The 71,565-nt window shown below is 49.2% G+C and overlaps 2 protein-coding genes across 2 annotated transcripts; one reads left to right on the top strand and one right to left on the bottom strand.

Moving 5' to 3' along the window:
- Positions 1-24,409: 24,409 nt before the first annotated feature.
- On the bottom strand, positions 24,410-30,102 carry LOC128728534 (uncharacterized). Its single transcript, XM_053822162.1, is given in 5 exon segments — positions 24,410-25,099; positions 25,326-25,466; positions 25,510-25,713; positions 27,474-28,215; positions 30,095-30,102. Coding segments are annotated over 5 exon segments (1,785 nt in total).
- Positions 30,103-38,582: 8,480 nt separating this feature from the next.
- Positions 38,583-63,149, top strand: LOC128728533 (uncharacterized). Its single transcript, XM_053822161.1, has 13 exons — positions 38,583-38,640; positions 38,752-39,107; positions 39,427-39,610; positions 46,263-46,592; positions 50,786-50,977; positions 54,887-55,267; positions 60,474-60,682; positions 60,762-61,635; positions 61,831-61,893; positions 61,990-62,241; positions 62,320-62,543; positions 62,634-62,798; positions 62,874-63,149. The coding sequence occupies exons 1-13, from the start codon at positions 38,583-38,585 to the stop codon at positions 63,147-63,149; spliced, it is 3,564 nt and encodes a 1,187-aa protein (XP_053678136.1).
- Positions 63,150-71,565: the final 8,416 nt, after the last annotated feature.

Here is a 71,565-nt window from a genome sequence, read left to right as displayed (position 1 = left end):
ATTTTCGCTTCGTGCGCGCCATTTATGACCCCTCCGGTTTTACACGCCGACGCTGGGACGAGAGAAAAAAAAAACCCCCCAGCCGGCGGGAACAACAAAAAATCGGTCTGCCGCGGGCTGCTGTGATAACTTTACGAAACTGTTTGCATACCTTCCAGCCTTCACCGGCCGTGCGCACAGCGCGTGGCAATAATCTAATCGTACTTTCGACGCACCGCTTGTCCATGGGCACAGAAAGCGGCAATTCATCCCCCCCCCCCCTTCCTTCCGCCAGACAGGATGCGGCGGAAAAACTTTGCCTCACCGTGCGCCGTTACCGGGTTTCCGCTGCTAGGTTTTTCTTTTCTCTTTTTTCACCCGCCCATCTTAGCGTGAATGGTGCAAGTTTTATTTGAAATCTGTCTCCGAAAGTAGTAGGGTGCGGAAAATCCATTCTTGCGCCTGCTGACAGTGAAATTCGTGGCTCCTTCGTGGGGCGGGGAGAGGGGAGCTTTTCTTTTTTTTTTCCTTCATTTTCATTCGCTCGCTTTTTGTTTCGCTCAGAATTTTGATTGTTCTACGATAATGGTTCATTTGCGAACTGGTGAGCGGTGGGAAAGAAAACATCACAAAGTGCGTGGATGCGGGGGGAGGGGGGGTGGGAACATTTGATTCTACATCGCTCCCCTAGCCCGCGCACCACCCCAAACCCGTGGAGAGCAGCGAGCGGCGCGCAATCACGGTTATGAAAATGGCAAAGTGCGAAAGTTCCGCCCCGGCGCGAAAGTTGGCGCGATCAAATGGTACGGAACGACCGGGTGAGGGCGGGAGATGGAGGGAAAAATCGCTGGTGGAAGTGGTGGGTAGGTGGATGATCCCCATTCGAAGCGGGAGGAGGAGTTTTATCGTTTGTGAAGAATTCTCGCTAACGAGAATCATTACTGAACGTGGATGGTTGGGGGGGGGGGGAAAAGGGAAAGGAGGGTGAAGGGGGGGGGAGTTCAGCAAAGTGTGCATCAGAACCCTCCCCGCGCTATCTCCTCGCCACAGTCACAGGGTGATTCATAGATGGTGAGTGCGCTTTAGCTCTCTAATTCGGTCCCTTGATCGGTCGCGATCCTGACCCCAGCTGTGCTATCACCCCAGCGAACTTACAACGAGAATTGGAAAGAGTGTTACAGAGAGAGAGAGAGGAGAAGCAGATCCTTAGCTAGACAGAGTGACGAAGGGTTGGTGAAAATTCCCGCGGCAACCCAATGTCTACCGGAGAGTAAGCGTGACTCGCGTCAATTGGATCCCGTACGATCGCGTGTTGCTCGTAACAAGAAGGTGTAGGGTGGGAAAAGGGGAAGAGCTTCACTCCCCATAGGACGGAGGGGTGTGAAGGCAGGAAATTAATTGCGATTTACGGGCGCGATGCATCGACGGTCCCGCATTCGACGCCAGACGACAAAGTTCGCCCGTTTCCGAGGAGTGTCTTGTTCGACTGCCCTTACTGCCCTTGGTACTCGTTACACACACACACAACGTTTAAGGTCATGAGAGAGAGAGCATAGAGGGAGGAAAAGGACTACCTCAGCACATTGCTCCCGCCCCCTCAAACATGCAGGGTCGACGGAAATGGCATCGTTTGTCAGTATTAGGCAGCCTGATGGGTCTCCCGAGCGCTGACTTCGTGGTGATTGGGGTGGTCTGTTGCAGGGGTTTAGGGGGGGGGGAGGGTGGAGGTGACCACGAAGGGTGCGTCGACGTTTTGTGTCCTCATGCCCGTCCACCACCCTCAAGCGGAGCATCGAATTGCTGTGGGAAAACCCCGGGAATGCCAGGATATACGGTTCCCGTGGCAGAATTAAGCTCCACTGCGTGCAAAGGCGGTAAGAGTGAAAGAGAGAGTGAGTGAGCGAGAAAGAGAGAGAGAGAAAGCCGAAAGGGAGGAATGCAAATGTGGTGGAAGCTCAGGGGGTTTGATTCTAAAACACGTTGGCTTTTTTGTAACCTTCTCGTTTACTAGTCGTTTTGCAAGCATTGCAGCGATGACAGCTGTCACTTTTACAGGTAAACAGTGCAGCGTGGAAATTGGGAGAAATTCCTCTTGCGCGCGTGAATATTGATTACGTGCCGGGTGCAAACGAGCAGTGGTTTTAAAAGCAATTCTCGCTGGCATCAATTTATGTGCTGGATTTTTTGTATGCACGACTATTCAACCGTGTTGTGGTACTTCTTCTACCTGAATGGTGACTTGGACAAGAACAGTAAATAGAAGGGAATCTTGCAACTTAATTCATCACACAAAATGCACTCAACCTATCACATTTCTAACCACTGGTTCGTACTTTCTCACTCGAGTAATAATTGCGGTTGGTTTGGACGAACGCAGCGAAATGCAGCTTAAGCAGCAAACCTCCGAAATAAAGCTCCAATTCCTCGCTGCAACATCAAGCCCAGACCTGCTTTAAGAACTTCTCATGCCACTTGCAAAGTCCGGTGGCGCGAAAACACAACCAGCCAGCCCGCGTGTACACCGTAACCGCTTCGGCATCAGGTTGAAGCTTCGTTTTAAATTACAAATGAAACGTTAAACGCTTATGCCGCATGCAAATGAAGACCAGCCAGAGCAGAGCGACCATCTCTCCAGCTTCGCTCGGTGCAGAAGCGCAACCGGATCGAACATTCGTTTGCATTTTAGCGCCCCATCCAAGGCGAGAAGCCAAACCCGACAAATGGTGGTGGGTTTGGCGAGGTTTCGTCTTGCGCTCTCGCTGCGCGTGCCATTTTTCTTTCGATTCGCTCGCCGGCGCATGGTTTCGATTGTAAAAGATTACCATATCATAGCGCACGGGTAACAGGGCAGGGCAGCTCAAGCGAACAGGTGCAAAATGGCTTGGAAAAACTGCATAAACTGCATGCAAATCATGGCGTTCCAGCAACGCGACAAAACCACCGCAACCCGGCACGCCAGAACCACACAACACCAAGTCAAGGAGCGGTTGGGGAACCGTCTTCGGCTGCGTATGACAAGCTTGGCATGTTTGATCGCGGGTCGTGGGCGGCAACCTTCGGGGTGGAATATGACCGAACCGATTTAGCAACGTCAGCAGCAGTGGCACCGAAACGCAAATAGACTAGCGGCGGGTGATGGCGCTTTATGAACGAACCGCAGCAGGTGTAGAACGGTGAAAGAGCGCCACGTTGTTTGCTGGTGCAATTCTGCGGGTGTCCTCCGGCGGCTCGAGTTCGACGTTATGAGGAGGCTTGCTTTATTGCGTTGCGAGTCCTTGCCGGAAGAAAGACCTCACGCGCGATGATTTGCCATTAGATGTCCTTTTCGGGAAGTTTTTCCCACCATCGTTTGCCCGTTTTCCCGACCAACCGAAGTGCTTCTGCTAGGGTTTTTTTTAATTTTATCTCTCTCTCTCTCTCTCTCTCTCTCGTGTGTGTGTGATGCTGCAGTCGGCCAGGTCGGTGTACTGACAGGGTGAAATGGGGGAGAAAATTTATATATCCTTCCATTGTGCCAGACTACAGCTTTCCCGCGCACGGTTCAGTGTCCAATGCGTGGGTGTTAGCGCGCCTGAAAGGTATGCAACCATCGTGGCACGCAGCAGGTTGGAGTCGGGGTGAGTGGAATTGTTCCACTTCTATGGGATAAGGCGTGCCCCCCCGGGTGCGGGATTTAGCCGGGCTCTTCCACTCTCCAAAACCTTCCCACCCAGCGCCACAATCCACGCTACATTAAACATTCAATTGAGTGGGAAATGGAAAGAAATGTTACCCAATCTTGCCAATCGGCGCGCCCCACACGCAGAAGGGGAGAGACTGTATGTGTGCTACCGGTGTTTTGCGTTGTGCCTCGGAAGCTCGCCACCTTCTGCTGCGCTTCCCTTCACGTTGTTATATAAATTTTCTTCGACCGTTTCCGAATTTTCGCCCCGTCATAAAAGCGCTCCTCCTGTGGGTTTCCGGTGGTGCCGAAATTTTATACGAAAACTCTAAAGGGGCCCATCATCATCGGCCTGAATGGCACGGTGCGAAAAGATGCCCCGCACCAAATCAGAGCATGGGTCGCATCCTGTCTCTTGCACCTTTTTTTTTTTATTCTTTTCGCCCCCATTGGCGGCACAATTTGCGTGTGTTGTGCGCGCCGAGAGTGAAAGGAGCATTTTCTTTGGCGTACAAACCGAACGAAATGCGAACGCACACACCCACCTGGTGCCGGTGGTGGTTCTGTTGAGTAACAGGCAGACGTACGCGAGGGTTCGAGATGAAGCGATAGAGGCCGGCTGTGTGCTTTTTTCGGAGTTGGCGAATCGAATGGTGTGGGATTTGCACTCCCAATTCCTCGCCGATCGAATCGGTGTGTGGCAGGTAGCCTACCTTTCGGGCGTGGTAGCTTCTCGTCTATACCCGGTGAAACCAGCCAGCGTAGCGTTTGGAGCTAAGCTCCGGACTACCACGCGTGGTGTGAATTCTGTTGTTCGGTTTGATTCCTACCAGAACGATGGTGGAAAGGTTTTTCCACCGCCCAGGTGAAAGCACCCGTGCTGGAACGGAAAATTGTGTCAACAGATAACGTGGGGATGTGTGAGGATCTGCCGTATGGCGCTTTAATCTTCGATCGATTTGACGTTATTCATTGCGATGAGCTCAAACAACCCTGATAGGTTGTTCAGGATTACATTTCCGAAGATCCCGGTTAGTGGCTCATTGATTACGCTTTTTTTTTATGGCAGTGAACTGTGCCGGCGCACTCTACTGTCAGTTGTTGCTTATCCTGTTGCGTTTGATTATAGCAAATCCTCATTCACATGGTAACCAAACCAACTATGTGAGCTGCACGAAAACGAATGATAATTGATGTTTTTCCCTCGAAAAATTCTCTGATTAGGACCGCTCATCATGATTCGAAGAAGGGATAAGATAACCTAGAGATTCTGAGGAGGATACCAGAAGCAAATTCTGGGAAGTGTAAACGTATCTAGTGCACGTGTTTTATCAACAACCATGCCTGCTTCGGTTCGGAGCTTCTCGAATGGTCTCAAAAGTTTATCTGCGCTGCAACATTGAGATCATGTTTTGCAGATCCTGTCTCTCGTCGGTTTAATTAGCTCGCAACGTTCGTTCAGCTAGAATCGAGTTAATGAAAGCTATCGGATCGTAGAAGAACACGCCTTCTGAGGCAAACATTCCATTCACCCGACATGGATGACATTTGATGAAGTGACAGCTTTATTCGTTGACAGATGAAAAAAAAAAGGAATAAAGAGCAAAAACACTCGCTTCATCCTCCGCAATAGCATACCCAGCTCGATACAGGGTATCATTAGTACGCCCTCGCTCTAACTGGATCGAAAGTTAGTCTCCGATCCCATCGGTTCCCGCTTCTCTTCTCCAGCGTTTCGAAGGAACTCCCAGAAGGCGAGGTCTTCTCTAGACGTTCACCCAAGCCCAGCCCGGAATGGGAAAACTTCCGATCTAATCATGCTAATTGACAGTGATTAGCTTTTAATTTGTGTATCGATTGAGTGACCGGATGGGAAGCTCGCTCCACGAGACCGCCGTTTTCGCGCTAGTGCCGTAATTGAAGCCGAAGGATCTCGGTGTTTCGCGCTTTCCTTTGTAATTCATTCGCTGGAAATTTCCTCCCCCCTCCCTTCCTATAAATCCACTTCCCCACCCTTCACAATTATCTCATTACGGTGCGGTGGAAATGCGCACAAACTCCCGGCCTATCCCAGGAAACGCCCGACGATGGCTATGATCCCGGACGATAAGGTCAAAGCTTGGTTTCCGGGATGGCCGAACTTTTCCGGAGAATGCGGAAAGTTTTAGCTGCCCCACTGCTTCCCCCTACTGGCGTCAGGTGTGTAACACTGAGGCATCCGGGTTTGGGCCGGGAAAAACCGAGCGGTCGTAAACGATTTATAGCTCGAGGCCACCGGAAGTACGCCGCGCCTTCGTGTGCCAGTCGGTCAGGATGTCCTGAAATGTGTTGCTGAGCAGCAGCAGCCACCTGCAGCCTGTCCGGGAACGCGAATCCTTTTCGGTGGCCGCTGGCCCGAGGAAAGGGAGAGATTTTCCACTCCCGTTCCCCGGTGTTGTGTCCGGTTAGTTTGGGTTTTCCTTTTTTTTTATGATTTTATTTTCCACGGTGGCACCGAAATGGCGAAATTATTTACATATTTTACTGCCAACTTTGACGGCTCCGCATTCTGTGCCAGATACAGAGGGAGTGCGTGGGAGAGAACGAGAGGTAGAGCGTGTGTGAGTGAGAGAGAGAGAGAAAGCACGCGCTAGAGCTCTGGAGGAAAAGATTCACTCAAAGACGTTCTTTACGTGATTGGTGCTGTGTCTCGCTCGTGCATTTTTTTTGTCACAGATAAAGTAGAAGCGGAGGGGCCCACCGCGGTGTCATCGGCACGGGTTTTGCCCCCGAAAGGTAGACTATCCGGTTGGCAGCACCATTCCACTCGACGGTTTCGCAAGAGGCCCGCCCTGTCAGTGGCAGCAAGCGAGCCAAAGTGAGGCCACCATCGCGCGCAGCTACAGCCGGAGATGGCTCGAACGAAATGTATTCACTAATTTTGTGGTACCCCCAACCCCCTCCTCCCTCTCTTCCTTCCGTGGAAATCGGTGGAAACGGGAAAACTCCAGAGCAACGGCACTCCGCAAAGATGGAGTGTCACCGACACTGGTTCGTCTGCAAGCGAAACGAAATGCGATAAAAAAAGAGCCAAGAATGTTAAAGGAAGAGGGAAGCAAGGGGAGCACGGGGGGGGGGGAGGGGGGTTGATTCATCCCCCTGCGTGCTGCAACCTGACACTCACATGGCTAGTTTGAATGCTCGTTTCATGCCACGCAGTTCTTTCCCCGAGGCTCGATTTGAAAACCAAGGACTCTCGTGTCGTTTTTTTTTGGCCCTCTTTCGTTGACCTGCTTCGCAGTCTTCGTTTTTCATCGCCCTTTTTCCTCCAGAGTCACCCCCTCTGTGCCCCCCCCCCCCCAACCCCCCTTGCCACCACTGGTGCGAAATAGTGAAATTTGAGAAATCGAAATTTTTCTACCCTTTGCCGAAAGCGAGCCCCTGCTTGACGGACGGAATTTTCTTTCTGAGATTTCGCTTCTTCTCCCTCTTCTCACTGCATCCCCTGGCCGGGGGTGAAACGGAAGTTGATTCAATTGGCCACGAATTTCGGGTTGTTTTTCCATCCCCAGCCGCCATTTGGTTGATTCAATTCTTGCCCCCCTTTTTTTTTTTTGGCTGTTTCGTGTCCTGCCCCTTTTCCTTCGTTTTCTATCTGTTGATTTCTTTGTCGGTTGTTCCGATCAGCGGGACGGGACAAAGTTTGGGAAAAGTTCTCTCCCATACCCCCCCCCCCCCCCAACCCATTGACCCCTGGCTCGTCTTCCCTTCGTGGAGCATAGCGAATCTACCTAAACAAACACATGCCAACTTACACGCATTCAAAAAAAAACCCAAAAAATCGCCCACACATGAGCGCACATTCGCTCGTGCAAGTTGGAAAATAAAAGCCCTTCCTCATCGCTCTCCACTCCCCCCCCCCCATCTAGCTATGGGAAGCGAAAGAGACAGAGATAGGGTGAGTTGGCCAAATAAATGGACGAACAATCAAACGGTTCCGAGGCATGAGGAAGCTGGATTTCTGCGGAAGGGGGGGATTGGGGTAGGTAATGCCGCGGGAAAAGGAAGAAGAGATAACGGGGGGGGGGGGGGGGGGGGGGTTGGAAAAAAGCTGGCACGCGCGCGGGGCAAACGCAAGTTGACAAGTAAAATAAAGCGGCGCGGAAGAAAAATGAGGGAAAAAGGAAAAATAATCGAGCTGCCGACCCCCCTTTCGGGCTGGGAGGGACACAGGGGCTGGTGGAAAAGGACAAAAGGACGAAAGGACGAAAGGAAGATGGCGCCGTTTAAGGGATGAGAGGTTCGCCAGCGAAGCATTCCGAAGAGAGCAGCGTATAGGTGAGCACACGCGTCCGTTCCCGGCTCGGCTCGTTCGGTCTCGCTTTCACGCTGTCCTTTTTTTTTTTTCTTCAACCCCCACCACCTCCTCCTCCTCCTCTCCCCCCCCCCCCCACCACCATCCCTGCCCATGACGAGTCCGTTATGTAATTTTACGCAGCGCGCGCGCGAATGTGCCCCGTTTGCACGACAAAGATAAATATTCCGAACCCAAAAATTGAGCACTCGAGAACATACCGCCGGAGCGCCCCTCGCGAGGGCTTGTTGCTTTTGCGTGTGTTTCGGGGGCACCGGAAGGATGTGGGGCTAGCGAAAGTTCTTGTGTGCGCACACTTTTACGGGAATTAAAAGCGCCTCGGCTCGATTTTCCACGTCGAAGGGTGCGCTCTCCGATCGGCGGCGGTGTCTCCGCTTGTTCCTGCCTTTCAACGTGGCAGATTTTCTTTTTTGTGTGAATGTGTGGGTGTGTGGCTGTGTGTGTGTGTGTGTGTGTGTGTGTGTGTGTGCCAAAGCTCAACATCACCCTCATTCTCGCGATGCCTTCGAAGCCGCGAGCCCTGTTATTTGCTGCCGTTCGGAACGATGCGCCCTTCCCGATCTCGTGACCTCGGGCCGGAGACTTGTGAAATTGAGAAAATGAATTTATTTTTCACAACTCGCCACCCCCCCTCCTCTTCTCCCTTTGTTGGCCAGCGAGGGTGTTGATTTATGTGTGCTCTCTTGTTTTTTTTTTCCTATTTTTCTCTCATTCCTTCGCCGCACGATTTCACCTTCCGACGGCTTCGCTGCGTTTTCGGATGTTTGATTTGAGCACGTTTCTTTTTTGTTTTAATAAAAACCATGCAATTCATTCATGACGGTGAGGAAATGTACTAAAATATGTACCGCCATTGTGTTTTTCTTCAGGAAAAGGTGAGCTTTTTCTCGATGCTGCTCGTGTGTTGGATCTTTTTGGCAGAATATTGCTAGAAGCAAATCATTGGCTTGATTGGAAGGTTAATGTAAATAAAAAAGGCACCAAATTTTGGGTTTCAGAATTTTTTTCAGCCATTTAGAAAAATGCCCCCCTCCTGTTTAATTTCTTCCATGAGTGTGACATTGAAATATTCATGCAAAATTGAGTTGTTTTACATTAGATAATGATCTTATGCTCTTTACGTCCTGTTTACCTGGCTAACTGTATTTGGTGGAGGGAGAAAAAAAATTCCATGAGTAACGCAACCTGCCAATAAACCAACTTCCACATTTCAAGGCACGTAACAAGCTACTTATGAAGTCCACCAAGCCACGGGGAAAGTGTCTCCTCTGACAACACGCTTCCAGCAACTCCACACCGGAACCGACCGTTAGATCTGTTGTTGCCGGCGGAAATCAAGAAACTTTTCCCTTAGTTACAACCGGAAGCGTGCACGTGCGCGCATCCTTAGAAGGATGGGCCAAGATTTTTGCGCACAATTGTCCGTCCACCTTTTCCGAGTGAACTTCGAGCGCCGTCCTTGGGAACGGCTTCAAACTTTTGCATCGGGTTCGGAAATGTTGTCGTAAATTGGTGCCAATAAACGTGGCCTTCCCCCGTTGGTATGCGATTCATGTTTCATTCGATTCGTTGCGATGGAAAACTTTTGGGCTCGTGTGTGGGATGGGTTTTTCCTCTTTTATCTAAATCATTTTGCAGCAGTATGAGCTTTGAACGACGTTCAAGAATTGAAGCAAGAGGCGTAAACTTAGAGAAATTCTACACTTTCGAAGAAGCAAACTCTATTAAAAAGCTAATCAAAATTTAGTCCCTATGTAACGCTGTAATATTTGAGAGAACAAATGTAAAATTAATTAACAACATTAAAACGGTTATAGTTATCAAATTACGAGCGCTCTGTTTCACCTTCAGACGGTTCGTCTGAAATCACGTCACCACGGCCGAAGGACACGCCGGAATTGTTGCATGCATACCATTTCCTGAGCCGAATGTCGTTACATTAATTTAAATACACTATTAATAAAGGTCGCCCGGTCCAGGTTGTGGTATGCGCGGGAAGCAAAGCTCCGTCGCAGGGAATTTAATTATTTCGCTCAGGCACGCCATTCTTTCGATCGTGATTTCGTTCGGAGTCATAAACCTTCGCCGTGGTGCTCACGGTGGAACGTTTCCGTGGGGGGGGGGGGAGGTTGAAGGTGAATTGTCCATCCATTCTAGCGCAAGACAAAAAAAAACCTTAAACAAATTGTTGTTCCTTTTAGGTTAATCGGTTCCGGGTTTAATTACGCTTTTTTTAACACACCGGAACATCGTCAAACATGTTTGTAGTGTGCTGGCGATCGTAAATTTTTGTTGAAAATCTACTACTCACACACTGACACACTGACACACACACACGAAGAGGGAAAAATCGTGGTAAATAGAACGGGAAAATCGATGGTACAAATTTCGCTCTCGTGTGAAGTCAAAAAAAAAAATGAAACTAAAAAACGCTCAACAAAACCGGTATCCGAGCCGCTGTTGCATCCACCTGCCAGTGGGAGGGAGCAACACCCCCTCCCCCCTCCCCCCTCATCCCCATTCTCCTTGCCCATTTTATGGCTGTAAACTTTTGTCCCGTTGCCCAAAACAACGACCTGATCCAGGAACGTGACAAACAAGCACCACCACGAGACGGCGACAACTTCCGGCCGAACGAGCAGGAAAATGAATGGCACACAGAGCTGGGGGTGGGGGTGGGGTTGCGGATGGGAAAATCCTTCACTGCTAGCACGGGGCAATATCCCGGTGGAAGATGAGCGCTCCCGTAACGACCCCGAAACCCTAATCGCCAGACGGGCGGGAGCAGTTTTTCCCGGAAAATCCAGGACAAACGGGGGGGGGAGGAGAGGGGGGGGATGAAGAACAAATTACATTTTGATGAAGGTGCAGGAGAGAGCGCCTTCTCGTGTTCTCGTGGGAACAACCACTCGAACGCGTTTGTCCATCATAAGATTTTGTCTATCGACTTGCTCGCAGATGAGAGTGATGGCATCTCAAGGGGGTTGGCTGGATCGTGTGGAAAAAGGAAAACTCAGATGACCTTTATGGCTGCCCATGAAGCCGAACCACACGGACACGGCTACACGTTCGACCGATTTGGCAGACGTCAAGTGGCGCGCCCGCGCGAGAGCGACATCACTTCCGCTAGCAAGGACGATTATCGTGGCCGTAAGAACGTGCCAGAGCCGTTTTTTTAAACCCGCTTAAACGCTGATGAGCTTAAAATTGCGAAATTGTTCTCGCGATGCGTGGAAAAACACACTTTGGAGCCCGGAAAACTAATCGATTTTGAAGGAAAACTCTCAAAAATATCGTTGAGCCTACCTCCTACGAGAAGAGCGCAGCATCGTCCTTGCCTGTTTCCTTTTTTTTTGGAGCTATTTTCCGAGAGGGAAAACCCGCGGGAAAGTCGAGAAAAATAATAGACGATAATTGCCTCTATTTGCAAATTTCGATTGCATTGATAAGATGCGCTACAATTTTGCGAAAAAAAAAATATCGACGCTTCGTGGAAGCATTTTTCTTCTGTTCAAAAGAATCTAAGGATCGCTTTACTTGTTCATCTCGAAAGCGTATCGGTACACTTTTCCTCTTCCCAAACCACCTCGTGTGCTTGCAACGATCCCATCTACCGACGAGCTCGCTTTGACGTGCTGTCACTCGCAATCAAATCAACGTCGCATCGGTGGAAAAAAAGAGGGAAAACCCGGTGTGTTTCCACCGATATCCAGCGGGCTATCTCGCTTGATTGGCACGTCTCCGGCAGGCACATTTGTCGCATTCGATTACTGCTGGCAAAAGGAGACAAGAATCGTCCACGTTCGTCGTGTAACTCGCGGGTAAAGCGATGCGTTTTACAATGGAAAAGCTTCTTTGCGGGCCTTCACGACTTAAGCATGAACCCTCGCGGAGACAATTCATGGTTTTAATCCTATTTTCGAGCGAACAGGTTGAATTACAAAACGTCCCGGAACAAGTAACACAGCCGCTTATCTTCTCCACCTGCCGGAAAAGGCTTTTGCAGGCCGTTCTCATCGCAACGTTGTCAAGTTAAAAGAAAATAGGCTGATAAAAATCAACCGGTTGTTCTCGGGGCAGGTTTGTGGTCACTTTTGGATTCGCCAAAAATAAATCACCACAAATTTAGGGCAAAATACAGAGCACAAATCCCTCGACACATTCCTGCTACTCTCTCGCGGGATTCGCGGTTCATTTGCTTAAGCAAACTTCTGATTCAAGGCAAAAGTTACAAAAAAAATGCTCCATACTTTCGATGAAGCGATTTGTTGTATATATTTTTCAAATTAACATTACATTATTTATCTGCCGCTTTTCCTGCTCAAGGAAGGGAAGAAAAAAAACATGCAACCCCTAAACAAGGGCGCGAGTGCCGGGTGGTGTTGGAAAAACGCGGCGGAGAATGTGCGGAATCAAATTAAATTTGTTTATTTATTTTGTTTCCGAAACGATCGTGATTGTTTACGCCACCGAAGCCTCGGTAGGTCGTGGAATGGAAGCTTCCAAGGTACCGGATGCGACACTCGGCGCGTGGAGTGCCTTCCGGTGAATTAATCGCGCCTTCGCAGTTGCAAAATCAGCATTACTTTAGGATTCACTTGAAAAAATGGAGCCCTTAACGTGTGTTTGAGCCAGGGCTGGCTCATTTTCATTGGACGAATCGAGCACGTTTAGAAGTGAAGAATTAAAGACCCGCATGTCAATGGATGTAGAAAGCACTTGAAATGTTGCTTCTATTTGAGGTTTATTTCACAAATGTTTTTTAGTATTTATTTCACATTTTCCTCATTCCAATGAGCTGTAGAAAATTCTGCCAAACTTCAAGGACTCCTCACACCATGGTTGTGGAATTTTAAAGTACATCCTCCAGCAAAGTCTCTCTTTCTAGAAAAGCATCCCTATCACCCTTTCATCGAACGCTATGCTAATCAATGCAAGGTACGTTGGGAAACGTTACCAGTTCATCTTGGATGCAAAGTTTTCTCGATCCCACGCCCGTTTGGTTTTCCTCCATGCTTTTGCTTTTATTTTTCTGGTGCTCCAAAAAACCCAAAAAAGATCCAACTCCATCAATGAACCGCTCGAGCCCTCGCAGGGCATGCTTTGCTCCGCTATCATGTCGATGAGCAGCGTAAAGTTGGAACCTTTCCCTACCACGGTTTTCAGAGGCAGAACCCTAGAAACCATCCAGCTGACGTGGTGCCTAGTCTTTGACGATTAAACCCTAGCAAATAATGAAGACGCGCTACGGAGCATTTCCGACATTTGAGCCGCCGGGTGGTTGGCTAGAATGGTGCACAAATTTCGACCGAAGTGCGCCCCAAACCGTCCAATTTCGATCTCATCCGCACCATCGTCGGTGGAAAAGTTTGGAAAAATCCCCCAACCCGACCGAGACGAGCGCTCCGGTACGATTATATCGTTATCGCATTAGCAGCAGTAGCGCCAGCGTTGTGCGATGGGTTTTAATTAGCGACAGCTCGGAAGTGTTCCACCAGGTGAGCCCTGTTCAGGTCGGTTTTGGGACTCCATCGGTCAGCGAAGAGAAGAGAAACGATTGGATGGGAAAGTTGATTTTGGTAGCGGCAAAACCACCACCACCGGGCCGTTCTTTATCTGCCTTTTAACGCAAACTGACACACGCTGATGGGCGCAAAGAAAAACATTAGGAAAAGGTCCTTTTTTCGCAAACATTTCCATGTTTGTTTTTCGCTCCAAGCGGGAGAAAAACGGCTGAGATTCTGATCGGGGATGCCTGTACCGGGAAGTGGGAGTTTTGCCTTAAAAAGGGTTGTGTATTTATCTATTTTTGAAATAACAACGTGCTTCTAAAGCACTCGGGTAATACTACCAGCGGGGAAATTAAACGCTTCTGAAGTTGTATAACAGGAATTTGCGGCTCGTGGAAATATTGACAATTCTCAGAAAGCAGGAAGTGGATGAAAAAGTGCGCCTTTCTGCTGGAACCGGCCAGCTAATAATGACGGCATTCATAAATATGGCCGCCCCATCCCTCATTCTGACGTCAATGCTGGAAGACAATAAATAACCGTCAATTCCAAGATGTACAGGTGGAAATGTTTTCCAGCCCAAGCGCCATCCTGGGAGCATCTCTCTCGAAAGCTAATTCCCAGCAACTGGACACACCTTTCCCGGCAAAAAGAGAGAGAGAGCGAGAGAGAGAGAGAGAGAGAGTGAGATAGCAAAGATGGAAGGAAATCCAAGACGCCTAGATGACGTCCCATCGGGTTTTTCCTGCCTCCTTTGGCGTTGGGTGCCTTTGTCCACTTTCCAAGCCCAATGTCCGAGCGATTTTCCTTTCCGAGACGGAGAGGCAAACTTTCGCCGACAAAACCGAACGATGGCGCGCCGCATTGTTACTCCCCTCCCCCCCGGGGGGGGGGGGGGGGGGCTCGGAATGAAGCCAAACAAAACCCCAAGCGCCCCGTGAAGCGTGGGGGACAAGGTGAAGGAACAGGTGTGCAGGGTTCAAGTTTTCCATCCCTCGAACATTCGGGCACGCGAACCTCAAATGGCTCGAGCTGCTGGACGCGCCGCAGTATTGTGTCTAGTGGCGAGTTGAATGAGAAACACCGGGAATGGGGGAGGGGGGAGGAAGGAGGGGATGAAGAAAACAAAGCTCGAAAAAAAAAACACGGGAAAAGGAGGAGAAAGAAAAGCAACTTTTTGCCACCACTAGGCGCTGCGGAGTGCAACCCGTCAGTAGGCAGAACTTTCGTCCCAAAACAACAACGATCAATGGCGTCCTGGGGGGGGGGGGTAGTGGGTGGGTGGAAGGGTGAGCGGGGTTGCTGTCGCAATCAGGAACCAGGGAGCTCCCCACCCCCCCCCCCCCCTCACACCGGATTGCACTCTCTTATTAGACCACCACACGCCATTGATGAAGACATATCCATAGAGCCGCTCGGAAGTCCGGCAGTCGCAAAACGAGCAGCAACAAAAAAAAAAGTGATAATAATAGCGCTCGAGGGTGGCTACGCGGAGGGTAAAGTGGGTGAGGGAGAAGCAGAGGCACACACACACACACACACACACACACTGACCGGAACCGCACGGGCGCCGAAATGAAATTTGCCCTGTCAAGTATTCGAAACATTTGCCTTGCCGCAGCGTCACGGCCGCTAGGGGGCGCTTTTTTTGTTCTCTGTGTGTCGAGTGAAGTTGCCCTCTACGCCCTGGGATGTCCCGGTGACAACTCGTGCCGGTTGCCCGTGTATCCGGTCAGTGTGTGGCTGGTTGCGAAAAACTTTGTCCCACCGATGGGCCAAGCCCGCCGAGAGTGCGCCGTGTATTTTTTTTTGTTTTGGTGGCGTTGCAACCCCAACAACCGCTAGTGACGTCTGAGTGGCGAGTCCGTGGCGAAGAGTGACTGCGGAATGTTTGCCGCCCTGTGTGCTGGGTGGGAGTACGATCGTGGTTCCGGGTGGCTGGCAGGATGAAGGATCCTGCGCGCGCTCCTCTAAGGGTACGTGACGGAAAATTTAATCGCAACCGACGTTGGAGAGTGTCGCGCGCGTTGGAGGCGTTGAGGTAATTTTGGCGAAATTTGGGGAAGAGACTCCCTCAACAGCCGATTGAAGTTGATTAGTCAACTAGCAGCGTTCGGGCCAAAGTTTCACCATTTCCGATCATCCGCTCGTGCGATGAGCGAACCGGCAAAGTTTAAGATGGTACGAAATCATTTTTATGTCCGTCCGGATTATAATCGAACCGTGGGGAAGTTGAGAAGTTTCGAGGCGTTTGGTGTGTGTGGGCTTTTGAAACGTGAACGGTGCCGGAATATCGTGGCTTCGATGGGAAGGGTTGCAAAGCGAGCTGTTTTACTTACGAACCCCTGCGGAAGCCTTGACGTTTAGTGATGTTGACAGATGGCTTGAAGTTTCTACAAATTGGTGAAGAATCTAGCATCCGGAGCACGTTTTGGAGTTTCTCTTGGCAAATCAGATGATAACGTTCTAATTAAGTTCACTTCGTATATCTACATTAATTTGAGAAATTATTTTTCTTCATGTATAATAGGAATTATTAAAATGTTTTAAAATTAATCTGCGTTATTTCTCACTTGAGTAAGAGCACTAGAATTTTAGAGGTTCTAAATGATACACGACTCAACGATTCTTCTGATAAGATTTATTTTATATTATTTTAGATCGTAGCTATGAAAGCCAATGTTCTTGCACTCTCGAAGTCGAAGATTCTAAAAACTCCCAATGTAACAGGCATTGGTCTCAGCTGCTTTAGAATGATACCTAAAATTAGAACATCTCAACCTGTTAAGACATCAAAATACAGCCCATTCGAACGCCCTTTTCACCCATTCATTGGTAGATTTTGTCTTCACTTGTCCCATCACCTGTTCTGCGGAAAACGGTAACATCTGCTTCCAGCCCCGCCGGGTTGGAAAACTCCCATTCTAACCGCGAGGAAACCTCAAGCGTGAAAAGCGAACGGTACACCGCACCGCGAATGGCCCGTTTTTCCGCGTAACAATCGGAGCGGGAAGGCACCCGAGGGCGACAAACCCGCTCAAGAAGCCCCTGGAACTTCTCGCCCTTTCACTCTCACTCTCTCGCTCACTCTCTCACTCTCTGCCACGCGAGAGAGCGAGCAACCATCGGAAGCGCAACGGTGGTGCATCAGGGGGACCAAATGCAACCTAAAACCGGCCCCGGGAACTTCACGGATTGCGCGTCAGTTTGTCTTCCAACGCGCCACGAATCGGTTCACGCGCGTGGCCGCGAGTCTCTACGCGAGTGGTTTACGTTTTTTTGCGTGCGTAAGCGCACGCGTGTACCGCGTGTTGAGGATTTCACGCGTGCGCAATCGCAAACCCCTTTCGCGCGAAGGGCAAGTGCAACACGGCGTGGTGAAAACACGCACCCAGCAAACGTTTCTTTCTCCTTCTTCCAGCCATGCAGCACGTTCTAGGTACGCAAACGGGGGCCCGCTTTTCAGGGCCAAAGTTTTTCCTCCGCCTTCCAGCGAGTTTCCCTCACGCGGGGGCGCGTTATCGATTATCGAGATCGTCGATCAGTTTTGGTTGGGTTTCGCGCGGTTCGGTGACATTTTGTGTGCTCTCATTTTTTGTTTTCTGTGGTTTTATGCCGGACTTTTCCTACCCCCACGTTTGTGCGCGAGCGTCGTGAGCTTACATCCCGAAACGCAAGCTATTTTGCTCTCGCTTGCTCCGCGTTGCGTTGAAAGGGGAGGTTGGGACTTTTTTTTTTGTTTCTTTCGCCGCGAAATTCCTTCGTCCGAACGCTTAAGGCACCCGAACACGGAGGCGAGCCTTCTGGTTCACTTTCTGGATGACGAAGCGTTGGTGCGAATGATCGTTAAAGGTTGTGCATTTGTTTGTTCCTCTTTTTGTTGAAAACGAAGTTTATTCACACGCAAACGTTGAGCTGAAAGTGTTATAGAAAAATGCCACTGCCACATGAAAATGCACTGTTAAAATAAGCTCCTGAGTGGAAACATTTCTTTCACAACAATTTGTATACAGTCAACTCATGATTTGTATTAAACTTTGTGTTAAAAATTGAAAATAATGCGTCCCTTTACTAAAGGTCTAAAGCTGCTTAAGAATCGTCAAAGTAATCTGTGCAATTGCTTTATTAAAATGCATTTTCCCACCACTTTTCGCACTGCCTGATTGTCAATGGAGTAAAAATGCGCCATTGCGTTAATTTTCCAACCACCCTCCAATCAAATTGCAACCGTGCAGCACACCCTTTAGCTCATCGCGTGCAAACCACAACCACCCCTAACGAGGGCGACAGCAAATACCGGTTTGTGAATCAGAATGCCGCAGCTCAGCTCCACCACCGAAACCTGCCACCGTCGCCATTTCACTCACCGGAACCTGACCAGTTTTGTTGCACTGGGTCTCCCCTCAATCTGGTGGCGAGGAAATTGGTCGTTAGCGAAAGGTGGGAGCGAACAAAATAAAAAAAAACAAGAGCACACCGTTGGCGCATTTTTTTGCTGCTGCTCGTGGGGGTTTTTTTTTTGCGCCCCCTTTTTGTTTTAGCTAAGTTTCTGCCAAGTTCAAGTTATTTGAAGAAAAAAAAAAACGCACACACACTCGTTGAAGGCCACGAAGCCTACCGCGAGGGAGCGAGCGTTTGTCCAAATCAATCTATTTACGGTTCCCCGTGCATCATGGCGTTGAGAGTTTCGCTTTCTAGGGGGGTTGTATTTTTCCGTTTCACCCTGATCACGTGCGCGTTGATGCAACAACCCTGGGAGTTTTCCCAAGAACGCTCGAAACCCTTCATGGGGTTTCCCTTCCGAACGGGGTGGTGTTCGAAATTTTCGTAACGATTTCCCATTTTCAGCCACCACGCGGCGGTTTTTCCCCGGGGGTGTGTCGCTTTTCCTTTCACGCTCCGAACCGAGGCTCATTGCGACATTGTGGCGTGGAAACCCGCGGTGTGTTAGAAGTTTTCCATCCTTTTTTCACTCTCTCTCTCTCTCACTCTCGCTCTTGCTGGCTGCTTCGATTTCCCTACGTTTCATTGGAATGCAGCGGTCACCGAGCGCAAAACCCTCGCGTTTGCTTGCGTTTTCGGGAAAAACGGGAGCTAGATAGGGAACCCCCAAATTTAGGTCAGCAAGCTTCGCCTCGTGCGCACGCCAAAACGCCCATACGCGCGGCGTAACACATTTTCGCTGCGTAAGCCTGTTCGAGAAGAGATGTAATGGGTTTTGGTTTGACGTCCGGTCGTTGAGATCGATTTTCTGCGCCGAACGCAACAGGAGAAGCCATGTTCGGAAACTCGCGGGTCGAACAAGAGCCAAAAACTCCATTCTAGGGACGTGCAGTAGATGCAGCTCGTTGGAATAATCGCACGTGCTGCACACCACGTGGTAAGGGGATCCTTTCGGTGAAACCCGCGAGGTTGAACCATTTTTAGCAACGGCTTGTGAGTTTTTCATCTCAATTTGCGCTGCTCCATTTTTGCTGGCGTTTGGGGGGTTTTTTTTTTGTTTCTTCCACCAACATCGACGGATAACGCCGCCAGCAGCAATTTATCGCCTCATGGTGAGTGCATATGCTCATATGACGAGAAGCTCACACGAGAGGGTCAAACCGCGTGTGCTCGTGCCATATAAACGTTGTGAGGAGCATGAACACGAGCAAACACGGCCATAAAAATCACTCCCCCACCGCAAATGGTTTGGTTGTTTTTTTTTTGTTGTTGCTCGTTTTTAATGAGAACCTTTTCCAAGAAACATGAAAACGAGAGGCATTCAACTCATTACATCGCAATAAAGGGAGAAGAAAAAGGAACAATAACCGATTTTACGTCACCATGTGGTACGTGTCGAATGTGCACAGGAATAGGGAAGTGCAACAGGCATAAATATTATTGCCAACGGGAAATAATTTCTCCCCTTCTCATGCGAGACTTGAGCTCCGAGTGTTTGCTGGTGCAATGACTTCATTAGCGAGTTCTCTAGTAACTGGAGCCACGAGCGACATTTATCGGATGCAACGAATGAAAAAAAAACCACACATGAAAGCAATTTATCGATGGGATGTCATTAATGAATTTTCGCCTGTAATTCAATGGATGGAATTTTTCAACCCCACGCCTGCTACAGCTTTATCGTACAGCTAAGAGGATGGTCGATAACGATACGTGGCAACATGTGATGAGCTCACCACGCGGAATGTTCGCCACCAAACGGTAACTACGAAGCACCAAAAAAAATACAAGCGCGATAATTGTTATCATCCGAGAGACGGAAAAGGGCCATGAGGTCATCCATACGTAGAAACTCGACCCCTACGCAAGTAGTGTCGCATCATCAATCAAGCCACGCGCGTTCCAGCTCACGGTTGGTAAATCGCACCGAAATCGGACACCTTTCGAGTGCTCGATGAAAAAACCGGGGTCGGGAAAAAAAAGGGCTTGGAAAATAGTGCAAACTGTGGGGGTGTGTGTTTTTGGTGAACGAAAATCGACCATCTACCTTCAGCGGCGGTATGGTTGTGAGTGAGCTGTCCGAAAATCAAAAGACACCTTCAATCAAACCAACTCGATCGAGAATCAAGCTGCAGAATATCATCGACGAAATGGGTAACTAGCTGATGGGCGGGATTTAAGGAAGTGTGTGATCCGTTCTGAAGGATTGTGTGGGATTTCTTTGCCGCGTCGGTGTTTGGTGAGAAGCTCATTGGCAGCTTTGGAAGCAGCTCTAATTAATACACCTTCTACAGAGGGACCTTCTTAAGGATGAAAATCCTTAAAAGGACATTCTCCAGTGAGCGTTTAGCGTTCTGAGCAATCAAATGAAATCCGTACAATCTGTGTTCCTGCACTAGAATGTGACGTGATAGGGAACAAAGAGGTTCTAATGAAGCCCACACTAAAATCCCCGTTGCGTTCAAAGTCTCAAAGTACGCTTGCTTTCTTCTGTGGACGTCATCAACCTGTTTCCCGAGAAGCTGATGCATGAGCGACAATCGATAGAAACTCCGAGGAGCATCTGCTTGAACAACGCCTTAATAAGTTGTTGCAACTCAGCCTCATTCATGTGGCCCACATACTTCCCTAACATACCACGGCATTCTTTTCGAGACCTTACAATATCTGCTCATGTAGGTGTGCTTGCGGCTGAGTGAGTCCCATCTTGCGAAAACAATGTAATCTAGATCAGTTCGTGTGACGTCCTCGTGGCTATTTTAAGGCGAGGAATTTTGCTTTTTTTCTCGCGTCCTTGCTTTCGCCTTCGCTCGAGGCTGATGCTGTCGTTTTTTCCCCCCCCGAAACCGTTCGAGCGTACACCGGATTGAAATATGATCGATCAGCAATGGCTGGTGGGTGGATTAGAAGAACCCCCAGCAGGTTTCGCGGTTGTGTGGGAATAAAACCACCGTCGGTGAGTCTTCTGTCAGGCTAATGTTGTACTCCGAACGAGAACTCCGAACGAGACCCTTCGCTTTGGTGGGAATTTCAATTTGTTTCGTCGAATTAATTCCACCGCTCTGTCAATCACACTTTGCTGCAACATCTCTCAATGTTTGTTAGAATACATCATCTCCTCGTGGGGATGCTTGGAAAGCGCGCATTATGCCGGTGGTTTCGCGCTAATTCCAATAAAACGCAAAAATTGTGTTTCTTTCGATTATTTACACTTGGTTTCAGGTCACCCGGTGTCTAGACACGCAGCCGCGACACTTGTTGACGCTTACTCGGTGACGAATTAATTCGACATCCTATTTCGCGGATGATGATGCGTTGTGAGTCAGCGTCACCATAAGGCGGCACGTTCAGCACGTTCCATCGTGATTGCGTTGAGTGACGAGAACCACAAGAATAAAAAAACTGAATAAAACAAAATGGCGTGCCGCCATTTGTAATGAAAGCGAGTTTATTAAGCGACTCGCGTGTGAGAAGTGACCGTTTGATATTCATTTTCAACCCTTTAAGGTTCCGCTTCCGCTACGAGCTGCATACTTTCGGCGCCGAGAAGCCGCACACACACCACGAGCGTGTGTTTCCTTTGCGTGAATCGTAATCCGTGGCTGGTTTTCTCGAAAAACAACGCATCAAAGTGAAAAACCCCGTTTTCCCGCTGTCCGTCTGCAAGGGAGCATTTTCCCTTCGAAACAATGACCCCGTGCGGTTGAACATCTCAACATGGGGGGGGGGGGGAAATGCCAAACCGAACACGAGGAAAAGCCCGCCCGGAAAACAGACAGCTCGATATGTGCGCGGTTTGGAAAAACCCAATCAACTCACCTGCTTCGGCTGAGTGGCTTCGAAAGGGAGAAGGGCCGGTTTCGCCGGACGCGCTTCAATGCATTCGTTTGGGTGGAAAAGCGATTCACCAAATGGGAAACCGGATGGGAATGGCAGCTTTTGTAGATGGGGCGGGGGTAAAGGCGCTGCGAAAGCTCAACAACGCACGAGGAAGCGTTCGCGCGCGCGGTTATTAATTCGATCGATTTTCTTCAACACACACTACTCGCTGGTAACAACCTCAAAGACGCTGGTTGGGGGTGGGCGCACTTTTCCGAAACCGTGGAAAAACCTCCAACGGAAGCGCTTGGAAACCTCCGGGAAGGTGGAAAACTTCCATTTTCCACTGGCGACGGAGCGCGCGTGAGGGTGTTGAGTGAAAAATCACGTGCCAAGCAGTGCTTCCGGTGGAGATTTCTTTCTCTCTCTCTCTCTCTTTTTCCTTCACTCTTTCACTCTCTCTCTGTGACGCGTTCCTTCGTGATGGATGGGTACTCCCAAGGAAGGCCTCGAATGCGTGTTTTTTCGAGCAACGAATTGACACCGGGCACGCGAGGGTTTTATTAACATTTTACCCGCGCACGGAACAAATCGGATGACGAATCGGTTCTCGTCGGTAGGGTGGTAAAAGGGTCTCCCCCCCCCCCCCATGAGGGCATTGTTTTCCCCGGGGAGCATCTGCACACACGCGTGGAAAATCTGCTCGATCGCGCGGGAAAGCCGCCACCGCTCAATCATGCAACGGCTCCAACCATTCATTATCAAACTTAATTAAAGTTCAACCATTCCTCAGTGCAGACGGGAGATCCCTGAAGGGTCGCGGGACCATCCCCGCCGTCCATCCCCCCCCCCCCCCCCGGGCCACGACAGCGCAGCACCTTTGGGGACGCAACCTTTTCCCTGCGCCAAAGGGAGAAAAGAAAAGCGGATCAGCGTGCGGGGCTTCCCAAAGGCGAATCTTCGCGCAAATACGGTTTTCTGCTTTAATCGAAAACGGGTATTTGCTCGGTGTGTGTGTGTGTGTGTGTGTGTGTGTGTGTGTGTGTGTGTGAGCGCCCCGTAATATGCCCCGCGTGGAAAAACCACTGAAATGGAACGACGCGCGCGAGCCCGAGAGCGAGCAAATATTTGCTCCAATTTTGACATTTACCCAGCGGGGGCCGCGCATACGTGAAGGTGTTGCTGCTCACGAGATTGATCTCGAAAGCCCCAGCACCCTTTTTATTGCAATGCTCGAGGAAAGGACGCAGCCCCCGAACACCTGCACGGGTCGTGTGGCGTCGATGCGACGAAAAATACGCGTTTGGGTGCGTGTTTTGCGAGCGCACCGAGTGAAATTAGTTTGCGCGGTCGCTCCGTGCCAGCGGGCACCGTTCGAATTGTGTTGCCGGAGCTCGTCGCGTTGGGTAATTAATCGGCAAAACGGCAAACCCGCTCTCTCGGCGTGATGCCGATGGAGAGGCCATCAACAATCAAGATGCGATGCTTCTGCCCGGTGAGTGTATGTATCGGTCCGTTACGGGTGAATTACTTCGCCCATGGGGCGTTCAAACGAGCTGCACCTGGTCGGGCGGTGTTTGAGCACTCGTGCGTGGTGATAATTAATTCCATCACCAGCAAAAGGAGCTGATGCCAAGGACATACGGCTGCTGCTTACTTGGGACCCGCTGTGGAAGTTGGCTTTGGGTGGAGAATTTCTTTATTTATTCATACTGCCCAGACTGGACGCACCCGACTCCTTGTGAATGGTGTCGTTAGAGGGAAAAGGACACACCACATCTGCCCGTTTCGCTTCGCTTTCGCCTGACGCAAAACCCCACCCAAATGTCAATCAAGCCATCCAAGCTCGAGCGCGGCCCCGAAAGCCTCGGCACGAGATGGATTGCATCGATCGGTGTTTTGCGAAGGAAGCGAGTTGCCGGAAGCGAAACTCAGGAGGTGGTTCATAAATTTTGACTACCGCATAATTACGTTTGTCCGCACAATCTGTGCTTGGTGGTCTTTCACTTCCAGAACCCGCCGGTCGTCACCCAAAGGCACATTAACAACGCTGTGCGTGTGTCGGTTGTTGTCGGTGGGACATGAAAAGCTCATCGCGAAAGAACACCCAACCTCGAGGTGTGGGTTTGGAGGGAGTCCCACGCAAGAAAAAGCCTTGCATGGTGGTGGAAGAGATTTTCTCGGGAAATTCGGATGGTTCGTATGCATGCTTAATGAAACGTTGGACCCCGGGACGAACATCAGCACTTCACCCCGCTGGCACGCTGGGACGAACGGTGGACATTCGAGAAATGGAGCAAACCGCGCGCCATCCTTAACACGAGAGGTTATTTCCCAAATTTAACCTTCACGAGGGTAATTCCACACCGGCGGGTAGCGTCTGGGACAGGAGAAGAACCTCATCGGCGCGACTTTACCCAGCCACACGCTCAGTGTGGGGTTTATAAAACGAAAAGCGCCCTCTAGCGAGGATATCACGCTCCTGGGAGCTGCTGAGCACGACGTCCAAAGCTCAGAATTGTCCACCCGATGACACGCTGTCGTCCCACTGTCACACGCTTTCACCAGCGACAGCCGATCCGATGGGGGAGGGCAGAATAAAACGGACCGCCATTAAGCGCTGGAGCTTTGGTTTGGGTTTCATTAAATCTCGCACGTTAGGGACTCGCGCGTCGGTGCGCTCGTTACGGTACAGGGTGTCCAATATGGTCGCGTCCGGTGACCCCGGTGGCGCTCGTATAGAAAGCAAACCAAACCCAGCGCGTGCCCGGCGGCGAGTAGCATGAAAGGTAGCAGCAGGTGGGCCAGCTTCAGGACAACTTTGCCATCTGTCGTGCGAGGGTCCTCGTAATGGCGCTCGGTGAGTTCGCGGTTCGCGCCCAAAATGTGGTCCGTGTCGCGAGTCCACTTCGCGTAGAGACCGTGCTGTAGGAAGCGTAGGATGTGCCCGTTGGCGATCGGATACATGGGAGACCCGCGTGGGTAGATGTAGGCGAGCGTGTAGCTTCGAGGACATTCACGCACCTGATGCAGCTGAGAGGTTCCATCTGCAGAGAGGTAGTTGGTTGAGAGGCGTAGAAACGCTTGGCTGCGGATGAGACCAGCTGTTCGGCCTGCCATTACGGCGGATGCGATCGGTTGAGGTGGGTTTTCTTGGATGATGAGCCGCTGTTTTAAGTTGCCGAGAGTGCTGCCAGGACGTTCTGTACCGAAGACGTCCACGATGAGTCCGGGAGCGGTTATTGTGATGGATAGACCACGGACGTCTATGTCCACAAGTGTGTCCAAATTCTTGCGAGAGACGGGTGTTGTGTACACATCGACCAACGATCCCTAGAATACAGCAAGTCAGTTACAAAAGGTATAATAGGGAGATCTCTGACGTAGCTAGTGGAGTTAGATTGACTGTCTTATTGTTTAGAGCTTGCCTATTAGAGCGTTGTATTCAACTAACAGCTTGTTCAAACAGTCATTTGCTCCATTCTAAATGAGTCTCTGATTCTGGCTAGATCAAGCGTCCCTAAAAAAACCAGCCTTCAATGCTTCGTAGTCCACTCACCTGAAAAGCGCCCGTTATCGTGAGTCCCCAGATCAACCCAGAAGCAAGAAACAGCTTCTGGTGTGTCGTCGTATGCTCCATACCGTTAGTCGGTGCGTTCAACAACGCGCCTACTATCTGTCCAACCAGTCCAGACGTATCCTTCAGAAACCCACCAGCGACAGCTCCTGGAAGAGTAGAGCGCAGATCGATTTTAATACGCACTCCGAACCACGACAGCGCGGGTTACGTTCGTACTCGGTGTTACGGTTCGCTGGCCCTTTATGGCGTGTGTGGCGATGAACTGCGCCAGAGCCATGTAGCACACACTCACAAACCCTACCGTGCTCCAGACGGTGATCCAGAGCGTCGGGGTGAAGCAACGGAAAATGAGCAGCCAATTGGGAAGCTACGGGAAGAAACGCACATCGTTAGCATAGCTGTTGGAAGTCATCCTCGCACACTGGGTGAGGCGTTAACATCGCATGCCAGAGCTGCTTTAACTGCTCGGAAAGGACCGTCGAGGCAGATAACTCACGTCAAGCGACACCAAATGCGTGTTTCGTAAAATTTCCCTCCAGGGCTTACGTGCTGTTAAAGTAACCCGATTAAGTTTTCGACCCACCACACTAAACCCACAGTGCGGTGCCTGCTACTCAACTGGAGCCTGTCTGGCAGCCTTAACCTCACTCAACACGCTCCAAAAGCGCGTAGCGGATTCGCCCTTCAAAATCCCTTCCAACAAAACGCGCGAGGGAAGCAAAAGAAAAAGGCCACCCGCGGGTGGAAAAATCAATCCACCCTCCACTCTGCCAGCGCGGTGAAGCGGAAAACTGCCCTCTCTGTTTTCTTTCCATTTTTGATCCGAGCTCGATTATTACCCGAGGTGAAGAAAACCACCTCCGAGAGGCAGGAGCCGGTCGAGAAGGTGGTTTTTGGAAATTTGAGCTCACCCCCACCATCCGGGGTTTTCCTTTGCTAGCGTTTTTCGAGGGGTTTGTTTTCTTTCCACTCCCCCATCGAAGCCCATCCGTCCGCTGCGAGCTTAAGCGATCGATTCCAACCAAAACCACCCCCTGTCTGAAGGGCGCTCGCTTGGTACGAGCGCTGGCATTCGCAAATCTCGATGATTCAATGAGAGCCTGCACGATGTGCCAGCGTCAGTTCCCCAGGACGCTCGAAGCAAACGCAAACCACAGCAATCTGGTACCGTGCGGGGTTTGAAGCGCTCTGTTGACCCTTTGCCGGCAGCCCTTGCGAGCAGGATTAAAGTCCAGCCCCCGATTCGAATGCCCGGACTCGAATGCGTTCGTGCAGCCGAACCCAGCCCAGCCTCCCGGGCTGCATCGGTTCGAAAGCCGAAACGGAACGGAAATGAAAACCGAACGAACGGGGAAGGGAAATCCGTTTATTTTCCATTTCCATTTCGCCGCTCGGACAGAGGGCAGCGCGCGCTCTAAACGGTACGCCCTTCGAACGGGGGAAGGCTTAAGTGCAGGCACAATAGAGGCGTCCTTGTGCTCAACTACCGGTCGTTTGCGTACCGGGAGGTTTTTTGGGGGGGGGAGGGAGGTAAACCGAACTGCTCTTGGGAACAGCCCGGTTGATCCGGTTGCCGTCTGGTTAGCCTCGTTAGAAGCACACCAGCGAGCGGTGGGGCCTTAAGACTTTATACACTTCGTGGTCGATATTGCACTTTATCGAGCTGAAATTGTGCCACCGCGCTTGCAAATGGAGCTGGACCGATTAAAGTGATGGACGCGTTGGGGATCTTAAGTCGTAATTCCCATCAGAACTCTCGCAAATCCTTCCGGCGGCCATTGTTCCACAACACATCAGCACTTGAGCGGCATGGCCGGGAGTTACTGTTTTGGATTTTGAAGGGGGCGTCTCGATATGCTCAAGTGTGGCTAATATTGACGTGCCGCAAGTATCTCGAATTACATCTGTGGCGTATTCAAAATTACAGCAAACTCAAGACCACCATGCTCTCTCGGAAAACCAATACATTCGTGCTGGGGATGTTATAAGATGCTTAAAGGATTTCCAAGACAATGCATTGCTTCCAGCGGACTCAGAGGTCTATCAGGACGTAGAATCATCATGAAACTTTGAACCACTCTAGACAACCTGTCACTATACCTTTCAGCTACCTGGTTCTTTACTCACCATACCAGCGGCTTGCACAAATACACACAAACTGTCCTGATACACGCCCGCACCGAACACGAGGTCACGCGTTTCGTAATCTTTGAGGAAGTACACGTTCATCGAGAGCCAGGTGTCGCGCGCCGTTAATCGTCCCAATACCCCAGTGAAGGTTCCGTTTGGTAGCTTGAACCCAAAGTTGGCAGGTTCGTAGCGCACTCTTGGGGTAAAGTTCATGCGATGAGCTAACTCGCGTAATGCCTCAACGTCCGCTCCAAACAGCTCATCCAGGTATTGGGTGCCAGATGTACCAGGTGTGATCGGTGGGAACGTTCGTGGCAACATTTCGATGCCCTGCCGCTTATATGCCATCGCAGCTTCGAAACCATACACGGCCACTTGTGCCTGGGCGAGGTTGAACGGTCCAAAGTGATGCTTTGGTGGTGGAAGTACTCCATCAGGTGATGGACAGTTGTACCAAGCGATGGTCGGTGGTAATGCGTGTTCTCTACGCCAGAGTTCACCCTGGAAGACCTCGTGTACTTTGACTAGTTCACTCGCGCTCGCACACTGGCTGGGAAGCAGAAACAGCTTTTCTGACAGTGGAAGAACTTGGGCGATTGAGCGAAGAAGGTTAGAAACGGATTCCAGATCTTGCAGGATCCCAGGCAGTAGTACCAACCCGATACAGCTAGAATCGTTTCCAGTGGCTCTGATAGCAGAAATCACACCCTCGTTGAAGGTATTCAGATATAGAATCACTCTGGGAGAGGCGAAAGTTTCGAGAGCCAAAGATAGCACGATGTCATCATCAACATCTCTTGGCAGCAGTTGAATGAATACCATGAGTCTTAAGCGAGAGTTAGCACCGAAACGACTTTGCAATAGTTCTTTTAACCACTTGCGGATAGGACCCATCTCAACCCCGTCTGATCTGAGCTGGCTGGTGACGAGTGGTAAAAGCAACACGAATAGCAGTAGTACAGGAACCGCGACCTGCCGACATAACATGACGGTGTTCGGCATCGTCTAAAACATTACTGACAAGCCTAGAGAATTTATGTATTCTAATCCTTTCTTCAAAGCGATTCAGAACAGGCTAACGAGTCTCGCGCGTGGAAGATTGATGACTCACTTCCCCTAAAGGTGGACATCTCTGGTGGACTTCTGATGGAAGGATTCGCCATTGTTTGCTCTCGTCAAACACGCGTTTTTTTCTCTTTTTTGTGGTGGAACTACGTCCAGAAGCCCTGGATAGGTCCACCTGTCTACCGGACACAGGTACATTCTACGGAAAGGAATCGATGTGACTCTCGTACTCCTTCATTCCGTATCTACCTCACCTACGCTGACATCATCATTCCTGTCATCGTTAATCAATGTCGCCCAGCTCTCGGCACGACAAAAGCGACCGAGCGAGAAAGGCAAACAACAAAAAAAGGCTGATCATCCACAAACGGACGGACGGACGGTCAGGACAATGGTTCTACTGGTTGTTTTATAAACGCACACCAACACACGCGCACCCAGCAAACTCCTTGCGAAAGCTGCCCGCAGGCGTGTGCCGAATCGAAGATCTCGAGCGAAAACCCCGCGGCTGATGACCCGTTTGCTATCGTTTCTCGGGCATCTTAATAACGTTTGCCTCTTCCCCAAACGAGCCCTTCACAGCTCCCCGATGCATCCCGGTGATTGGAACGGTCACGTACATCCAAATAATCCCACCCTTGAGTTTAACCTCCCAGCCGACTTTCCAATCACCTCAGGACGAACGAAACTCCACAGCCCATCTTTAAAGTCCTCCCAAAGGGCCCTGGGCCGCCGCACTGATTGAATTGTTATCCGACGCACTTCTTTTCCCCGGGAAACGCATCATCCCCCCACGCTCGTCGTCTTCCCCCCTGGGTCTTGGGGACCCATCACCCCGAGGGTGGGTTTTGAGATTTCGCAAGATTCAATTAGGGTAATGGATGCGAAAGCGGACCGATTGTCCGGTACGCGCACCGTCAGCGTTTGTTTGCCAGGTCTGGCAATGTCTGGAACCGAATGCCGTCGAGTGCTCGCGTCGGCTAATGAAGTCAGCAGGGTCTGGTCGGTTAATCACGAAACCTAGGGGCTCACCCGTTTCCCGAAGGACGCCCAGGAAGGATGTCCAGAATGGCCGCAACCGCGGAGGTTTTTGGGAAAAGGGAGACGTCCTGTGAAACGATGAGCTGGACATGCGAACATCGGCTGCCCTCGAAGACCCCTTGCGTGGTTGCATGACACGCAAGTTCACGGTGGCAAGCAGCACATCTCGCATGCGGGCATCCTTGCAACGGACCGGAGGGTAAGGATTTATGTACTCGAAGCATAAAGACCAGACCGGCTCTTATTACGGTCTTCATGAGCCTGTGCAGTCTTGAGCGCACACGAGCCTTTCCATGCGGCTTCTTCGCCCGATTCGCCCATGAAGTGAAGCGCGATAAGAGCCTGGTTCGATTGCACCTCTCGGGTGGAAATAATTACGGTTCAAGCAGCTGTACTTCTGCTGTACGTCTACTCCTTCAGATGTGCCCTTTAAACCTGGAAACGCTCGATTCATGTGGTTTTTGAGGGAAGGTGTAAAAAATTACAAATTAATATCCATACCAAGCACTTACGTTGACATGTTTCGCTCAATCACGCTACACGCCGTCCCGAAAAAAACCTGGGGGGGTTGCAGGTGGTTTTTCCAACCCCACAAGAGGATTTTCCTGCAATCAATCAGTTTTCCTCATTAATTACTTGCATCCTCATTGCCGGATGGTACCATTTTTCAAAACAGGCCCACACGAGGTGGGGGCTTGGGAAATTCACTCTCTCCCAACCTCCCTTCCTCCTCCTTCCCCCCCCCTCCCTACACTTCTTTCATTCACCCCGCTCTCCGTGCCGAGGTAAAAGCGACGGCAGGTGTTCAAAAATGCGGGGCACAAACATTAATTGAACGGAAGCAAACCCCCCCCAGGCATGTCGAACCGTGGCTGCTTTAGTTCCGTTTCACGCCATCCAGCTGGCTTTTCCCTTGCCTCCCCCTCATCCACATTCTGACCCCTTTTGCTAACGCCGCATCGCCCCAGGATCAGATCGCTTTTCCGCCACAGTCCGAGTTTGGTTCCGGGTTTCGATTGCCGTGCCTTTGCGGCAGGGGGTTGGGGCAGGAGGGGGAGGTGGTGGATGCAAGGTGACGGTTAGGGCCAGCTTTCTCACACCCACCCTTTCACTCACTTCCCTTAGCCCCTCCTACCCGCGAGCGAGCCGTTGGAAAAACTTGGAAGCCAAACGCGCACGGATGCATGTTTGCTTTCGTCGCCCGACAAAAAGGGGGTGGGGGCGAGTGTTTAACGGGGGTGGGGTGCGCCATTTGTTAAACTGAAACGCCCGCGTGTGCAAGCGCGAAAGGGTGAGAGAGAGAGAGAGTGAGAGGCAGCAAAAAAAAAGGGACCAAAACGAATCCCACTTGCTTTAACCGACCGTCCGCTGGTTCCGGCCGCAAAGCAAAGCTATAGCCGCGAGAGCTGCACTCGGGGTAGGGTGGAGGTAGCGGATGGTTTTTCCATCGCGGAGGGCCAGAGGGAGTGGGGAGGGGAAGCTCGCGAGCGACTGTTTGAAGGGCGCACGGGCGTAACATCATATTTTACACCATCCCGTGAAAGCTCATAAATCATCATCCCCGCCGATTTCCTCATCCTCCCCATGTGCCACGCCCCCGGAGTCCTTTCCTCTACCTCCCCACCCCCCTTCTCCGTTAGCCTCGAGTCCCTCGAGTGCGTATGGCACCCCCACTCCCCCTCCGTTTCGCCTGCCGGCGCCAGATGATTCTCGCGTTTTCTCGCGAGTGCTTGTACACGGAAAATTGCCACATGAACATGACAGTTTACAAAGCTCGCGAAGCGGTGAGGGAAATGCGAGGGTAAGGGGACGCGCGGTGGAAATGCACGTGAGGTGGAGGAAAGGGAAGCAAATGCGAGGCGGGTAAGCTAACCGGCAGGGCACCCGGAATCGAGCCTTTCACTGCCGGGTGGAATAATTTTCCCGTTCCGGCGGAAAAACCCCCTTCCCCCAAGTGAGGGAAAGGGGCGGAGGGGAAAAAGGAAGACGATGACGGTTGGAAGGAAGGTTTTCCCGCCCAAGAACCTTCGTCCTGCCAACGACCGTCGGTGGGCGTGTGGGTCGCGATTTCGCACGTAAAAGCTTTCAGCTAAATTTTCCAACCCCACTTCTCCCCCCTCCCTCTCCCTTCTCCTCTTCCCCGCACACAGCCTTTCCCTGGCTGGAAAATGTCTGGACACGACACGTGCGCGAAGTAACTGACCGAGATGATCTTTCCGCGTTGGGAACCGAGCTGCAGCGGTGGCTTCGTAGCTTCCGCTTTTCCATCCCATTTTTCCGTTCTCTCTTCACTCCCCCCCATCCCTTCCCCACCCATTCAATTCCACCAACCAGCAACACGTCGGAATCCGCTCATTTTAGGCTCCACGGTCGGTGGGGGGGGGCGCGCCTGGTTTGATTGAGTAGATTTATTGGTGTATTATTTACGAGCGCTCGCGTCCACCATTATGTGTGGGTGTGCGTGTGTGTGTGTGTGTTGGAGGATGGTGGTGAGAGGGTGGGAAGCAAGGGCACCAGAATGGCAGCCAAATGCTGGTGGTGGCAGCTTACCGAACCGTACCAAGCGCATGTGAAGCATATTCGCACAGGACGAAAAGGAGCGAGCGGCCAAATCGTTCGTGCCAGTTTGTTTTCCCCGCTATTTCCTTGGGGGGGGGGCGGTGTGTTTTCCTCCACCTTCCCCTTTGCTTGCCTCACCCCCCCATCGTGTATTTGTGTGTGCTTTTGCTCACTTTTTGCCTGCTCGCTCCGTGTTGGGCTCCCGGGCACCGGTGATATGTTTTATTGCGCAGGATTAGTGGAAGGTCGCCTACCGAGAGGGGTGGGGGGGAGGAGGGGGCGATAAAAAACACAGATAAGCGATAAATTCACACTTTCCCGCTCGCACGCTCGCGCGCTCCTTCGCCGGGTGATTAAGGAGGCTTGCTTGCAATAAAACTTTGCGCCTTCGCCTCGGAGCAGAGCTCGTGCGGCGCAAATGAATTGGAATCGTGTCCACCCGAGCTCCTTCCTCTCTGAAGGGCAAACACACGACGCCTGCCCCCCCCCCTCCCTCGCCCAGAAATGCCCTCGGAAAAGTGCATAAATTTATCAATTCATTCGCGCGTACCAATGGGACCAGGTGAGCCGGCGCCGGGAGAGGGTAGCGGATGGTTGAGAAAGGGCAAGGTAAGTGTGGCGGAGCCCTCACTGCCCTTCTCAACTACCCTACCAGCTTCCGCACCAGCGAGATGTGAGGATTTAAAGATGGTAATAAATTTAAAGTTCTCCAAGCCGCGTTGGGCTTCTCCATCGGCTCGAAACGTACGGCCGCGTTCGCTTTTTCACTCTCTTTCCAACACACACACACACACACACACGCGTGCTCACATCGGGTCGCTTTTTGTGCATCCAGCGCCCGGCTCGTCGCATTCAATATTCATTTAAATATTCAACGCCGAGAGTACGCGGCACCAGGCGGCTCCATTTCCGCGTTCAAACGCGGGGGTGTGAATTATTTTATGCTCTATCCCCGCGTGTGCGCCCGCGTGGGTGTGTGGATTGATTCTTCTGTTTCCCTTTCCGCGCCTTGCCCTTGGCGGAGCGAACTCCGAATTTTTTTTTTTCGCGACGGATGAAACAAGTTTCCATTCGCTTTCGGTGAAAAGCGTTCGTTTTCCTTCGAAATCGTTGCTAAAAAGTGACGCCCGTGAAGCCCTTAAAGCTCGCGCTGCCAGCCCAGCACGTCAGAGTGGCATGGTGTTGGCGATGAAAAATCGTTCTTTTCACGCGCGCTCGTCGCGGTTTATTCATAAATTGAAACAAAAAAACGAAAAAGAGCACCCTCTCGAAAGCACAAGTCGCCCGGCGGCGGGTTAAGTTATCGTTCGCAAATCATTCGAGAACATTTAATATTAAGATTGGCTTTGTTTTTTGTTGCGAAGTGAAAGAACGTACTTCAAAATCGTGGCATCGTGAGCGTGAGGGAAAAAGGAATCACCAACAAATCAAATCGCACTCCCTGTTATTGCGAGAATAATTTACGGCCACATGAATCAGTCAATCAAACGCGACTCGGGGAAGGAAAAAAAAATCACACGAAACCGGAGAAGGTAAAGGACGATAGAACAGGAGCGAGAAAACATTCAATTTCTTTTCATTTAAAAGAAAAACGGTCGCTCACATTTCGGTGCGCTCGTTTCTTTCGCGTGAGGGGGCAAATAAAAGAAAATAAAATTCCCACGTCAACGTGCTGGAATGTGACATGATCTGTAGAGGGAGAGAGAGAGAGAGGGAGAGAGAGAGTGAGACGACAGAGCACGTGCCGTAGGGGATGAAGGATTAGCCGTATGGATTTTCCCGCCGTATCGGTCACGGTCGCTTACGCCAGCCGGCGTCTTTTTAGCCTCGCGGGCTACCAGTGCGGGGATTTTCCGAGCTGAAAAAGTGAAATCCGACGACAAACCCGATGGGAAAAGCGGAGGGAGGGAAGGGAGGGGAGGAAGGGGAGGTAAAATTAAAGCAAATCGACGCGAAAAACCGGCTAAAGATCAATGCTTCTCAGCCTTCAATCGGATTGCATGATCGGATCCCTTAAACCGGGAGCGAGTTTCACTTCCAAATATGGCCGTCTTTTGACGCGCGTCGAAGCGCAACGGGGTGGGGAGGGGCGGGGGGTGGAAGAGGAGTGATTTTCTGGCAAGGCGTTTACCCTCTCACTCGTCCCTATATCACCCTTGAGGTCCGGTGTCTTCTTTGATCTTGCTCAACACGCTGTACGATGCGTTTCCGTTTCTCTCGGGCTCCGATTCCCTTTTCTATTTTCCGAAGCGGGCGTGGAAAAGGGAGTGAAGAAAGGGGAGAGTACCAACCTCCCCCTCCCCCTCCCAGAGGCCATCGCTATCGGGTGCTCGCAATCGCGCGTCATCCCCGGAGGCGTATCCTTCCGGAGGATAGAAGCGGAAAAGCGACAGCCTGCGTGCTCTACAGCTTTGATTTGTTTTTCCTCTTTTTTTCCACTTTTCACTTAAGGGTTTTTTTGTTTGCTGCTTGCTGCTGCTTCGACAAATCACGCTCACTCTCGGGCTTGCTTTGAGTGAATGATAATTCCGTATCACTTTGAGCAGGTCGGCAAACAGTCGGCTTTGATTTGCAGAGGTTGCTTATTTATTGGACGCCTAAAAAGGGGGAGTAAATGAGCCTTAAGTCTAGGGAAAAAGGACTGGCTTTTAATGGCTCAACGGGGAGCACGTGTGTAGCGGGCGGTTATGATATTGAGTCGGTTTATAGGGTGGGTAGAGATTTGTTTTTGGAGGAGCTTTTCGCTAACCCTTCAAAGCAAACATCGCTTGAAAAATGGGAATGGGCTTCCTACTGAGATAAGGGATGTAATTTTCCTTACCTGTTCGAGGTTTCGATCGGTTTGTTTTGTTTAAGGAACCTTTTTTTTATTTTCAATTTCAATTATATAATGAAACATTTTTATCTGAATATGTTGCATGTGAGTCTTGGGAATAAATAACAGTCTTACGTTATGAGTTTTAATAACAAAAACAAAAGTTTTATCGAACTAACATTAGGCTTTTTATTATGAAATAATCACCCCGTTACAAAGACGGCGCAAGTATATTTTTAACATTTTTGTGTTATCTAAGAAATTTGGTGATTTAAACAGCATCTGAAGAATATCTGCAATTGTTTATACTCCCAGATTCTGTTCTTAAAATTAAGATATATTCTTTTTTATTTTTCAAAGAAACATTTTAACATCGTTTTATGAAACAAATAACTCAACTATCCGCCACAATATCTCGTTACATTCCCATTCGAAGTAATAACGAAAGAGAGAGCACTTCAGCTGCATTCGAGGACACTCAGCTCGGTGTTGTAAACTGAAAAGCAAAAAACCAAGCGCAACCCAACTCACCCCTACAATCCAGGTTTATCGCAAACATTACATTCCCATGAAAGGTACACGGTTTACCTCGTTCCGGTGCTGCAATTGCAACCGATCGAGCCAGCAAATCAATATCCGATCGAGCGCGTCCTCGCCAGGACTCGCCGTCCCGTTTGCCCTACCCGCTGGCGCCCATTTAAGTTTGATTTCAAGTTCCGGAATGAATTGCGCCCCCAGCGATGAGCAGACGCTTACAGGCTGAAGCACTATTTAAAGGGTCGTTGCGTTGATCGCAAACAAGTACCGAGAGAGCCGGGCGTGTTTCGTTCGCAATTTCAAAATCTCACCCTCCCGTGGGGGTTTTCCGCCGGTTGCAATTATTTCGAATACCGGCATGGAGGGAGTTTTTTTTTGTTGTTGCTTCCTTCTGTTCGCTACTTTGCTCCCACTCTCGTTATCCTTGTGCAGCCCTTCAAAACGGGCCCGGAGGGTTCGGAAGTAAAGTGAAATCCAAAATCAAATGCCATTCCAATCTCGTTACACCCTCGAGCCTGCGGCGACGCATCGGCCCACTTGGCTCCCGTAAAACGACCAGCGAAAATAAGGGCATCAAAGCGCGCGCGTGGAAACCCAGAAATAGAATTAACAAACTCACGACCCGGACCCGGTGGGTGGGAAAATCCCTCGAAAAGAAAATGAAGCAACTTTAAAATTGCTCCCAAAATCTCTCATCGCGCGGCATCTAATCACGCCCCGGCTGGTGCCGGTCGAGAAAGCGGAAGTGTCTTTATTTTTATTTTTTTTTGCTTCCCTCTCTTTCTCTCCATCCTTGTCCATTTTCCCGGCTTTTCCGCTTCCACATGCACACCACCGAAGCCACGAGCACACGAGAAGCCATCCCGGGAGGGGATGATGGAACGTTTTGGCGTAAAAGTTATGAGCCCCGCGATGGAGTCGAGCATGTTTACCTTTGATTTACTTCCCACGAGTCCTGCCAGGACCTGCCAGCAGGGGCATCTGTTGTTGCAGGGAGTCCACCAGGGCTCGAGCCTCGGGTTTTCCGCCGCAGGCGACACATTCGCGAAGCACTTTCAGGAGAGTGGCACAAAAAAAAATGTGCCACGAGGAATAAAATGAAGCGGTGGAAAAGCGGTGGAAAGTGGCAGCTAAAGTGGGTGAATATTTCTTGTTTCGCTTTTCGTGTCCCATGCCCGCTCGTCACCCCCTTTCCCTACGCCTCTGAAAGCAATCAAACCGGCTGACGGACGTTCCCGGCGATGAAGCTGTCGATTTAAGCTAATTTCCTGCGCGCGCGTTCGTGAGCTTTCCCGAGCTCGTTGCGGGAGTTTTTCCTCCTCGGGAGTTTTTTTTGTGTGCTCACTTCCAAGTTTCGAGCCATTCCGTATGACGTCCATCTGTAACTCTAGCCTGCTCGGCTTCGTTTTCCCGAGCTTTCGATTTCCGGGCTTCAAGCGGGTATGGCATCGGAATGGAAATTCCATCCACAGGCGTTGTATCCGAAGATGGATCATGGAATGCGAACACTTCGTTGCCTTCATTTTCTCTCTCCCACACACACACACACATACATGGACACTTTGTCACCATAAATTTCCACCTAACCAGCCGCTGAGATGGGCCCATGGAGCGGTGATGGAAAATGCGTAGCGAAACCAAAAAAAGAATAAATGTGAAAGAAATTCAATTAAAATCTCGCGGGAAATCAAACCACTTGGCGGCAGAGCGCTTGGCTATGGAGAGCATAACTTCAGCACCGTAGGGCACGACGTTTGTCCGCTACCCCGGGACGGCTCCTGTAGAAAAAAAAAGGATTCGCCTCTGAAAACGATGAGAGAGAGGAAAAAAAAGAGTAAAACAAAACCGATCCCCGACGTCCCTTTGACGAATTGGACTCGCTGATTGGGGCTGGGGAGCTCGAGTTAGTTATCCAGTTTCCCGGGTTTTTTTTTCGTGCTCCCTCTGGCTATCTCGAATGGCAACTGGATATTATAAATCTTCTCCTTGTGGAGGGTGAGCGAACCGCGTTGGTGCCGGTTTTCAAAAGCGCCCACAGGGAGAGTCCTCGAGAACGGGAAGCGCTTGCGAGCGCTGGGAGTTTGCAGAAGAATTATGGATTTTATTTGCGCACGTTGGAGTGACTGATTCATCCTGCGTTTGGATGGCACATCGGGAAAGTCGGTGCACGGTTTGATACTTTTAGCGGCACTAAAGCAGTGGAATATTTACTGCGGGTGCAACTTAAGTGCAGGTGTTTATTGCGAGGTTGTTTTAAACATTTATCTTGCTTAAAAAATGGTCTAACTGAATGGAAGAGTAACTGCCATACGAAACATTACTCTAGTGATTAATAACATCTCGTAAAGGATCAATTTCTTTATGACATAAATCAATTGTAGAAACGTTGAATGCATTTAAACACGTTTTATGTACAAATTGATCCATTTAACTTTGTTTATCTAATGCAAATTGAATATCAATTTCATAGAAAAAGAAGCATATTTTGAGTCATTTTGTTTGAAATGTTTAATTTATGCATAATTTATTATTAGTAAATTTTGAGTCATTTTGTTTAAAAATATTGTTTGTAGCACCTGCTTATATATCCTCCATTTTGTAGGTCGACACCTACGAGACCTCGGAAAAATGCTCCAGTTAGATTGCAAGACACAAAACTCTCTTCTGATAAAAAGAAATGAATTATTAAACATTTATCTGCCACAAACACTGCTCGTGACATGCGCTATGTCAAGTCATTCAGCTATTTTGCATTCACCTAACACGAATCGAATAGCCGGACCCATTGCCGGTTGCATAATTCACAGTGGTGTTTCTTGTTTTTTTCGCTTTCTTTTTTACGCCACCACCCGAGCGGCAACGGTGATTGAGTTTTATTTAATCCGGTCGAAGTGAATCGATTCGGAAGCACCAACCCAAACCGGGCACAGTGAATCACACTCGGTGCATGAGAATGTTGTCATCGCTGACCTGCTGCGGTTGACTTCATCCGTCCGTTAGGGTGACTACATCCAGAATTGGCGCAGGTCTACCACGAGCGAAGGGCAGATAAATGCAATATCATTCAACGATCTCGCGCATGAGTAGGGATGAAAAACCGCAAACACATGCTCGTCGATCGGTGGTATCTGTGGAAGCGCAGCCCACGTGGGTTTAAATCTCGGAGGTGTTCACGTCCAAAGTCTAACGTCTAACGTCTAACGCACCTGTCTAACTCTCTTGTGTTTGGTTTTTCTTTTTTTTTCCTTCTCATTGCAGGCGATCAGCTCATCACTCACACGGGCGAACCCGACCGTCAATGGCAACCGGCGGCCGGTCCCGAACGATCCGATTCATCATCGCAGGTTGCCACCAAACCGACCCAGCAGTACTCTTCCGGCAGTAGTTCCGCGACCACGAACGATGGTGCAGTAGATTTAGCTGAACCATCTTCCGTAACCGCAACAGGCGTTTGTGAGGTAACCGGTTTGAGCGAGGTGCGCCTTCTAGCGAGCGCTTCCCAAGAACCTGTCACACAGCGACGTAACCGGAAGTCGAAACCCAACCAGGCTGTGGTGTCGACGACGGTTACGGTGTCCTCTTTTCTGGCGGAAAGCTACAACGCCTCGGATAAGGTGAGTAGTTGACTCGTGGGATGTTTGCGAGACGTTTACTAATGCGAAGTGTGTTCATTTCCAGGTGTTGCAGAAGCTCGTCCATAGCTTGGGCCGAACATTGCATACACGCAGACGCAATCGATTAGAGGAAAAACGAAAAGGTGGCTCGTCCTGGTTGCGACGTGTACCAGGCTGTTGTTCAGGATCAGGCAAGTCGGTATCTCCACCTGCCCGAGACACGAGCCTTGAGCGACGTTCCATCACCAGTGACAACCAAAAGGACACCTTCCCAAACGTCTCAGAATCAATCCCCGATCGAGGATTGTCACGCTCGCAGGTGTACTATGCTCCACAGCTCGATGATCGGTTACTCTCGTTGGATGATCTCGAGCTGCTTGAGTTGGAGCCGGAAGTAGAGCTCACAATCGAACGAACCGACCGGTACGAGTACGGTGACACCGCTAGTGACGATCACGACGACGAACACACCGAAGACGACGACGAGGTATCAGGAACCGCAGGTGATCGATACATTAAACCGAGCGAACGAACGCGTGTACTACTCCGCAGTGCTAGTGTACGGACTGAGCACACTCGAACGAATATGGGCGCGAATGTTTCCTCCTCTGCTCGACAGCATGCGAAGGGACTCACCAACGGACGTAGAGCACAATCAATAGGTGAGCTTTTCGTGATCTTGGTCTACAGAATTCACCTAGTCATTACCTTCCCAAAGGATATCTTCCACTAAAGGTGTATCTCAGATGATCGTTAACGGTCGTTTCAATCCTGTTATTAACAAAGCTACCCTACAACAGATAGACTTCATCGAAATATTTCGAAAACCCCTTCAGAGCTATACCTTCCGGTGACTCCCAATAAAAAAACGCTCAAAGGAGAAGCTGCAATATCTTAATGTACACCTTGTGCGATGGAACAGCACTCAGTTGATTGCTAACCGCCAATTAAATCTGAAACGAACATCCTTTTGCAAAGGCACCGTCATAATGAGAGCCATGTATTATGAGTAGCCAGCAAACTTTGTCTCCATCTGCTTGGTGCGTTTATACACTCAGATAGATTGCTCATCCAGCCACTGTTGGGTCATTTAATTCAACCGTGCGGATTAAAGTGAATGTATTTTCCCACCAGCTCTTGGGGGAAGTGTTTTCGTTGGATGAATAAATCGTAGGTGCGATGGTGTGCGTTAATCGCACAAACCACTGAGGGCTGTAAACGGTAGTGTAAATAACGCCGGTAACATAATTGGATTTGTAACAACTGGCCATTCACTGGCGATCAACAGCACCGAGCGGGCAAATATGTGTTATCTATTCTGAGCGGTGGCTTTTCGTTGTGTTGCTGTTAGCTAATTTATCATTAAAGTAAATACTTTTAACTGTTACTGTTCTTTTTTTTTATCAGCCCACCTAATTAATTCCTGCTTTAATCCCCTTCGTCTGGCAGCTCAAAGGTAGACATTCGGTTTGTTTTAGTGAAACAATTTGTGACGTTTCAGCAACTCCTTTATCCTGCCTTCTCCGTATCATATTCCTTTCCTGCAGCTCTAAAGCTCAGGTAGGAAAACGCTACCGCTTTCGTTTCGCTTTATGAAATGTCTTCCACGGGCTTCCTTTTAAAAACGAAGTACGAATATTGCTGTGCCATATTAATCATGTACCGCATACAAATGCGCACCGGCAGCAGCCGGGAGGCAAGATGGCAATAAAATCACGAGCCCACGGAACCACCCGGAGCTGCTTCCGGTCGGCGAAACCAACCGGAGGTCCTTCCACCAGGCTCCGCGCTCGTAAATGAATAAATAATCCCAAGGAATTGACCGGAGTGGTGTGCGCTCGAGCCGCGTGGCACCGTTTGCAATGCCAGCAGTAGAAGCAGCAGCAGCCGTATCGGCAAAAACACGGGTTTCGGTGTCTCGTTAATGCCGGCGGACAGATTCACCGAGTTCCCTGTTCGGATGGAAATCCTTCCGACGTCGGCGAGGGTGGCTTTCCCGAGCGTTGGGTGGAGGCGTAATTGAATTTACATTCATTTACGATCATTTACGGGGCGAGTCGGTGGCAACCTTTTGTCCGTCGCATGCTCCAGCCGCACACATCCGAGCGGTGGCGCGTTTCCCGGCTGGTGGTCCTCAGTTTCCCGCTTTCCCGGAAAATATGCGCTCGTGGCGTTCTTCGCGCGTTTCTAAAGCAACCGAACGATGCACACACGGTCGGAAGATGCTGATCGGAAAATCACCGTCGAAAGATGGAAATTTGCTGGAAAACCTTGGGGGGGTGGGAAAATCGTGCCCATTTTCCACACCCATTTTTTTCTGCTGCTGCCGCCCAATTGGCGCATTGACGGTGAACAGACGGCACTCGATCCCGAGTGAGCGGGCACTTTATGGCTTGCTTCTTTTTCCCTTTTTTTTTCATTACTTCTCTCCCCTCTGACGTGGAATTTTCCACGGCATCCGGAATGTACTGTGTCAGGATGCACGCGAAGGAGTGAAGTGAATTGCGAAGGAAAATCGGCGCACGATACACGAGCGATGGGATGGGAAAATTCAAATCACGGCAAAACCTCGGCCTCACACACAGCTGCAATGGATCTTAATGCGGGTGGGAAAACGCTTGAGAGGGGAAAATCCCCCCCCCCCCCCGTTTCGTGGAAAAGTGGCTCATACGAAGCAAAGCAAATCGAGCCGCAAGGGGCCTCGCATGAGCTCCCGAATGGATTAAATGGTAAGCGCTTGACTTCCCTTCTTTGGCTCGACCCTTAAAAGGCTCGGGGAGGGTTAAGAAGGTGTAAAAACGGGAGAGGGCGAGCGAGTGGAAGGGGGGTGGGGTGGAGGGGGAAAAGCATGCGAAATCCGATTGATGTAAATGAGCCAATGAAAAATTAACGAATCAACTAATGGGGAAGGAATACAGCCGTAAGCACCCGAAGCTGGAAAGGGATACGCGAAGGGATGAAAAAGAAGAAGTGTGTGTGTGTGTGTGGGAAAGAGTAAGAGAGAGAGAGAGAGAGAAGAAAATAGAAAGCAATAAGACCAGGTGCTGCTCGCAAAACAGCTGACCTCCTTCCCCGAGGGATGAACGTACCTGTGGGTGGATTTTCATCCCCTCACCGGTGGAAGGGCCACTAAAGGGTAACGAGAGAGCGGGTCCTGTGACAACGGAAGCAGCGGATTACACGCTCGGACGTGTTCCGGCCTCCCGCCTCTGCCACTCGTAGCCCAGTTTGGTCTTATTTACAGCGGGGTTTTATCCACCGCTTGTCGATGCTAACCGATGAAAAGCAATAACAAAGGAGATGCCCCGTACGTACGGGGGGGGGGAGAGAGGAGGGAAAGAAGGTGGGGGGGAAGGGAGTGGAAACAGAAGCAGAGGCGCGTGGGAAAACCGAGCAGGGTAGGTAAATTTGTGTGGAAAACGCAACGCTGGAAAACCGGCGGCAAAGTACATGCTAATCCCCCCGACAGTACATCTCGACCAGCGGAAAAGTAGCCCCTCCCCCCCCCCCCCCCGTGCACCTCCTTGCTCTCCCCGTGCTTCCACAAAAAAGGGTGGATGGGAGGAAAAACAAGGACGCGGCAGATTACTTTCACCGTGCGGAAAACACGCCACGCTGCAGCCGGGAAAACGGCTGACAGAGCCGGTGAAAATACAAGACCAGGGGGGGGGGGGGGGAGGGGGCGATGGTCGGGGAAAGGAACACGCGGCGCAGGATCGGAAGCGAAACCGAGCGTGGCACGCGGCCCCTTCCTGGGGACCAATTTCCGGTCCCGAGGATTCGCATTCGAAACGGCCGCAATTCGTACGCGCACGCGAAAGGGATTACTACGATGCTGTTGCGCTCTCGCTTTTTCCTCCCTTTTTTTTTGGGACCATCCCCAGATCCTGCCAGACGGGAGGGACACACACACACACACGCGCGCGCGGATGGAACTGTTGACTCGAACGTTCCGTGTTTTCCAACCGGATCGCGCTAATTCGATCGAGCCGCGCACATCCGGTGGATTCGTGTGATTGCAGCCTTTCCGATCGTTAGTACGAAGGGCTAAAAGGATGGAAAATCGAGATAGAGTGAGACAAGGAGAGAAAGAGAGAGAGAGAGAAGGAAAGAGAATGCAGCTCACGAGCCACGAGGGCTCGAGAATGGAAACAATGTATTGCATGGATTGTTAAAAATGCAACCCACGTCTTGTTGGGTCAGGTATGGGAACGGGCAAGGTACGAAGGGTTGGAAGGAAAGGGAAAATTACAAAAAAAAATGCTCAACACAATCGGGGCATTCTTTATCATTCGATACCCTTTAAGGGTGATAAAATCGCTTGCGTTGAAATTTACAAAATATTACATGAATAAATATTGACTCACTGAACCATCCGCAATTTACGGATGGATTTTTGTTTTATTCATTTAATCATCTCTACTGTGATGGTTTACGGTCTTTAAGGACAAAAGGATTCGTTCGAAAATGATGAAAAAGCTTCACATTTATTTTTCAACATGATTATTGGCGAAATACTGCATAAATGGTTGTTAGGCAAATAGAACTGATAAATTTAGCTTCTCTCAGGCACTGTGATAAGCTGCTTGCTCTCTCTCGCTCTCTCTCTCTCTCTCTTGAAAGCTCACTATCCCCTTCTAACTGCATTTTCTCCAGCAACAGTTAGGGGCAGAGATGCAATCGGTGCCATTTCCACATCCTGTTGAGCTCCGGACACCAGTGAAACCTGGAAAATGCGCCGTGCAAAACAATCCAAATATTACCTTCTGCATTCGGCAGACCTCAGTCGCTGCCAGATTGATAACCTCCCCGAGCCTTGTGGTGTGTGTGTTTGTATGTGTGTAGGAATGAAAAGCAAGGCTTCTGCTGAAGAAGAGAAATCATCGACCATTCTGCCATTGCGCCTCGGGCAGAAGGGCCGAACTATTTAACGCCTCCAGGTTCGCTCGTTTATTCGCACGCAGCACCGAAACCATTCCACAGGATTCACAGGACTCGCAAACAGAGCGAGTTGGCGGGCCCGAAGCGCCCCCCAAAATCCCACCCCCCCGGTGTCCGGCTGCCAAAACCGGGACCATCTTTGGGTCAGCTTTTGGCCAGCAAAAAGATCGATTATGTAAACCGAGTGCTGGCAAACTTTCGGCTCATAAATAAAATATCCTTGACCAGTGCCCGGCACCATGTTGGGTGATCGGAGGGGGTAGAGGGCTACGGGTGGGAAGGAAAGGGAGACGGAGCGTGAGGCAAAACTGCCGGAAGGTAAATTTCAATAGCAAATCATCCATGTAAAAGCCTTCCCTTCGGCGCGCAGGATTGTGTGAGGTGTCTTGAATATTTTAATTCGGGGAGTTTTCCGGGCCCTGTTATTTCGGTGTGTCCTGCGCGTCCGTTTTCCGATAACTGTCTGGTTACACGCGTGTTGAGCGCATCCCAATGCCCGCCCGAACCACACGGAAGAGAGAGAGATAGCAAGCAAAAAAAAAAGCATAGCAACCCAGCAAGGATGTTTTGGGTGGAAATTTTTGAGACCCCCGGGAGGCTTTTCCAAAAGGGCCCAACATCGGAGGGAAAAACTGGGCCTGGGAAAAGCGAACCCGAACGGAGGGGTAGACAGATATGTACCTTTTGCGTACCATCGCCAACTCGAAATGAAAGCGAGTTTATTAATGCTCCCGTGAAAAAGGACCAGCGGACTTTCCGCAGTCGCAAAGATTGGGTTTTCCGTGGCCTTCTTTTTTTTTTTCCTTCTTGTTGTTCTTCGAAAAGCACCCCCCCCCCCGCCCCCCTGTGTTTTGCTCGCCCACCTCGGGGGAGAGTGAAATTCCATCGATCCCCCGCCCACCTGCCCACTATTGCGCCCTCCACCTCCCTTCGGGAATCCTAGCAAACAAACCTAGCTGCAGGTCGAAGAGCCGATCATTCGCGCAGGACAACACCGGCTTGTTTCGAACGAGCTTCAAGCTGGAGGCGGATGAATAATTTAGCAGCACATCCAACCCGAAACAGGCAGGTGGGCTCAAACCCAGCGTGTGTGTGTGTGTGTGTGTGTGTGGAGTAGGGCAAGTTAGTGCCACCGCTCGAGCGGCTTCTTGCGGCATTAATCTTCGTATCGAGATTGCGGCATCCACAGGCTCCCCGGATGTCCTGGGCAAGGATTCTGCCCGGTTTCGGTGGTGGAACGCTGGGCCGGGCTAATAAAATTTTATGCACAGCACAGGGGAAATAAGCTGCCACTGATGCCGCTATGAATATTAACTGAAATTACAGGCATGTAGTCGCCGCGGTGTTCGATCGAGCTCTCGGGGGCGGAAGCTGGTCACGGCAAATGGGCTTATTTCGCTTTTCGCCCCGTGGGTATCGCGGTTCGGATGAAATAATTCGACAAGCCGGCGCAAGTCAACAGCCACGCGCGCGGCCAAGCGAAGAGAAGCGCCGGATATCGCTTTTTGGATTTAAATGAACCACAGCGCTCCCGGGTGTGGGCGTTTTTTTTTGTGTGTGTGCGCGTTTGAATTGCTTTCCTTTGTGTTGGTAGCGAGCTTCATTTACTCCTCGGCAAGTGTTCGAGCAGCATCGATAACATCACGCCCCATTCTGTGGGCAAAGGTTCGCGCAAATGCTCAAACGTGTTGCCTGTGATGTCGTAAAACCATCCAAAATCATGCCCAAATCGGTTCGCAAGCTTGAAGTGAGTGTGCTCTAATAGCTTTACGTGCCGCTCGTTTTAAACCCACCGCTGGCTGGCTGAAGAGCGAAGCTTTCGTGCTTTATATCAGCAGTGTACGAGAGTAAAACCAGCTAAAAGAAACGCTGACAGACTTCCGGCATCAAATGCACAAGTTATGGAAGGTTGCTGAAAATTTCCCTCATCCTTGTGAGTCTTTTTTCGATTCCTTTTCAATGAAGGATGGAAAACCTTCACCGTTGATCTCACCCACCGGACAATGGATTGCAAAAGCTATTGTGCTTTTTAACTAGGTTATGTTGGACGTCATCTCAGAATTTATTTACACCGTAGCGTCCGACTCTAATAGCGTATTTGCTCAGTTCCTTTTCGAATGGTGTATTTGTTCAGCTTGTTCCGTATTTTTCTTTCCATTTCCCTCACCCCCAAATCCAACACGTTACTCACACCCCCGACTATTCTTCTTCCAGATAACCTCAAATCAGACACCACCCAGTACTTCCACCAATACCACAATAACAACAACGGCGACACGTTCCACCATCAAACCTTCCTCGTTGATGGCCCGCACGAGTCCGGTGACGGAGCTGGCCGTGGTGAGAAACAGCCGCCACCGCCAGATCTGGCCTGCCTACCCGGTCCCGGGCAGGTGTTGCATCAGCAGCCGCACCAAGAGCACGCCGTCTACGTCAGCCGGCAGGATCGCAACAAGTTCTGTGGCAGTCTACCGAACCACCTCGACCTGGACGTGTCGGCGATCGGTGACCGGGACTGTGAAGCCATCGTCAACAGGCAAAACGGTAAGGCATGCGTCGGGTTTCGATGCAATTACATGTTGTCGCGCGGTTCCTGGAGGTCCCTCCGTTTGAGATTGCGACACAAATCGAGCCAAGTTCTTCCACGAGATGAACCACCGGGCGTTAGCTCTCGTCGTGTCAATCGGGTTCAAACAAATTACCACTCACAATTGAAAGCTCGCGCTTAAATGAGGTGTCGCGGGAGTGGATAACCTCACAAAAAGAGTGGATAACCTCACAAAAATCCCTCATCGCACAGTCGACACCCGCAACCGAGCTGGGATAACACGGGTCGGACCATGTTCGGAGTTCCTCTTTTTTTTTTCCTCTTTTGAAGCTCTTCCCTACCAGGCGTATGAGTACGAAGGATGACCAAAAAAAAAAAAAAGGCTGCCCGGAAGCGCGGACACTCTCACGCAATAACACAAAAAAAACAACCGAAGCAGGCAACAAACAAACACGACAGCGATTGTATGTTAATTTTCGCACTCGCAACACTACTCTGTTCGCCATCCGCACGCTGGTTTTTCCCACTCAGCACACGACGTGGAAACATTTCAGCAAACATTTTCACATTATAATTAAATTATATCCCTCTTCGTCACCGTCATCTTGCGGCACATTTGCCCCCGGCGATCGAGGTCGAACTTCTGTAGTTCTCTACTCTTTTTCTCTCTCTCTCTCCTGTGGTCAACCTCCCAGACTGCGAGGAGCTTTTTTGTGGGCTTTAACTTTTAGCCCCACACTTGGCTCGGTTTTTCGGGGGCCCCCCGGAAAATGGCCGAAATTGTGAAAACGATTCCTCGATTCCGTGCGGCGCCTTTTTCTCTCTCTCTCTCTCACACGTTTGACACTTCACCTCAGCCTCGAGCAGGCGAGACAGAGCCTTCGATGGTTCTACCGGTGGTGCAGTTTTGTTGAGCGAAAGGCAACTTTTTGCCGGCTCGTTAAGCCGCTCGCTTTATTTGCAAGCTCACCCGCTTGAACCACAGCGCGAGGCAAGGATCCACCGCAAGGACGAGCTGCGTCGCGCCTGTTGATGTTTTGCAACCCTCGTGTGGTTCCGCCCCACAATAGGGAGTGAGCTAACAAACTGCCATCTGATGGCCCTTTCCGATGGGCTCTTTTTGGTTTCCGAATCGTGCGGGGAAGATACGAACCGTTCCGAGTGGGTCTTAATTTATGCACTAAAATATGATGCGCAACGCCTCGAGGCAGACCCGAGCTCGAGAACCCCGCCCTGCGTGTGGTTCTAATTTAATAAACTGTTAGAAATAATCACTGCAATAATAACGCCAAACGCAATCTGGACCCAACGAGACGGAGATAAGCGACCGTGTCCCGAGCTACTACCACACTCACGGCACCTTTTTTCTTGCTTTTTGCTCCCTATTCCTGAGGCGCGCATTGTTTTCGGGCACGTCTAGCGCACGGGCATGAAGATGTTACCAGCAATCGGGCCACCAAGCCACACTACAGCTGGCTGAATGCTGGAACCAAACCCCACACGTTCGAAAGCCCAAAAGGGCCGGGATTCGCCCAAAATGCTCGCTGAGCCAGCGCCACTGAGCCAACAAAGCTTCTCGTTAAACAATCCCGCGCACACGCGGGCGTGAGGAGTCACAATTCCCGGCTGCTTCTTGACTCCCACCCAGCGGAAGCACTATCGCTTTTCCGAGTGGGTGCTTTTTGAGGGTTTTTTTCTTTTCTTTTTACGGGCGGACAGGGCGTGAAGCTTTTCCCGGGCCACCCGTGGCCCGTGGGCAAATATTTACCTTCCGCCTGGGAGATATCGATGGTGGTGTGCGCGCGCGGCCCTGTATGTGTGTTTTGGTGAAGCTCTCCGGCACACGGGGCTCGTTTTCCTCGGTTCCCAGTGGGAGAGCTTTTCCCGTACCCACGCGTGTGCGAAAATGATATTTTCAAAATAAAACAAAAATACGGTGGCTCGTCCGTCTATGTTGGAATTCTAATTACGCTTCAGCTTCCGATTACCGGTGGCCAGGAACCGATCCAGCGCGAGGCCAGGAACCTCCGCTAGGACAAATTTATTACACGCTTCATTAAGGACACCTCCCCCCAGGGGTATCCTTGGCTCAGCTCGTGTGACCGATCTCTAGCGGCCAGAGGATGGTTGTTTCACGCTCGAACAGAGTCGATTGGAACCGGCCAGCGCCCTTCACGCAAAGGCACTGTCGTAATCGGAATCGCTTCCCAACCATGTACACCCATCGCTCTATCGTTCGCTTGATAGTCGGTGTAATTGATGCATATTGCATTCGGAACCAATGAACCGGCGTCGCTTCTGGTTTCATGTCAGAGAAGAGAGAGAGAGAGAGAAAGAAGAGAAGAAAAAAAAAACGATCCGCTGAGGGCTGAGTTTTCCTTTCATCCTGCTTCATCTCGCTTGTGCCAGCGCTTCCGGCAGCATGGAGGGAAATTAATCGATCAGGAATCGACGCCAAGAAAAAGCGCTCGCCCACATTGGGAGGTGGGCGTTGATGGAGCGAACGGTAATTATAATTATAGGGGTTGCTTAATTATAATGCCCCATTGACATTATCTTACCGTCATGCCGGTACGGGCTTTGATGGGTTGAAAAGAAGGCACGAGAGAGAGAGAGTGAGAGAGAAAATAAAAGCCCGAAAACTTCCTTGAGGTTTCGATTCGGTTGGGGTCGTTCTTTGGCGGGTTTGCTGAACACCGCTATCGAGTTTCTGTACCGCGGTGTTTCACTGAAATAAGGGTTCGGTGTTTATGTTTGACCTAGAGCTTTTTTCTTTTTTTGCTCCTTATCATCTCCCTTCCAAAAAAACCCTTTGGCGTGGCTTCTCCATTTCGCCGCAACTCCAACACACTAATCTTTGGGAATTATTGCCGTTGTTTATTATCGGCTCATTCCACCGACCGCACTGGAACTGCTGCAAAACCTGCGGCTGGGAGCTAAAATATGAACTTTCCCCGTGTCTATTTAACTGGTTAACAACTGCTTTTTTCTTTGCGCGCTCAGCCGGTTGTGTGATTGTATCTCATTTGCGAAAGGCTCCCGTTCCCATGTTGCTCTAACCAGCGCGGCGTGTTTTGGGATGTTGAAAAAGGAACATTTTCCAAAAGGACGGAAATGCCCTGAACGCTGCTTTTTTTTTCCTATCGTCCTTTGTGAGCTAAAGCCCGACAGCTGTGTCTGGTGGTGGTGTTGTGTGTGTGTTTTTTTTCCTCGTCTATTTAGGAACACACCAAACCCGGTGAAAAAGCATTGCGTGCGCAAGTCAGACCCGCTTATTAAAAGGATCCGGTTCGGGATGAGAAACGAGCGGTCCTCGGTGCGAAAGGATGGCGAACCGGCAAGGTAACGCTGCAGCCAATATAAAACCTTGACGTGGGAAAGCCCCCCCATTCGGAAAATCCGTAGCTCAACGTCGATTATCCTGTCTCGGCACTGATAGCCCCAGCGAACGGTTCTCGCCAACTGTCGGCAGAAAGGTTTGGTTGGTTTTAGCGTGAAAACCCGTCTATTTAGCCAACCTGCTGTTTTATTTGTCCTTTTTTTGTTCATTTCCCTACCACGGACGGTTTTCTGCCAAGGCGTCAAAGAAAGGAGAGAGTGTTTTTTTATTCCCAAACTCCACTTCAAGCCGGTTTGATTTAGTAACTTCGGTAAGCATTTGCTCGATTGATGGTCGATTTTCACTGTGCCGCGTATAACGCGATCGGTTAACCAGCCAGACAGCCAGACAGGTTAATTGGCTGACATATTTAATTGGCACTTTTGACAGGAATGAGTTAAACACCAATGTGGTATAAATTACAGTCCTTAAAGGCTTCCCAATAGACCGCGAAGTGCGAACAAAATTAATCCTGTAAAACGAAACGGAATATTACTAATCACCCTTTATGACACATGAGAAATGACAGCTGACAGAACAAACAGCACGTCGCAATCAAGCCGCGGATGACGCAATAACTTACTAACCAGTCGTCGACGTTGGGTGTGATATTACTTTTCAATTGGTATGTTTCGCGTTTTTCTTCAAACCACAGCTAAAACAGTTTTTTTTCCATCGTTCTTGGTATTTTATGTACCCAAATTATTGGGTTTGTGCTAGTTGACAGTTTGCGTTGAAGTAACTCTCCGGCCACACGCTGAACTTCAAAAGTAATAATCATAGTTACCTTTGCCAACGTCTACTTTGCAGAGTTTCTGCAAGCTAACTTGAAAAACGTCCAGCAACACCAGAAGCAGACAGTAATCCATCTTGGACAGACGAACGCGCACGATTTACAGCTTACATTCGCCGGAACTGGCCACTTCCTTCCACAGTTGGCACCATATCAGCAGATCGCACCGGTGGAACCCGGCAGCACATTTCGTTCGGCAAACGCGCCAGGTAAGCCAGAAACACTTTGGAGTTCAAATGCCAGGCTTTTTATTTTAGCGTGATAGTGACTCATTTGCCTCAAATTACGTAACTTTTATGGTGACGATCGGTGTCGTTCTTAAGAGGGCGTGCAAAAAAAATGCAAAAAATGCCCAAATTTGGAAAAATATCCACTCACACACATCTTTGGTCCAGGAGCACCATCGGAAGATACAAAAAGTGAGGTTAAAAATCCACGATTTTCGTATTAACGCGATAGTGATGCATTTGCTTCAAATTACGTAACTTTAATGCAAACTCTCGGTGTCGTTCTTGAGAGTGCATGCAAAAAAATGCCCAAATTTGGAAAAATATCCACTCACAAACATCTTTGGCCCGGGAGCACCAATGGCAGATACAAAAAGTGAGGTTAAAAATCCACGATTTTCGTATTAACGCGATAGTGATGCATTTGCTTCAAATTACGTAACTTTAATGCAAACTCTCGGTGTCGTTCTTGAGAGTGCATGCAAAAAAATGCCCAAATTTGGAAAAATATCCACTCACAAACATCTTTGGCCCGGGAGCACCAATGGCAGATACAAAAAGTGAGGTTAAAAATCCACGATTTTCGTATTAACGCGATAGTGATGCATTTGCTTCAAATTACGTAACTTTAATGTAAACTCTCGGTGTCGTTCTTGAGAGGGCATGCAAAAAAATGCCCAAATTTGGAAAAAAAACTCACTCAAAAAAAACCTTGGCCCAGGAGCACCATCGGCAGATACGAGATGTGACGTTGAAACTCCAGGCTTTTCGTATTAACGCGATAGTGATGCATTTGCTTCAAATTACGTAACTTTAATGCAAACTCTCGGTGTCGTTCTTGAGAGGGCGTGCAAAAAAATGCCCAAATTTGGAAAAATATCCACTCACAAACATCTTTGGCCCAGGAGCACCATTGGCAGATACAAAAAGTGAGGTTAAAAATCCACGATTTTCGTGTTAACGCGATAGTGATGCATTTTCTTCAAATTACGCAACTTTAATGCAAACGTTCGGTGTCGTTCTTGAGAAAAGGGCATGCATTGATGGCGTTTGGCATGTAAAAAAATGCCCAAATTTGGCAAAAAAAAACCCACTCACAAAAACCCTTAGCCCAGGAGGATCGTCGGCAGATACGAGCTTGTTAGAACGAAGCTGCGGCTACTACGACCGGCGTCTGCTAATTAAAACCGTACCCATTTTCTTCCTAATTAAGTCCGATGTTGGGTCCAGTCCGTCGCTTCCCAGGTCACTAGAGAACCACCCTGTGCCGGGACAGTGACAGCCACATCCCGGTTTTCGGTGGCGCGCGCCGTCTCGGAGGCGATAATTGATTTTGATTTTGCTAATTGGCAAATGGCGACGTTTTCTGGAGCTGGTTTTTGGTTTTGTTTCCGCATTTTACCGGTGGCACCGGTCGACGGTGTGCGGTTCGCTATCTCAGCGCGCCGTACGGCCGGTTTGCGAACATCCTGTTTGGAGGTTAGGAAATGGCACTCCGGATCTAGTGCTGCGTTTGGAAGTACAACGACGGGCGTACGGTGTTTGCAATCTGGAATGCAATTTCAGTCCGATTTGCCACCTGTTTCGGAAAGCGCTTTCCCGTGGCTTTTGATGTGGTTAAGAACAACAACCGTAGAAAACATGCGTTATCCTTTTGGTATGGAATGCAGGGATGTGATAAAAAGGTACATATAAAGCAGCCATGAAGTGAATTTAATATTCTTTTGAGTAGCGTTTTGAATATTGGCGCTTTCTGGCTTTGGTTTCCGCGAAGGTAGAATAAATTGACTTCCTTTGAACATTTCTCCCGTCTGTGTGCGTTTGTTTACATTTGTGTGGAAGCGTAGCTTCAACGTCAAATTTGAAAACAACATGTTGAAAAGCACCTTGTAAGCGGTTTATATGCATGTTTTGTGTTGCAAATATTGCACAAATATTGCACAAACGTTCAACGGGAAAGGGTGAATTTCCCACCCATCGACACAGCGTTAGCCATAACAGCGAGAAAACCCGGACATCGTCCGATGACAGAAAAGTAAAGACACCGCAAATAGGAACGAAAACCATAGCAAGGAGCAAAACGAACGGTAGCGATTCACGCAAGTGGTGTGGAAATTGGTCAACAACACACAGTGTGAGTGTGCGAGATTCATTGCCACCCTCCCAGCAGGTGGGAAAATGGCACTTCTTGCCGGGGCTCTTTTCTTTTCTTATTTTTTTTTTCAAGCTCACCCTGTATCAACAACAATGATGCTAGCTGTGCACCCGTTGCAGCAACGTTTAAAACGACAGCTAGCCCAAGCGTTCGATGGGCGACGTGACTCCAAACGGTGCGGAAAACTCGTCGAAGCTAAGCGACGCCTGGGGCCATTTTTCACCACACCCGAGTGGTCGAGACGCCGAAGAGAAACCCACCATCATCCTGGTGGAGGAGATAATTCTATGGTTGCTTGGAAAAAGAAACTTTATGAAATGGCATGCAACAGCACTTTCGGTACTAAGATTCGCGCGTGCCTTCAACCGGGCGCAGGGAACGGAAAAGGATTTCGAATGAAAAAGTTTGCGAGCCGGCAGATGCCCGTAATCTTCGGCACTCGATCGACGTTACCATGCCAGGGTTTTGCTGGGTGAACGCACGAGAATCAGGAGTTGCGCAGTTACCAAAAAGCCTGCTACGGTTTTCGTTTCATTGAGCCCATTTTGGGGCAATTGCTCCGCAAATAGTGGAGTTTTCGAGTTTAAGTTTTATCAAGCTTAAAAACAAAACCCCTTCTTTCACTTGTAGTCCGGGTGTGTTCCTTTTTTTCCGGTAATTAGTTAGAAAAGGAAAAATCTCACGAGCATTGTGTTCCTTGTGTTGTGGAGCTGTGAAGCATTCAACTACTATCCGTAAACCCATATTTACTAGATTTAACTATGAAAGCGAAAAGGTTGGGTTTATCAAAACGTTACCAACACACTACGCCCTGTTTTGCTTCGGTAATCGAAATTGCACACCCTTTTGTTCATTGACCATAAACAGACGAGTCTAATGAACAGCAATCAAGTGCCCAAAAACCAATGGGTGCCACGTAATATGTTTGAACAACTGCTATTACTCTCTCGTTACCCTCGCCGTACGGAATCTCGTCGAATCGAGCGATCATACCCCCCGATGGGTGACAAACCTCAACCAACCAAACCTCACAACAGAGCAACCTCTCATCAGAGTGTGGTGGTTTTCCAACGCGGGAAGGAATACTGCGGTCGAATCAAGATTGTGGTCCGGGTTTTTGCAAAGCTGCGTGAGACTTACCCACCCTTACAAAACCACCCAGTGCAGCATCAAACGTTGCCACAATACCGAACGAAATTAACTACACCACCCATCACTCGGAAACAAAAAAAAAAGGGATAACTCGGGAACGCCCTGCTCGCTTGAACGAGTGTGTGTGTGTGTGCGAAAAAAGGGTGGGGGGTTGGCCCTTATCGGGTGAGTGTTTTGGCTGCGAGCTGAGCGTGCAGTTTTGTGGCAAAAGTTGTGCCATTAATTTATTTGAAAACACCCGTGCCGAGTGTCCGAGAGCAGAGGCTGCATCCGGTGCAGTGGTGGGTAAAGTTTTGCATCCAACGGGCTTATGCTCGTTCAGTCGTTCGCTGGCAGCAAGTATCATTACTGTGTTTCGTCGTTTAAGGCGAGATTTTTGCGAGCGAGTTGCATTTTCCACGCCACCAAACGGATGTGTGCAGCAAGTTGTTAAAGTAAACTTAAACCAAAAAGTTTGAACATTCCGACTCGGTGGAGTAAAAAATCTAGTTCCAGTTGAAGGTTAAGTAGTGTCGTTAATTTTATGAGCACGTTATTCTTATATTAACCACGCATTCTCTCTCGCTCTTTTTCATCATTTTCAGAACCGACCAGTCAATCGCAACACCACCATCCAGCACCCGCTCTTGCGAGCATCCAGCAAAAGCTATTGTTACACCGAACGGTGGTTGACGCTGGGTGCGATCAAGGTTACGGTAGTGAGCGATCACCGGAAGACGAGTTGCCACCGCCCTTGCTGCTATTGCACGACAGGCAGTACTTAAAAATGCTACCCTCTTCCAACTCCAGCATCGGTCTAGCCCCGGATGGTCCGTCCGTGGAAACGAGCGGCACATCCAGTGCGCCAGGCTCCTCGGATACATCCGCCGGTGGAGGTGATGGTTTCGCGCAACCACAAAAATGTTGGGCAACTCTCAACGCCACCGGCCAGCTGGCAGGCGGTCCGTACAGTTTTATTACCAAAGGTGAGCGTTTTTGCTGCTTTCTTCGCTTGTTACGCAAAAGAGGGCGCGTTTCCGAGCGTAAGTGGATTGGATCTGACGAACGAACCAACGACAAGTGCCTGTTGGACTGCGCGTGCCGGTGACATCCTTGGGCGCGAGCACACACACACACACACACACAAAACCCCAAGCAAGCGTTGGGATTGAAATTGAATGAATTTTTATTTTCCGACCCCGCGCCCACCTGTCAGCGTGATGGAATGGAGCCTTTTTTCCAGTGGGGGGAGGCTGCTTATCTGCCCGCGGGCTCAACAATCGCTGGTTGAGATCGTTTTTTTTCTTTCTTTCTTTTTTCCCCCCACTTCGCCCGGCTCGGTTTGTAGTAGATAACAATCTGCGGCTCGTCCGGCTGCTTCGCTACTGCAGGCGATCTGTGGATGCCCGGAAAATCGCCCCAGATAGAGCAAAAGCGGCACGAATGAGCACGAAATGAGACCCGCCGAGAACAGTCGGTGGTGGTTTTTTTGGGTGCTGTTGGGGATTTTTTTTTTTGCCATTCACTTCTCGCTACAGCCAGCTTGTGCGTGCGGCGCTATTGTGCATGTGTAATTCAAACCAATCCAATTTATTTCATTCTTATAAACAGCGCCATCCGTCAAAGGACAACAGACAAAAAGAACGGTACAAAAATAGGCACACATACACACACAGGCACGGTGATGCTGGGTGGTGGGTCAGCAGATACACACACACACTCATACACACATGCAGGGCTTTTGGGTTTCTATCGGTGGTGGCACCAGCAGCAACAGCACGCCAAAAGTAACCCGATGGAGGCGCCTGGTGGTTTGTTCGCGGTTCGCAGATTTCGGCCCGAGACGTGATTTATGTTTGCACTCCACTCATGCAAACGATACAATAGAGCCGCGGTTAAATTGCACTTGGCTTTATTTCACTCTTCACTCGTGGTGTGTTTCTTTACTTCATTTCTTCGCCGACTCTGCCACCGTTTTTCTAAGCAATCCTTTGCCGTGGCGAGCTTCGCGCGTCTACCCAACCACTTGACTGTTTTGGGTGGGCTTGTGGTGCCTACAAAAACCTCCCCAAAGGTCCACGGGATTGTTCCCCCACAATCTTGCCTTTGATCCGCCCGACGATGGTGGGGGGCTGCGAGCTTTCCAACTCGCCACTTCAGCTTTTCATTTCAGCCACCACAAACAATACCCTCGTCACGTAAAGGGCCGGCGCACGTCCGTTCCGGTGGTACAACCGGTTGCGGAATTTTTATGGCGGTGTGAAATATTTGCCACATGATCTATTTGCTCCCGCGCGCAATGGGCACTTTGACGCCCTTTTTGGTTTCGTTTTAGGCGTGCGTTTCAGTTTGCGATTTGCCCAAATTTGTCTCATTGCTCAGGGCGGCTGATGTTTTATTTATTGGCTCGTGACATTCGGCGATACGTTCGTCGCAGTGAGCGTGATTTAACGGTGGGAAAAGATTAAAATACCAAAATCGATCGCGATAAAATGGAAATGGGAGAGAGCAAAAAAAAAAACACTACCAAAGAAACATAGCGCTCTCACGACATGACATGAAAGCAGACAGTTGTGACGGTTTTCAAGCGGCGTTCGCGTTGTGTGAATGGAACGTGATTGCAAATCGAAATAAGGACTTTCCCGGGAAGGAAGTATCGGTGCACGCAAAGCATGCTTTGGGTGCATGAAGCAGCAACAACAAAAAAATCCCCCAGAGAAGCTATCACATTTCGTTCGGCTTCCCTTTTCCACGCGAACTTACAACACTGTTTGGCTAGGCGAAAAAGTTTTCCATATTAATGGCACAAAAAAAAACTTATCCTAGAATGTACTGCGGCTGGGGGGGTTTTTTTTGTAGTTGTTGTGGTGCTCCTTCGCCCGTGAATAGTAAATAATATTAGCGGTCACGTTTTTTGGGTGAAAAGTGAGACAAACGCGAAGCGAATGCCGAATTTCCAGCGATGCCGGAACGTAACCATTATACGATAGTATTTTTTACTTACTCATTTAAGCCTCTTCTTACCCGAGCATTGAGTAAACCTTTCAAAACCCAACTTAAGGCGAGCGTTAAAAATGTGCTACTATTTTAAAGCTAGTTATCTCGAACACAAAATTAACTCTCACCGCCAGCGCCACCTGCTTATGGCGAAGAAAACCATCCCCAGGAGTGGGTCCAAACGCTCGGGATTATTAGATTAGCCGGCGTGCGGGCGTGAGGAGGAGCATATAAAAATAGATTATCCGGAAGCTTAGTGGTGGCCGCTTTTCGGCAAACGACACCCATCAATAAGCGGTTCACGGCATTTGCATCGTAAACCGCTCGCAGCGACAAGCTCAACTCTCTCGTGCCGCTGCTTTTTTTTTTACACCCCCCCCGGTGTGCTCGCACATTAACAATAAACAATATGAGGAAAAAATAGAGCGGGAAAGAGAGAGAGAGAGAGAGAAAATAGGGGTTGAGGGAAACAGGATCACCAAACAAAATTTTGTTGGCCATCCTTCTGGCCCGTTAAACCGGATTCTCCAACCATCCCGACCGAAACGATTATCGTGTGTCCTCTCGTCCTGGGAGGTCTTGCAGTGGGTAAAAAAAAGGGGGTGGCCTTTTGGGGTTGGAAGGAGTGAGAAGCAGGAAGCGATGCCCATGTTTTGGTGAGGGATGCCACCCTCGCGGGTGCTTTCCGCATGCAACGAAGCATAAGTGAAGGTCGGAGCACTCAGGTGCTCATGTTTTATGAGCATTTTTTATTTTGGCCGTTTCCACCGACCGGCGCGACCAGATGTGCGGCCATTTTCGCCCGTAGGGTTTGTGGAAGGATGAGGTTAAAAATGCAGGCGTAGGATGCTCGTGTGCATCGGATTTTAAATGACTCCCACCATTTCCACTCGCCTCGTGTGCTATCATTTGGGTTGCCCTTGAAAGAAGTGTTATGCACATGCTTTGCTCCTGTACACCTTTTAAAATTGCAGAAATTAATGCAGAACTTTTCAATGGCACATTTCGCGCCTCTTTTGTGAGAAAAAAAATTGATTTCCTTTCGGTGCATCAATCTCATGGACTATTTGTTGCTTAATTTAACCTTTTAAAAGTAAAAGCTCTGAAGAACTCTTAAACCTTTCAAAGAAACATTGTACACAAATGTCGAGTGATGCTCTTCGCTTAGGTCTCGAATAGCTTCCTAAAAGCAATAAAAAAAAGGGCGCGAAAGCAAGCAGCCACCCTTCAGCGATGGGCGCACAATTGAAGCTATTGCAGCAGTCACAAATCGCAATAAACGTAAAGCCAACTACTGCCATCCGTTCGCTAGCAGCAGTAGAGCGTGCGTGCTTTGATGGCACCACGGTGGCGTGGTATATCGATTCGATCTGGAAATGGTGTACAGGGCTAGTGTGGCGTCCTTTTCGTGTGCCTGTCGCTCCTTGCTGTGGGTTCAAAAGAAGGGCAAACGAAAAAAAAAAATGGCCACTCCGTGAGTCGTCGGAAACGCACAGTGTGTGGCTGGAAAAGCGTAGATAAAGCTGCCGTTACACGAGTAACCACCATTGCGAATGTGTGTGAGACCATTTAGGGCTTGCTAAGGGTGGGATGTATCTACGAACGTGCTCGCTTCCTCTATTTGCCCTATTGCATGTGTAACATGATTCATATTCACGCGTACGGTAACATAACGCCTATAGAAACGCTCCAGTTTGGTTGATTAATCCATATATGATGTTAATGAATTTTAATTATGCAACTAAGTGCACCCGGCTGCACTCACTCGGCAGTTGCACCGAAACGCACACAAACAGCCCCCTCCCCAAAAGCTAAGCCAACGAAATACGCCCATTAAAACTCACACACGTAAGGTGCTGCCAGCAACGCGATTTCCGCAACTTTCCGGGCCAATTTAAAATCATAAACAATCCCCGCGCTAAATGCAATTTACATTTTTCAACCCCCCAACAGGGTGGGGTGAAATTTCCGCATAATTCAACCCTTCGAAAATCACCCACCCCGAGCGAACCAACCCCCTCTTTAACCCATTGTCGCATACGTCACTCGGGCATGAAAATTGCGGTAATGAATAATGAAGGCACTCACTTCCGAATACGAAGAAAAAACAAATACACACCCCCCGAAGCGCCCGATCGCAAACCCCCAAGAGGGAGCACACCCCTTATTTCTTTTCTCGTTTTTATTTTTTATTCACTCAACACGAGCCTCCAAGTCGGTGGAAGTTGCTCGAGGTTATTAGTCGCTCTCCTTTTTCCAGGATACGAACCGACGGCAGGTCCTTATGCCCGTAGTTGTCAACGGGACGATGTGTGAGAGAGAGAGAGAGAGAGAGAGAGAGAGAGAGAGAGAGAGAGAGAGAGAGAGAAGGCATGCCACCCGACTCAGTCATAAACCGGAAGCTGCCGGATCTGGAATGGGTCGGGTAATGATGATGTCCTTTTGCAGGGGGTGCATGTTTGCTCCAGGATTCGCTTAGCTTCCCGCAATTTGTGGCGATCCTTGCCGTAGACTCGTGGCCATGTATGTGTGTGAGAAAGCGGACGCTCTTCCTGTGTCGTCACATGTCGCTGCTCTTTTACGGCGCTTTGGTGCTGGGAAATGGGGCTATGAGCGCTGTCTGAGGCAAACATACAAGGACCAAAAAGCCTACACACGCAGCTCGCTATTTTGAAGATGTTTGCTCTTCCTAGTAATCGACATTGTGAAGCGTTTTTTTTTTCGCTTGATGTCCGACATCGTTTGCATGCTCTCGTGAATAACCCCGCCCCACTATTGGGGTTGACGTTAAGTGGCATTTCTTGGTATCGTTAGGTCCTTTCGGATCGAACGACCGAAGACCGCCTGGTCGTGGCATTGGCACGAGAAACACCGCATCCAGCTGCCGTTCATTATCGCCAACCTTTACGCTCGCAAGGATGACAATGTAATTACGCCATCCGGAATAATCCCGACGACAACGAGCTGCTGACCCGTAGGCTTCGTTCGTTTGATGTTCGGTCTTGTCAGAGAGAGAGAAAGAGCGCATCCTTTTGACCAAGCATGGTAGGAACTTTGATGTTTCCTGCTTCGGCATTTGTTTAATAGCTCATCAAGCCTCTGGGAGGGGAGATCCTCTTCATTTCGTGATTTACGCCAACAATAGACTGCTGATTAACTTTCGCTTTTTCTTTTCTGTGTCTCCCGCATCGATAGATACCATATTTTCCGTCCAGGTGTCTAAGAGCACCCGAGGACTCGGCCTATCGGTGTCGGGCGGGTCCGACTCCAACGCTCCATTCGCGGGCCTCATTCGCATCAAGCGACTCTTCCCGCATCAGGCAGCTTGGGCAACGGGAATGCTGCAACCTGGTGACATCATCCTCGAGGCAAATGGCGTCCCACTGACAGGTCTAACGAACTATGTAAGTATCATCTCCAACACAAAACCTTGGATCCTAAACCTCACATCCTAAATCGAACTCTCGCTTCTTCTGATGTCAGCACGCCCTGGAGATCCTGCGTCAGACGACCAGTGTCGTTACGCTCACTGTTTGTCGACCGAAGGACAAGCAGTACCGCAAGTTATCCCCACCGACTGAGCCTCCTAAACCACCACTCCGTAACGCTCTCTCGAATGAACCCGGTCTTGGATCAGGTTCGGTTCCTCCATCGCCGGTTCCAACCGGTGTTGCATTCCAGCAGCAGCAGCAGCAGCAACACCACCAGCTGATGCAGCACTTCTTCCCAACGTCCAGTATCGGCTATGAGCCACCGTTTCTACCACCACTCGATCCGCTTCATATCGGCTTCAACGGGGAGTTTGAGATCGTGCTGACGAAGCAGCAGGGTTCGCTTGGGTTTACACTGCGCAAAGAGGACGAATCCGTTCTCGGTCACTACGTGCGCGCGTTGGTTCGTGAACCGGCACTCAGTGATGGACGTATCCGTCCCGGTGACAAGATTGTCGCCGTCAATGATGTGCCCATCTCGACGATGACCCACGAAGAGGCTGTGATATTTCTGCGTCAGGCCGCAGACGTCGTGCACTTGCGGTTGTACCGTGATCAGGCGCAAACACCGATCTCGGCTCAATCCCCGACCGATTCGAGCTGCAGCGGCCAGCGGAAGGTGCGTCTACGTCCGGAAGCTCTTAATCTGCTGACGGATCTTGCCGCCAGTCGCTCTCATCAAGTTGCGGTCGGTTCCGGCTCGCAGGTTGCGTTGAGCAATATGTCAACGCCAAGACGTCTGCGACGTGTTGGAGCACACCATAGCGGGCTCGATAGACTCGGTTTCCAAGAGCAGCAGCAGGATTCCAACGACATATTCAACTACTTCGACATCTGCTCAAATGCGTCGACTATCGTTAGTCAAGGTGAGTTTCTGGATTTGTGGCTCTGTGAGCACATTCCAGCGTGACTGCTAAATCTGTACACCTCTACAGTTTCTCGTGGGACTCGTAAGTCTTTCACGATCTCGAAGATATACTCTATCGCATCACACTTCTATGGTCCTTAAAAATATATGCACCATCTCGATTCTTTCGCACCTCTCTATAACTCTTCTGCAGCCGATAATTTCGACGAGGCGTACTACTTTGACGATGAAATTGACGCGCTCATCGCAGATGAAGGTAATTTCTTCACTGTACCAAGCAACGAAGAGCCTCGTCCACGTCCTACATTCCTCAATCTCGACGCTGGTTGCAAGTCACGCAACCAACTCCCAGGACCAACTGGCACCACCGTGCAGCAGTTGAACAAGGACGGAGGGCAACACGGCGAGGAAGCGTCAGCATTCGTCAGTCTGCCGTGCGAGACTCTCCTAGTAGCGTGCAAAACTGAGCAGAATCTGCACTCCACCGACCAGACGGAGGCGATTTACGTGCAGCACTTCGCCCACAAGTCACCGCTCTACTCATCGCTCAACGTACCAGCTACGGCACAACCGGATGAGCTCGCCGAAGCAGTAGTACGAGGAGGTACAGCTGCGACTATAAGTTTCCCGTGTGCGAAGGATTACATCGGTATGCCATTTTTGCTTTTCTGTGATAATACAGGGAAGATAAGCCTCATGAAGTGGAAGGGCAAAATGCTGCAAATGGCTGCTGGCGAAGAGGAGGACAAGATGAGTGTGGCCACCCGCAGCCTGGAGCATCCGCCACTGCCAACGCCGGAGGGGAATGGTTTCAGCCTGTCGGTAACTGAGGAGAGAGATTTGGCCCCGAGTGAGGGAGTTTTGGATCTAACAGCGCACATGGGCGTAGACATTGATGGAAATAAGGTATCAGGATACGTCTGGAAGGTATCGTGACCCTATCTATATGATGTGATCGTTTTATCGTTGTTCGTGTTCTTCGTTCAATTTTTGTAGCTATTCTTTGTCGAGCTAAACAAGGGATGGAACAGCCGGCTTGGCTTTAGTCTGAAGCAGCAGGAATGCCCCGATGGCAAGAATCGCACGATCATCAGTGCCATCTATCGGGATAGTGTAGCAGCACGCAACGGTCGACTACACGTCGGTGATGTACTGCTGACGGTAGGTCACAAAACCACGTCTACCTCCTAAGTGGACTCCCCGTATTACTAGCGCTCGCTTTTCTCTCGTCGACAGGTTAACGAAGAGTCGGTCGAGTCCTTACCGACAGCGCAGGTGATCGAGCTGTTGCGCATCGTGCGTGGCCCCATCTTCATCACACTGATGCGTCCTCGTGTGCCATCTAACGACATACTCGAGCCAACACCGGCAGAACCGAAGGAGATCGACGAACTTGACGCGGATGCTGCAAAGGCTCTGTCCACCTTACAGGTTGCGCTTTATCCGGAAGATGGCGCAGCACCGGTAGCAGCAGTAGAAGGCACTGAAGATGCCAAAAAGGACTGCGAGTAAGCTTGGTTGCTTGCAGAATTAGAGGACGGAGTGGGAGTGATGGTTTCTCAACATGTTTATGACCAGTGAACGGTAGAAGTATGATAGATCTCGAACCAAACCAACTCAAACGCAGGGAAGCGAAAGCCGGGTAGCAGTGTGACGCTTCGCTTCTCGAGTTCCCGTGGGCCATGCCGTTTTATCAACATGTTGACGATTCTCTAGTGTCATAATGCGAATGGAACGCGAGAGGAAGAGCATTTTGGACGCTTCCGGGCGTACGGAAGCAGATTTAAACAAAATTTTATGTGAACCCAATATCCACAAGGTTGATAGGACCTGAGAGCGGTGAGACTGTGAGAGTATGATTCATTCCGTACCGGAGCCGTAGCTTCATTTCCAAAGACATACGCGCTAGATAGGAACAGCGGAAGATGGATAAGGCAGATAAGGCTTGCATCGTAAGGTCACCTTCAAGAACCGACCGTTACAAATTACAAGCCTGCAAGTTGTCGGATGTTGCGTAGCAGAAGGCGAAGAATAATCTCATAAAAGGAGAGGCACAACCGACCAGAGAAGGTAATATCGAATGAACTACTGCCTGAGGTGGCTTGAAACTTAAAACCAATCGATCGATCAGCCACCGGATTGAAGCGATAGTTCCCGATAGCATAATTATAGCCGATAATGGCGGAAACTCGAACACTTATACTATAAACGTAGCGTTAGTCCTGCGAATGACTGTCAACAGATGTAATCAGAGCTAGTAAATTTACAGCCCCCCCTACTTTACCAGGCGCTTCTCGCGAACCCGTGAACGTGAATGGGAAAAGGAAGAAAACTCGCCGGCGTTGTTGGGGTATTTTTACCCGTTTTCCCGACCGCCAACGCGCTCCCCATCTTCCTCCTCTAGCAAACAAACGAAAAAGGAAAAGAGAAGCGAGAGAGAGAGAGCTGTTTTTTTCGCCCGATTGTTGGAATATTTCAAATGTTGTTAGTGTAGCCAATCGAAGAGTAAGGAAACCCGAACCGATGCATGCTAGTTAGGGGGCCGTTCGCGTGTGCGCATGGACGGGGGAGTTCTGTATTATTTCAGTGAACGAAAAAAAAAGAGACGTTTCCTTTATCCCATCCGGAAAATAAAACGGGGATGGAGAATCAAACAGGAGTTACAACAGACAGACAGCACAATTGGACACAGCAGCGATACGAATGCGAACCGATATGAAAACTCAAATAAATATGATGTTTGTTTATGTAAATGCGTGTGTGTGTGTATGTGCGTTTTTGTTGTTCATTTTGCGTTTGAGTTTAATTACAATTTCACCAACAGGTGTTGAAGTTGCCAAGCGCGGTGTTGGGCAATTGTGTCCTTTTTTTTTGAGGGTTTTGAGTTGTTTCGCGAAATGCTTCGCAAGGACATGCTCCCTCGATTGATCCTTAACGATTGCCAAACGAAACCAGGTCCTTTTTCGCTCCGATGGAATTGCATTAGTGTGCGGCTTCACAACCCCTCAACCGAGCTGAACGCGGCGGTGGCTTCTCGGGCCTTTTCAGGCAGCTCCTTGCAAGCTGTACGCAACATCAAAGGCAAACCCCCAACCCGTGGCATACAAAAGAAGGAAATCCTCGCCCACTCCCACCACCAACCACCCACCACCCCCCAGGAGTGAAAGGAGCGAAACGGATTAAAGACGGCAACGTTGCCAAGTGTCACTTTCCTCGCACCGGAAACAATTAAGCGCAAGCTTGCACGCCCGGTTCCGTGTGCGTGGCTCCTTCGACGGAAAATGTTTTTCCACCCTCCTCTCTCCTCTCCCTTCTCTCCCTCCAGCAGCAGCCCTGGGAAAATGGCGAGCTGGCAGCAACTCGGAGGCGTCGCTTTTCCTCACCTCAAGGCGAGTGGAAAAGCGAATCTCGCTGGAAGCAATCCGCTCGGACAGCTCGGGAGCTTTTGCTTGAGATTAAGGAAAAACCTCCCCCTCGAGCACGCACGCAACACACCTTTGGTGGCATCATGCTGGATGCGCTTTCGTAACTTTTCCCCTACACGAGAAGGTTTCGCTTCCATAACTCGCATGGTTTAAAACATCACCACTCTGCTGTTAAACCGATCGGTTTCGGTTCCTCTAACACTTTTAGTGCCCAGCGTTGCTTGCTTATGTGTGTTAGCAACGATTGCACCGGCTCTAATTCTTCACGTTCTGCATTTGTGATGAATTTTTGGCTTGATTCACGTTCATTCGTATTTCCCTTTAGTAATAAATTTGATATTTGGGCATAAAAGCTGTTCAAAGTATTCAAAAAATACATTTCGAAAAACAAGCGAGCACCCAAAAAAAAAGGTGACATGACATCTTGGAAAATTTTCCGTCACCCATTTTTGTTGGGTGACGCGGCATTAAAGGTGCGACGCTCTTACCCCGCTTAACTTGGTCTAACATCGGTGGGGCAAATGCCGAAACGTTCGTAATAAATGCCGTTCCATCTCCGCCACACCGGACGTGATGAGGCGAGAAAAAGGAGCATTTAGCGGGTCGAAATAATCTCGCGTCGGCCACCGGATGGTTCGGATGGTTCGGATGGTCCGAAACCCCACGTTTTTCTGCGAGGCAAGAGAGATGAAAAAGAAAAACAGGCAACGAATAAGCGAAACATGCCCGTTCACTTACAACGACGCGTCTGACGGTGCTATTTTATGTTGCCCCTGTTTTCGCTCGTTTGACTTCGCTGGTGTGCACAGTGGGCACTCCCATACAAATACCGGGATAAAAGTCTGGCGCCATTATTTACAGGAAAATTTAACGATACATTATCAGTTTGGAGTCATTTTCTTACATTTTGTTTTATTATAGTGACGACCTGACCGCTAAACTGCGTTATTCATAATACAAAATACAATACGTAATATAAAATTTATTCCACAGTTAACAATTCCGAATTTTCGAATTCCAAAACTACAATTTTGCAAATTCCATGTTATACAAGGTTAGTTTATGCAATTCTCCAGGACCTATGCTATTCCTCTCTCCTTCAGAGGACGCTTTCGAGTTGCAGGTCTTGTTGTTCAACCAGTTTGATTTCTTCGGCCTCCTGTCCTGGATTGGAAAATTTGAGGGTATTTAGGATATAGAGAGGTAGGATAGAGAGGTAGGGAATCAGATGACCAAGTCTTGGCCGAAGCAAACCGACGAATTTGCTCTTAGATAGCTCACGAATAGGAATCTCCGACAGGCTTTAGAACAGCCTCAATTGCGCCCAATAGATCTGAAGGCGCGATCCACATTGGGGGCCGTAGAACTAAGGTCTGGTGGAGACTTTAAGAGAGATTGGGTAAAGGTACTTCCCTAACTCGTCTGTATCCAATTGGGTCTGCCATCGTGCCATGCAGATATCCCTCGGAGCCCGCATATATTCGTGAGGTCTGTTAATAGGACTGTTAAAAATGGCCAAAAGATCTGCATTTTCATTGCCCGGAGGGAAATTCGCTTCTTTTATAGCTAAATAATCGATGTTATTTATTACTTGGTACTAGAAAAATCTTATCCAAAAATTCACGACTTCGCACGCATATCATGTAAAATTTTTGAAAAGGGTCACCCAAATTTATATAAAAAAACACGTGACGGCACCCTGCTCGCTAATCGAGAGGATTTCAGCGACGGATTTCGAACGCCAAAATCGACAAATTTGAATTCGCTAGTAACGAGAGATCATGCGTCGAAGAGGTTGCATGTGCCAGCTGGTCCATCGCACTATATTTAATGGATTTCCCCTCCAAATGTTATCAGAACATATCGTCGATCTTTCCGACGCATGATAATCAGCATCCCATCTCATTTGCTCTCGTTTGCTATCGAACGCAATATTCTAAGCACACTGTAGCATCTTATTGAGCGTCTTACCTTGATGGTCATAATTCGGTCGCAGTATTTTGCCGATCATAATAAATTGTCTGGTTGCATACATTAAATACTTTTTTGATACAAATCAAAGCAGCAAATTGTGTACGAAAACTTTCTATTACTTAAACGACTGTTCTCCATATCATTGGGCATCTTTTTATCATAGAACTATATGAAACTAGCGGTATTATCAAACACGGTGTCCAACTAGCACGCAGTACTCCATAGTGCAAGCAATTGTCACCTCCTAAGCTCGCCTGGTACAAAATATAGCAGCTTGTCCTTGTTACGCTCACGGGCTACTACCGTTATCCGAAATAGTAATCTTTAAGCCCATGGCGCACGTTTTTTATCAGCAGTGCCAACTGAGGCGTCGTTGCGCTTGGTTTTTGCGCACGTTGATATCACAAAAATTCTTTCGATTAGCCACCAATATCGGAACGATTTGAACGCACGCTGCTCATCGGGAGATTTTCGAGGGCAATTTTGAACGCCAAAATCGTCAAATTTGAATTCGCTAGTAACAAGAGATCATCCATCGAAGAGGTTGCGTGTACCAGCTGGATTATCGCACTAAATAGAATGGATTTCCCCTCCATATGTTATCAGTACATATCGTCGATCTTTCCAGCGCATGATAATCAGCATCCTATCTCATTTGCTCTCGTTTGCTATCGATCGATTCGTTTTAAGCACACTGTAGGATATTATGGAGCGTCGTATCTTGCTGGTCATAATTCGGTCGCAGTATATTGTCGGACATAATAAATTGTTAGCCGGCCTACATTAAATCCTTTTTTGATACAAAACATAGCAGCAGTGGTTTAGATAACAGAAATTTATCGCACACCGTTTGCTGTTTTGATTTGTATCAAAAAAGGATTTCATGTATGCAGCCAAACAATTTATTACGAATTTATCGCACACCGTTTGCTGTTTCGATTTGTATTAAAAAAGGGTTTAATGTATGCAGAAAGACAATTTATTACGACTGGCAAAATACTGCGACCGAATTATGACCAGCAAGATACGACGCTCAATAAGATCCTACAGTGTGCTTAAAACGAATCGATCGATAGCAAACGAGAACAAACGAGATAGGATGCTGATTATCATGTGCTGGAAAGATCGACAATATGTACTGATAACATTTGGAGGGGAAATCCATTAAATTTAGTGTGGTAGTCCGGCTGGTGCATGTAACCTCCTCGACGCATGATCTCTTGTTACTCACAATATGAAATTTGTCGCTTTTGGCGTTCAAAATCCGTCGTCGAAATTCTCCTGATTAGCAGAAGCGTGCGTCACGTGGTTTTTTTTTTTCATATAAATTCCGGTTTCAAATCGTTTCAGTATTGGTAGCCCATATAGAGAATTCTGTGAAATCCATGTGCGCAAAAACCAAGCGCAACGACGCCTCAGTTGGCACTGCTGATAAAAAACGTGCGCCATGGGCTTAAAGATTACTATTTCGGATAACGGTAGTAGCCCGTGAGCGTAACAAGGACAAGCTGCTATATTTTGTACCAGGCGAGCTTAGGAGGTGACAATTGCTTGCACTATGGAGTACTGCGTGCTAGTTGGACACCGTGTTTGATAATACCGCTAGTTTCATATAGTTCTATGATAAAAAGATGCCCAATGATATGGAGAACAGTCGTTTAAGTAATAGAAAGTTTTCGTACACAATTTGCTGCTTTGATTTGTATCAAAAAAGTATTTAATGTATGCAACCAGACAATTTATTATGATCGGCAAAATACTGCGACCGAATTATGACCATCAAGGTAAGACGCTCAATAAGATGCTACAGTGTGCTTAGAATATTGCGTTCGATAGCAAACGAGAGCAAATGAGATAGGATGCTGATTATCATGCGCTGGAAAGATCGGCAATATGTACTGATAACATTTGGAGGGGAAATCCATTAAATATAGTGCGATGGACCAGCTGGCACATGCAACCTCTTCGACGCATGATCTCTCGTTACTAGCGAATTCAAATTTGTCGATTTTGGCGTTCGAAATCCGTCGCTGAAATCCTCTCGATTAGCGAGCAGGGTGCCGTCACGTGTTTTTTTATATAAATTTGGGTGACCCTTTTCAAAAATTTTACATGATATGCGTGCGAAGTCGTGAATTTTTGGAAAGGATTTTTCCAGTACCAAGTAATAACATCGATTATTTAGCTAAAGAAAGCGAATTTCCCGGCAATGGATCTTTTGGTCAAAAATTAAGGCGCCATTTTTAACAGTCCGCCCCCCAAAATAACCCTGTAGCGCGGTTTAGAAAAAAAATCATTTTTATGTGAGGTGGCAAAAAGGTGGCAGCAGATTTTGTTATAAAATCAAAGATAAATTATTGTACTATATCCTGTGCTATTCCATTGCTTGAAGACTTTTGAAGTTTTATAAAAAATCATCCTTTAGAAAAAAAACATGATTTTACATGGTATTTTTCGTACATTTACAGTTGTTGATGATATATTCTTGAACAAAATTAAATTTATTTAATTAAATGACAATAAAAATTGAATAACTTATCCAAAATGGTAAAAATGATGAGTTACTGATATTTAGTCAAAGAGAAAAAAAAGATTAATGTCAGCTTAAAAAATTTGAAAATTTTTCAATTTTTTCACTCATTTTCGACATTGACAGGCTGTTACTTCGTGAATGTTGGACTTAATCCCATAATTTTTTAATGTTAATTAAGTTTAATCCTCTAATTTTAGAATATACCAACAGTTTTAAAAAAATCTCAAATTTGTTTTTTGACTTTTATCCCGACAACTGCACAACGTGGTGTGGCAAAACATCGGCCCTTTTGGCTTCTTTCACACAGTCCCAGTCCTCCTGAGGTGGTTGCGAACATTCCGTGCTCACATCCGGCTGCTTGTTGTGTGGCAGATATATATATATATATATATATATATATTTTCTGTTTAAGTTGTTTCAGCCCCAGCCCGGGCTTTTCGCTTTCCCATCTCGCGGTAAGGATACGTGCGCGGAGAAACAAAAACTAAGCAGCAGCAAACAACGCGCCGGAAAGTTCCATTGTGACCGGTCCGGGTCCGGCCAGGGCGAAGGAGTAGGTCGCCGGACGCCCACCGGAGAGGATGAGAAACTAGTTAATTATGCAAGGCAGCGAGCGCTGCTGGTACCTGATACCGGTGCATGCCTCCAAACATCCGATGGATGCACACCGCAGCGTGCGGCCCAGGAGACTGTACATGCGTAAATTAAAAAAAAAAGAAAAGAAAAACAACCGGCAAAAATAAAGAACAACAGGCAAACCTTTTTCAGATAAATGGAATCAAATTGGACCGGCACGAGTTTTGGGATGTGGCTGGTCAGATGCTTTGAGGCCGTAGCTGGCAAATATTTAATAATCTAAGCTCACCGAAACAAAGGAACACCTGGCAGACGGCGGGAAAGGCCAAAGCGGACGCTAACATGGTACCGGGAGCGATAGAAAAACAAAGCAACCAAACATGATCTGCTCTTAAACGTTTGAAGGTGAACTAGAGGTCAGTGCAGCCATTTTAGGATCGGCTATCGAGACGCATCAAATTATGCGACGACGGGCTGATAAAAAAACAGCTCAAACACAAATATAAATTGTTGATTGGCTCAATACACGCGAGAAGCGCGTAATTATGTAAAACACGGTACACACACACACGCGCACCGGTGGTGCAGCATTTTCCGCACCCGAGCGTGCCGGAAAACATGCTAATAAGCGCTTCCGGCACTCATTATTGGCCCCGCAAGCCACGGACCATGTTGATCGGATTAAATGAAAATTAATTCTAGCTAATTTCTCAACGCCCGAAAGGTAGGCAAACCGCTTCCCATATTAGCCATATTAGTGGCAGCTACAGCTGTTTTGAGGGCATATTTTACCGCGAACCCATCATGCATGCGGCAGGTTGCAAAGCAAACACGTGCCAGTGTAACGTTGGCGTACCAATCTTCATCAACATTCGGCTATAATAAACTACCGCACACCGCACAGTGATAACATGTTATCGGATGCTGATTTATGGTGGCTCACCATCGCCTCACGTTCCAAGCATACACCGTGCCTGGCGCATCAACCGTTGGAGGTAGATGCGTTAATTAATTGAAGTGCCCTTGATCATTCGGTGGTGTGAAACGCACGGGTCCTTTATCAGGAGTGGAGTGTATGTACATATATTTTTTTTGCTTTGTCACTTTGAGCGTCCATCTCGGGTGCTGAGCGTGCGGGAAATATTGAACCCACCGCTTTGGTGGTTTTTCGGGATGAGGAAGCTCATATTAATCATGCCACCTGGTTTGAAAGCCAACCGTTCATGTGAAAGTGCGCAGTGGATAATTGAAACAGAAAACCGCCCCGGCGGATTTGCAAACCCTGCTGCGGGATGTGCGCGGTGAGCTTGCAGATGAATCGAAAATTGAGGGAAATTAATGTACCCCCTTCAAGCAAATGCAATCCCACTCGGGTTTTGGCTCAGCAAATCGCTTCAAAGCAGTCTGCCATCGGCGGAGG

This window comes from Anopheles nili, chromosome X (genome assembly GCF_943737925.1).
Source record: "Anopheles nili chromosome X, idAnoNiliSN_F5_01, whole genome shotgun sequence".
Taxonomy (NCBI): domain Eukaryota; kingdom Metazoa; phylum Arthropoda; class Insecta; order Diptera; family Culicidae; genus Anopheles; species Anopheles nili.
The sequence above is the reverse complement of the archived record's forward strand: the minus strand, read 5'-3'. Positions and strand labels throughout refer to the sequence as shown.

Excerpts from the sequence above, each read along its gene's own strand:
- LOC128728533 (XM_053822161.1), top strand. The coding sequence starts at position 38,583 with ATGAAAAACCGCAAACACATGCTCGTCGATCGGTGGTATCTGTGGAAG. Across the intron at positions 61,636-61,830 it reads GTCGACTATCGTTAGTCAAG|CCGATAATTTCGACGAGGCG; the intron begins GTGAGTTTCTGG and ends ACTCTTCTGCAG. Across the intron at positions 61,894-61,989 it reads CGCGCTCATCGCAGATGAAG|GACCAACTGGCACCACCGTG; the intron begins GTAATTTCTTCA and ends ACCAACTCCCAG.